General features: G+C 51.1%; 2 protein-coding genes across 6 annotated transcripts; one reads left to right on the forward strand and one right to left on the reverse strand.

The window, feature by feature from the left end:
• Nucleotides 1–3,150: 3,150 nt before the first annotated feature.
• On the forward strand, nucleotides 3,151–28,386 carry slc41a3 (solute carrier family 41 member 3). 5 transcript variants are annotated; one of them, XM_033036956.1, is made up of 11 exons: nucleotides 3,151–3,255; nucleotides 7,056–7,237; nucleotides 17,926–18,033; nucleotides 19,283–19,354; nucleotides 21,154–21,298; nucleotides 21,705–21,851; nucleotides 21,951–22,095; nucleotides 22,827–22,906; nucleotides 24,901–25,035; nucleotides 27,554–27,702; nucleotides 27,861–28,386. In XM_033036956.1, exons 1-11 carry the CDS (start codon nucleotides 3,234–3,236, stop codon nucleotides 28,023–28,025), a joined length of 1,350 nt encoding a protein of 449 aa, XP_032892847.1. In that variant the 5' UTR covers nucleotides 3,151–3,233; the 3' UTR covers nucleotides 28,026–28,386. The 5 variants fall into 5 exon arrangements, with proteins under 5 accessions (XP_032892847.1, XP_032892851.1, XP_032892850.1 ...); XM_033036959.1 differs by lacking the exon at nucleotides 3,151–3,255 and adding an exon at nucleotides 6,395–6,498; XM_033036957.1 differs by lacking the exon at nucleotides 3,151–3,255 and adding an exon at nucleotides 13,920–14,335 and having other exon boundaries at nucleotides 6,981–7,237.
• A 4,140-nt stretch (nucleotides 28,387–32,526) lies between these two features.
• chst13 (carbohydrate sulfotransferase 13) lies at nucleotides 32,527–39,120 on the reverse strand. The gene is made up of 2 exons (XM_033036961.1): nucleotides 38,994–39,120; nucleotides 32,527–33,811 (listed from the first exon to the last, which is right to left on the reverse strand). The coding sequence occupies exons 1-2, from the start codon at nucleotides 39,081–39,083 to the stop codon at nucleotides 32,963–32,965; spliced, it is 939 nt and encodes a 312-aa protein (XP_032892852.1). The 5' UTR covers nucleotides 39,084–39,120; the 3' UTR covers nucleotides 32,527–32,962.
• Between the last annotated feature and the right edge of the window lie 11,517 nt (nucleotides 39,121–50,637).

Below are 50,637 nucleotides of genomic sequence, written 5' to 3' on the forward strand. Positions count from 1 at the left end.
TTATCAGGCAACTTAACAATCCTATCAACAAGTAGAGAGCAGTCCTGACCTCCCATCTGCCTCATTGGAGACCGTCTTTAATCGGACTTCACTAGACTTGCACTAAACGTTATTCCCTTTATCATGTATCTGTACACTGTGGACAGCTTAATTGTAATCATGTATAGTCTTTCCACTGGCTGGATAACATGCATAAATACGTGACAATAACTAAACAAATCTAAAGAAGGGTCCCAATCCAAAACGTCACCTGTCCATTCACTCCACAGATGCTGCTGAACCCACTGAGTTCCTCCAGCACTTTGGGTGTTAGTCATGGTCATAGAGTGATAGTGTGGAAACAGGCCCTTATGCCCAACTTACCTCCACAGGATAACATGTCCCAGCTACACTAGTCCCACCTGCCCGCGTTCGCTCCATGTTCCGCTAAACCTGTTCTTCCATGTACCTATCTAACTGCTTCTTAAATGATGGGATAGTCCCTGCCTTAACTAGTTTTTCTATGGATGTACGGAAGCTTATTTATTTATTTATTTTTTCTATGTAAAGCACTTTGGTCTCAACGCGAGTTGATTTAAACGTGCTATATAAATAAAGTTTACTTACTTACTTACTTACTTACTTACTTACTTACTTACTTACTTACTTACTTACTTACTTACTTACTTACCTCCTCTGGCAGCTTGTTCCATACACCCACCATCCTTTGTGTGAAAAGGTTACCTCTCAGATTCATATTAAATATTTTCTCCTTCACCTTAAACCTATGTCCTCTGGTCCTCGATTCACCTACTCTGGGCAAGAGACTGTGTAACTACCCAATCTATTCCTCTCATGATCTTATACACCTCAATAAGATCATCCCGCATCCTCCTGCGCTCCAAGGAGGATGCGGGATGATTTTATGACCTCAACCTGCTCAACCTCTACCTATAGCTCCGACCCTCTTGCCCTGGCAACATCCTTGTAAATCTTCTCTGTACCCTTTCCAGCTTGACAACATCTTTCCTATAATATTGTGACCAAAACTGAACACAATACTCTAAATGTGGCCTCACCAACGTCTTATACAACTGCAACATGACTTCCCAACCTTTATACTCAGTACTCTGACTGATGAAGGCCAATGTGCCAAATGTCGTTTTGACCACCTTATCTACCTGCGACTCCACCTTCAAGGAACCATGCACCTGTACTCCTAGGTCCCTCTGCTCTACAACACACCCCAGAGCCCTGCCATTCACTGTGCAGGCCCTGCCCATGTTAGACTTCCCAAAGTGCAACACCTTACATTTCTCTGTATTAAATTCCATCAACCATTCCTCAGCATACCTGGCCAATCGATCAAGATCCTGCTGCAATCTTTCACAACCATCTTCACTATCTGCAAAACCGCCCACGTTTGTATCAACTGCAAACTTGCTACTCTTGTTGTGTATGTTCTCATCCAAATCATTGATATAGAGGACAAACAGTCATGGGCCCAGCACTGAACCCTGAGGCACACCACTAGTCACAGGCCTCCAGTCCGAGAAGCAACCTTCCACCATCATGAAGCCCATTTTATATCCATTCAACTATCTCTCCTTGGATCCCATGAGATCTACTACCATGCAGAACCTTGTCGAATGCTTTGCTAAAGTCCATTTTTACAACATCTACAGCTCTGTTTTACTCAAGATTCCAGCATCCAGTTTCTTGAATCTCCCAAATCTTCTCGACATAGAACAGTACAGTGAGGAACAGGCCCTTCGCCGCACAATGTCTCTGCTGAATATGATGTCAAGACCAACTCTTACCTGCCTGCACGTGATCCACATCCCTCCATCCCCTGCATATCCACGTGCTTATGTAAAAGTCTCTCAAACACCACTGTCGTATCTGCCTCCACCACCACCCCTGGCAGCACGTTCCAGGCACTAACCAACCTCAGTTAAAAAAACGCCCCTCTCACTTTGATATGCCCTCCAGTATTTGACGTTTCCACACTGGGAGAAAGTTTCTGATTGTCTATCCTATTAATGCCTCTCATGATTATATAAACATGATTATATAATCAGATCTTTCATCAACCTCAGATGCTCTAGAGAAAACAGCCCACCCTGTCACGGTGGGTATCGAGGAGAGGTGTGTGCGTGGAGTGATTCCGGCCGAGCTTACCCCACCCCGCTCCGTCGGAATTGCTCACAGGACCCACGGCCCGGGTCCCTTCCCGAGAGCCGGCCCCACACAACATGATCCTCCTTTCCGAGATGCCCAGCGTGCCGTTCCATGACGCTGAGAGGCGGGTACTGTACAGGCTGCTCCTGCACACTCTGCACTTCCTCGCCCTTGTCTTCCATCCGGACACGCCCTGGCGGTCCATGTTACCATCTGACGGCAGGAGTGGTCCCCAGTGGAGGTCTCTCTATAGGGGAGTCCTCCCCCTTTACATCGGGGACCTGGGGTGGGGAGTGTTGCACATGGCTGTGGCCTGTAACAGATACTTGAGCCGGTTCACGGACTCGCCAGCCGCCTGTCACTTCAGCGGCGAGGAAGAGACTGTGTTTGATGTGTACGTGCAGTGTGAGAGGTTGCAGCCCCAGTTCAACTATCTGAAGGGGCTGCTCCTCAAGTATTGGCTACATTTTAGCCCCACACTCCTGATATTTGGGGACCCGGTACAGAGGGGGGAAGGGTCGGGAGGGAGGAGGGGATCTCCCTGTCCGTCTGCTCCTGGGCCTGGCCACGATGGCCATTGGCGGGTCCAGGCAGTGGGCAGTTGACGGCAGCATCGGGGGCAGCTGCCTGCCCCTTTCCCGGGCCTAGGTTTGTGCCCGCATGTCCTTGGCGAGGGAACACGCGGTGTCCACGGGGACTTGAGGCCTTCCGTGAATGCTGGTCGCCACGGGAGGTCGAGTGTATTATTGAGAAAGTTGGCGACATATTAATTTGTTGACCGTTTGTTTGTAAACTGTCAACATAAGAGGCCTTTGATTGTGTTAATACTCTGTTTTTGTTTTCTGAATAAAAGTATTTGTAAAAAAAGTGTGGCACTCGCTCAGTACCGCCCCTCCCTCAAGTACTACCCCCCCCCTCAGTACACGGACCCACAATTTGCCAACGATGCTGAAACCCGATGCGAAACGCTCCCAAAATAGCTCGAGCGGTCAGAAGGAAACCATCAACAGGACAGCATTCACTGCGGGTCTGGCCACATTTTGACGACCTGTGGCCGTAGAACGCCCAGCAAAATGGCAAAGATCCCACCACAAGGTATGTCAACTCTATGTTTTGTTCTACGTCATTCATTTGTTTTGTCGTGCAGCATCTTGCAAACAGTCAGGATATGTGGGGTAAAACACAGTGCTGGAGGAACTCAGTGGGTCAGGCAAGGCTGGATATGTTTCACACACAACAGTCCCCTTGCATCCACACAGGGGCTGTCCCATTGATGGAAACATAGAACAGCACAGGAACCGGCCCTTCAGCCCATAATGTCCATGCCCAACATAATGTGTGCCATGACCTGAATCGTCACCCATACGTTTTCTCCAGTGATGCTGTCTGACCCGCTGAGATACTCCAGCACGTTGTGTCTTCGGTATATACCAGCATCTGCAGTTCCTTTCTACACATAATGTGGGAGATACAGACTTTTATAGAAAGGGGGAAGGTGGACTGATGGATTAAGACACAGAATAGGAACAGGCCCTTCAGCCACAATGTCCGTGCTGAACGTGACAGCAACTAATCTCTGCCTGCACGTGATCCATATTCCACCATTCCCTGCACTTCCATGTGCCTATCCAAAACTCTCTAAAAGCCACTATCATATCTGCCTCCACCACAACCCCTGGCAGCACGTTCCAGGCACCCACCTGTGTAATAAAACTTGCCACATACTTCTCCCTTAAACTTTGCCTCTAGTCATTGACATTTCCATCCTGGGGAAAGGGTTCTGACTCTCGCCGCTATTTATGCCTTCCTCGATTTTAAATTATTCTATCAGGTCTCCTCCCCCCCCCAACCTCCGATGTTCTAAGAAAATAAACAAATTCTGATACAATTACTTTGTGTCTTCCTTCATGCAAGATGACACAAAAACATCCAGAGGTTCAAATGAACAAATAGAGTCACAGAATCATACATTGCTGAAACAGGCCCTTCGGCCCAACTTCTCCATGCCGGCCAAGATGCCCCATCCAAGCTAGTTCCATTTGCTCGCATTTGGCCCAAATCCCTCGAAACCTTTCCTATCCACGTACCTGATAAATGCTTATTAAACCTACCTCAACTACCTCCTCCGGTGGCTCATTCCAAAAACTCACCACTCTCTGTAAAAAAAAAAGTTACCTCTCGGGTTCCATTTAAATCTTTCCCCTCACACCTTAAACCTCTGTCCCTTCGTGCTCGATTCCCCTACTCTGGGCAAAAGACTGTGCATTTACCAGATCTATTTCTCTCATGATTTTGTACACTATAAGATCACCCCTCATCCTCCTGCGCTCAATGGAATAATGCCCTAGCCTGCTCAACCTCTCCCTATAGATCAAGCCCTTGAGTCCTGGCAAAATCTTTGTAAATCTTCTCTGCACCCTTTCCATCTTGACATCTTTCCTATAGCATGGGGTCAAAAACTGAACACAATACTCTAAATGTGGCCTCACCAATGTCTTATACAACTGCAACATGACCTCCCGACGCTCAGTCCGCAATAACCTACCTGAACTCCCGGTGGCTCAGCACTTCAACTCCCCCTCCCATTCCCAATCCGACCTTTCTGTCCTGGGTCTCCTCCATTGCCAGAGTGAGCAACAGCGGAAATTGGAGGAACAGCACCTCATATTCCGTCTGGGGACCTTGCGTCCGTATGGCATTAACATTGAATTCTCCCAATTTTGCTAGCCCTTGCTGTCTCCTCCCCTTCCTTAACCCTCTAGCTGTCTCCTCCCACCCTCCCATCCGCCCGCCCTCGGGCTCCTCCCCCTCCTCCCCTTTTCCTTCTCCCCCCCCCACCCCCCATCAGTCTGAAGAAGGGTTTCGGCCCGAAACGTCGCCTATTTCCTTCGCTCCATAGATGCTGCTGCACCCGCTGAGTTTCCCCAGCAATTTTGTGTACCCGCCTATACTCAATACCCTGACTGATGATTGCTAATGTGCCAAAGGCCTTTTTGACCACCCATCTACTATTAAATTCCATCCACCGTTACTTAGCCCACCTGCCCAACCGATCAAGATCCTGCTGCAATTTTTTTACAACCGTCTTCATCGATCTGTAATACAATATTTGTATCATGTTTATACTCAGGGCAAAAACAGAGCAGGCTTAGGCGGGGCACCTTGGTGGGCATGGGTGAGTTGGGCAGGAGGGCCTGTTCCCGTGCTGTGTGACTCTGACTGACACACTGGGTAAGGTTTGCCCCATTCCTTTCCACTCATGGTGGCCCCAGCTCCACTGATTGGGATCCCATGCTCCCAGTGAACTGGGGAAGGATCCCAACCCGAAAGTCATCTATCCATTCCCTCCACAGATGCTGCTTGACCCACTGAGTTCTTCCAGCACTTTTGTGTTTTGCTCCCTCTGAACTTACTGGGTTCACTAAGTTAATTGTCACAACACTAGGAAAGAACAATACAGATAAATTAAAATATGTAGAATGAATATTGACAATTACAATAATACTTTATTAGCCAAGTATGTTTTGCAACATAGGAGGAATTTAATTTGCCAAGTCAGACAAACAAATAAAAATCAACAGAACACACAAAACACATTTTAACATTAACATCCACCACAGTGACTCCTCCACATTCCTCACTGTGATGGAAGGCGTAAAAAAGTGGTCTCATCAATGTCCTCTCTTTGCTCTATATATTGAAAGATATTTGGACAGGTCTATGGATAGGAAGCATTTAGAGGATGTGGGCCAAATGCAGGCAAATGGGACAAGCCCAGTAAGTCAACTTGCTTGGCGTGGACAACGTGGACCGAATGGCCTGTGACCCGTGCTGTACGGATCCGTTATTACGCATCCATCAGTCCTGGAAATTGGTTCATCCAAGCCCACCCTGCGCGCCGATTACCGAGGGAGTTGAGGGATAGAACAGGGCAATGGGATTGATGAACGGCGGTGGGGTAGAGGGGCCAAAGGGCCTGTTCTTGCTGCTGTTACTGTGGGACGGCCCCAGAGGGAGTGGATTTTGGCGAGGCAAGGTACTGGGAGTTTCAAAAGCCTCAAATGAGGAGGGACCTGCGGAGATCCGGCGGCGTGCAGCGACAGGGGCGGGGAGGGGAGGGGGGGGGGGGGTTAGGATATGAGGGGGGGTTAGGATAGGGGAGCGGTGGTTCAGGAGTGGGACGTGGGAGCTGGAAGCGGAAGGGGTGGACCATGTCCCAGAGTCGGAGGTTACAAATAAGTTTTCCCGAACTTTTCAAAACTTTTGCCAAACTTTCTGTGAAAGTTTTTTTTGGGGATTTTTCAGTGCGGAGCCGCGCAGCCCTGTCCCCGCCGGCCGGTGCACCCCTCCCGACCCCACAACCCCGCCTACAACCCCTTCCCCCGGGTTCCCATACCCATTGCCTTCCACGCCCCCTTCCTAAAAACAAAACCGCATTCTGACAAGCCCACCCACTCGTTCTACCCCCTTTCACCCCTCTCCGCCTCTCCCTTCAACCAACCTCGCCTCCACCCCTTTCTTCCCCCTCCCCCCTTCATTTATCTCCAAACCTGCAACCAGTCCTCGCCCCCAACTCTTCTGCCATTCCCCTTCCTGCCTTCCCCCTTCCTCAACCATTCCTCCCCCTTACCCCCGCCTTCCGCCACCTCTTCATATCCTTTGCCCCATCCTCCCCTACCATCTCTCCTTCTCTCCCATTCTCTTCCACCCCTGCCCAACCCTCCCCCCCCCCCCACACCTCCCCATCGCCCCTGCCCCCCACCCTCTCCTTGCCCCTTCTCCCTTGCTCATCTCCCCCCCCCCCCCCCCCCCCACTGTCCTGTTGCCCCCACCAGACCCAGGAACAGCCTCCACCCGGTGCCTAACTCTGCCCATTCCCCTCCCTGGTGTTACAGAGTCGCCCATGGAAAGCATGAAGATTCGGAGGAGGAGGGAGATTGAGGACAGGGATCAGCCCGAGCGGGGGCGAGAGGAGGCTGGAGAAACGTCCTGGACGGTGGGTTCACAGGTCACGCTGCCCTATCTGTTGTCCGGAATAGGCATGGTTCTGGCCGGGTTTGAGTTGGACATTATTCAGGTCAGTCCCTTATTTTCTTTTGAGTTTATTGTCATGTGTACCGTGGTATTGCACTGATCCCCATCAAGAGAACCAGTATTGAACCGTGACTTGTTTGACTTTATTTATTGTCATGTGTACCAAGGTACAGTGAAAAACTTTTGTTGCATGCTAACCAGTCACAGAAAAGATAATAGATGATTATAATCCAGCAGTCCAGAATGTACATGATAAAGGGATTAACATTCAGTGCAAGATAAATTCAGTAAAGTCCAATCAAAGATAGCCCAAGGGTCTCCAATGAGGTAGATAGTAGGTCAGGACTGTTCTCTAGTTGGTGGTAGGATGCTTCAGTTGCCTGATAACAGCAACTGTCCCTGAATCTTGAGATGTGTGCGTTTTCAGACGTCAATAACTTATGTCTGATGGGAGAGGGGGGAAGAGGGAGTGGCCAGGGTGAGACTTGCCTCTGGCCTCTGGAACTGATGCGCTGCAATACTTATTGGTAGTTTAGTTTATTGCCACATGTACCGAGGTACAGCAAAAAACTTTTTGTTGCGTGCTATCCAGTCAGCGGATAGAGTTCCACTGTTTCCATCCTTGTATCCTGTCGTTAGCACAACTTCCCTAGCCAACAATAGACCCTTATGGACTCCACATCTCCATCTATCAATCTCCAGTGATGCTGCCTGACCCGCTAAGTTACTCCAGCATTTTGTGTCTATCTTCACCTGAAAGACAATACATGATTACATTCGAGCTGTACTGTACACTGACAATGACAATTAAAATTGAATCTGAATCTGAATCTGAATCTGAGCTGTTAGCAGTGTACAGATGGAGGATAAAAGGAGTAACATTTAGTGCAAGATAAAGTCTAGTAAATTATGAATAAAGACAGTCCGTGGGTCTCCAGTGAGGTAGATGGTAGCTCAGGACAGCTTGCTAGTTATTGATAGGACGGTTCAGTTGCCTGATCACATCTGGGAAGAAGCTGTCCCTGAATCTGGAGGTGTGCGTTTTCACACTTCTGTACCTCTTGCCTGAAGAGGGAGCGACTTCAAACCTCCCCATCCCCACCCAGTTATCGCAGAGTGTGCTATTGTGAAGAGAGTCTGGAGAAGGATGCAAGGGGCCCTTGTCACAGTTTATCCCTTTAGACTGCAGAGATACAGAGTGGAAACGGGTCCTTCGGCCCACCAAGTGTACGCTAACCAGTGATCAACCCCATACGCTAGCACTATCCTACACACTCGGCCCAATTTAACAATTTTTACCAAAACCAATCAACCTACAAAACTCTATGTTTTTGGAGAGTGGGAGAAAACCAGAGCACCCGGAGAAAATGCACACGGTCACAGGGAGAACGCACGAACTACGTACAGACAGGATCGAAGATAGCCAGGATCGAACCCGGGTCTCTGGCGCTGTAAGGCAGCAACTCTAATGTTGCACCACTGTTCTGCCATATACATCCCAAACAGCTCCCTAACAGGGGACTCTCTGATTTACGGGCTGTTCCCAGGGCAAGTTTGGAGCCAAACATCAAGTGCTGCTGGAAGACCATCAACTCGGTGAAAGATGCTCTATGCCCAAAACCTGTTGACCTTCCAGCAGAGCGAGATGTCCTTCAGGGAATGTTGCCGACTGGCCCTCTCCAGACTGCAGGAGTTCGTGTTGAGGGACGCACTGAAGCTCGGTGCAGACAACACCAGGGCTCCGTGGGGGAGGACCACAGTCTAGGGTCCTTCCGTAGCTGGACATTGGGGGGGCCAGTGGGTCACCCCTCAAACAGGGGAAGGGATAGCACCCTAGGGGGCCATATGAATGGCAAGGGTGTTTTGTTTAAAGATAGGTGTGAACACTACTGAGTACGACACTGTTGAATGTGTGGACACCGAGAATGTATGAAGTATCAGCAGTTTTCCTTTTGTAAATTCTGAATACAGTTTATTTTTTAGGGAAGAAAATTGACCCCCAAGTATGGCACGAAAATCGGCCTTCAGCCTAACTCATCCATGCCGACCAACATACTCCATCTAACAGTCCCATTCGCCTGTTTGCCTGAGATAGAAACATAAAAAATAGGTGCAGGAGGAGGCCATTCAGCCCTTTGAACCAGCACCGCCATTCACTGGGATCATAGCTGAGCAGCCAAAATCAGTACCCCCCCCCACGTTCCTGCTTTCTCCCCATATCCCCCTAAACCTGTCCGATCCATGTACCTGTCTGAACAAGGGTGCTGACCAGAATCGTCACCTATCCATGTTCTCCAGAGATGCTGCCTGACCCGCTGAGTCACCCCAGCACTTTGTGTCTTTCCCTGACTAAATGTCTCTTAAATGTTGTTGTTCTACCTGCTTCAGCTATATCCTCTGCGAGCTCGTTCCATACACCCCCCACCTTCTGTGTGAAAAATATCGCGATTAAATCTTTCCCCTCTAACCTTTAACCTATGTCTATTGATTCCCCTGTAAAACAGTGTGCGTTCATCCTAGCTATTCCCCTCATGATGTTGTACACCTCTATAAGACCACCTCTCATCCTTCTGCGCTCCAAGGAATAAAGTCCTAGCCTGCCCAGCCCCGCCCTGTAGCCCAGGCCCCTGAGTCCAAGTACCATCCTCGTAAATCTTCTCTGCACTCTTTCCAGTTTAACAGCATTAATTAAATTGTTTTTTTTATAGTCTGGCAGCACCTGATGCGCTACAATGCTGAAAACCATATTCTGCACTCTGTATCTTCCCCTTTGCTCCATCTGTTATACTTGAGTTTGACCTGATTATACACTGTATTATCTGTTTTGTTTGGATAGCATGCAAAACAAAGCTTTTCACTGTACCTCGGTACACGTGACAATAATAAGTCTGAACATAAGTTGTAGTTCAACAAACAGCACTAAACTATTAAAAAAAAGTCACCTTCCCATGTTCTCCAGAGATGCTACCTGACTCGCTGAGTTACTCCAGTACTCTGTCTTTCCCTATCCAAATGTCTCGTAAGGATTGTTATTCTACCTGCCTCAACCAATTCCTCTGGCAGCTCAGTGTAGGTCAGGCAGCATGTCTGGAGAACATGGAGAGAATGGGTTGACTGGGGTTATATACACTGGAATTTAGCAGGATGAGAGGGCATCTTATAGAAACATATAAAATTCTTAAGGGATTGGACAGGCTAGATGCAGGAAAAATGTTCCCAATGTTGGGGGAGTCCAGAACCAGGGGTCACGGTTTAAGAATACGGGGTAGGTCATTTAGGGCTGAGATGATGAAAAACCTTTTCACCCAGAGTTGTGAATCTGTGGAATTCTCTGCCACAGAAGGCAGTGCAGGCCAATTTACTGGATGTTTTCAAAGAGAATTAGATATAACTCGTAGGGTTAACGGAATCAAGGGATATGGGAAGAAAGCAGGAATGGGGTATTGATTTTGGATGATCAGCCTTGATCATATTGAATGGCGGTGCTGGCTCGAAGGGCTGAATGGCCTACTCCAGCGCCGATTTTCTATGTTTCTATGATAGGTGAGTAATCTGAACAAGGATCCCGACCTGAAATGTTCTCCAGAGATGCTGCGTGACACGCTGGATTACTCCAGCAAATTGTGTTTTAAACCAGCATCCACAGTAGCTTGTATTTCATTTTTCATTTTACACTGCCAGCTCCTCCTTTGTCCCCCCCACCCCACGGCAGCCCCCCCCCCACACTGGGTGCTCCATTGTTCTCCCCCCCCCCCACCACCACCACTTTGTGACAAGATTAGCGTGTAGCCAAATGGTGGACAGGCATCCCTGTCCATTGTTCCATTGAAGAAGGGTCCCGACCTGATACGTCACCTAACCATGTTCCCCAGAGACTCTGCCTGACCTGGTGAGTTACTCCATAACTTTGTGTTTATCTTCGGTATAATCCAGCATCTGCTGTTCCTTCCCACACATGACTAGTCTGAGGAAGGGTCCTCCTGACCTGAAATGTCCACCACAGATGCTGCCTGATCTGCTGAGTTACTCCAGCACTTTGTGTCTTTTTTTGTAAAGCAGCATCTGCAGTTTGCTGTGTCACCAGAGGCCCAGGCATTAGTTGTGTCCATCCAATCAGCAAGCTGCCGGTGTGATGTCATAGATTGTTTAGATTTGTGTCGCGGGTCGCTGGGGATCCCCCCCCCCCCGCCCCCCCCCCCACCAACAGGTCCACACGGCCACACGGGATGTTGTGCAACCCCTTGCCTGTGCTCAGGGCCGCCCACCACACCCCTCACTGGAGCAGGCACTCTCGGTCAGATTCGTTTGACAACAGTTGATTCCTTGTACTACCCGCTGCTGCCAAGTCTGCCCATTATGTCCGTCAGGACTCAGCCGCCTTGGTCAGTGTGGGCTCCTTCAGATAATGCAGGAGCATTCATCAAGGGGGGGTTAGCTTGGGGTGGCATGGTGGCACGGCGATAGAGTTGCTGCCTACAGTGCCAGAGACCCGGGTTCAATCCTGACTACGGGTGCTGGCAGACGGAGTTTGCACCTTCTCCTTGTGACCGCGGGGGTTTTCTCCAGGTGCTCCGGTTTCCTCCCACACTCCAAGGACGTTCAGGTTTGCAGGTTAATTGGCTTTGGTACAATTGTAAAATTGGCCCTAGTGTGTGTAGGATGATATTAGTGTACAGTTCTCCCTGTGACTGTGTGGGTTTCCTCCGGGTGCTCCAGTATCCTCCCACATCCCAAAAATGTGTGTGTGCGGGTTTGCAGATTGACCAGCCCTCTATAAATTGCCCCCCCAGCCTGTAGGGAGTTGGTGAGAAAGTGGGATAACATAGAACTAGTGATTGATGGTTAGCATGGACTCGGTGGGCCGAAGGGCCTGTTTTCCTGCTCTAGCTCTAAACAGCTGCCTGACCCGCTGAGTTTCTCCAGAACTGTGTAATTCGCACCAGAGAATGATAGCTGGAACCTGGAGCAAGAGGCAGGATGCTGGAGGGACTCGGCAGATCGGGCAGTGTCCGTGGAGGCAGAGGGGTGGTCGACATTTTGGGTTGGGACCTGCTGAGGGGAGGGGTCAGAGGCTGGAGGTGGCGAAGCAGGTGTGGGGGGTGGTGGGGGGGGGGGGGGATGGAGCCATGGTTAGGGAGCGAAGGGAGGCAGGCTAGAAAGTGGCAATGTAACCTACCTCCCCTCCCCCCTTGCCCCCTTCCTCCACTCTAGTCATTTAACCAGTTCCACAGTTCACCACATTGTATCTCTCTTAAGATCATACCTTCCCTGACCAACAATGGGCCCGCCAGGCCACCTCCCTGCCTGAAGTCATCTGTTGGTGATGCTGCTTTCACAGTAGGGGAATGAGTGGAGTGGAGGGGGGGGGGGGGGGGGGTGAATCCTTCTCCACCTTTGCCCTCTGATTCCATGAGATCTTCCTGTGGTTCTGAGCCCTCCTCCCCCCCCCCCCCTCTCCCAAACTGCCAGAATAGGGCACGGAACAGTACAGCACAAGAACAGGCCCTTCGGCCCATGATGTCCGTGCCGAACATGATGCCAACACCATCTGTTGGACATAATCCATATCCCTCTTATCCCTGCATGTTCATGTGCCTATCCAAACGTCTCTGAAACACCACTGTTGTAACTGTCTCCTCCACCCCTGCCTCCCATGGTGTAAAAATGCTTGCCCCACGCATCTACATTTGCCCCTCTCACCTTCATCCTATGACCGCTAGTCTTTGACATTTCCACCTTGGGGAAAAGGTTCTGACTGTCTCCCCTATCTATTCCTTTCAATTTTATATACAGCTATTCAGTCTCTCTGTATAATTTTATAATTTATTTACTGTTCATAATTTATCCATTTACCTGTCTATTTATATTTATCTATTTATTTATTTGTCAATCTGTCAATGCATTTATTCATCTATTATATGCATTTTTATTTATTTATTATTTATTTTTGTTGAATACTTCTAACTGGTCTCACCACATAATCTTATATACTTATTTGAGGTCTCCCCTCAACCTCTGAAGCCCATGACAGAACAATCCGTCTGTCCAACCTCTCCCCGTAGCTTTAATGCTCTAATCCAGGCAGCATTCCGGTAAACACCTTCCCCCTCTCCAATGCCTCCAGTACATCCAGACCAGCCTCGACGCTGTGCCCTGCTGCTGAGACAGCAGAATTGGCCAGAGCCGCCTGTTCCTGCTCTCCGCATGCCAACGGCAAACCAAACAGCTTCTCTGTATGTAGCACAGGTCTGACTCACTGCAAGGCTGCAACACAGAAATAAGAACTGTTCATCTGCCTAGCCTGTGCCATTGTAGAGAGAGGGACAGAGACAGAGAGAGAGAGGGAGAGAGAGAGAGGGACAGAGAGAGAGAGACAGAGAGGGACAGAGACAGAGAGAGAGAGGGACAGAGAGAGAGGGACAGAGAGAGAGGGACAGAGAGAGAGAGAGAGGGACAGAGAGAGAGAGGGACAGAGAGAGAGAGTGACAGAGACAGAGAGTGACAGAGAGAGAGAAGGACAGAGAGAGAGGGACAGAGAGAGAGAGGGACAGAGAGAGAGAGGGACAGAGAGAGAGAGTGACACGGAGAGAGAGTGACAGGGAGAGGGGGGGTCAGTGAGAGTGGGACGGACAGAGAGAGAGAGAGAGGGAGAGATGAGGTGACAGACAGAGTGAGAGGGAGGGACAGAGGGCGAATTCTAGTTTAATCTCTGTGTAACTCGTCAGATCCTCTGATCTCCCAGCGAAGGGCAGAGTCACCCTGGAGTGGGTTGCTGGGGACGTTTTCCCAGAGGCAGCGCCCGTGCAGACCCGTGCTGCAGCTGGTCAAGCCATCACCGGGGGTCAGGAGGTCCAATCCTGGCCGGGTCACCCCCTGGTCGAGCAGCGTCTGAGGGGGAAGGAGCTGGTGGCCATGGGCTAGTTCGCCACCCGGTGGCGGGAGAACCATGTATGTGAAGCAGCTCAGACTCCAGCTGTGGTTCAACGAAGGGCGTCTACGCGAGTTCACCTGCCGCCTCGCCAAATACCCACCGGGCTTCCAGCCGGAGACCGGCTTCTCCTTGATCTCCCAGATCCTCCTGCCCTTCCTGCTGGCCGGAGTCGGGATGGTGGCGGCCGGAATCGTCATGGACATTGTGCAAGTGGGTATTCCTGCAGACCGCGCTCCACCCGAGGCCGACACCGAGACCGTGTGGGTGGGGGGGGCTAATGTGGTAGCACCAGGGAGGGTGGGAAGTCCTGGGGTGGTGGCACACAGGGATCCGGAACATTCTATCTGTAATCTGCCACGGACTGAGCTTGAACATTTAAAATCAGGGATTGTGTGCAGCAGGTAACAAGGTATTGAAGATGGGATAGCACAGGCTAAAGGGGTTGGTGGCCTCACAACCAGTATTAACTGGGCACCGAGGTGCTTGTTCAGTACTGCCCCTCCCACAGTACTGCACTCCCCAACACTATGATGCTGTTTGGATCCTGAGATTCTGGTGAAAACCAAACTATTTCTGGTTTAACGGCAGTGATTATGTTTTGGGGGGGGGGGGGGGGGGTTTAAGCCTGGACTAACTTGACCAATTGCCTGTTAATGTCCAAAGTGGCGACTCTCTCCCGCCCACCTTGCCACCACACCCCCCCCCCCCCCCCCAACAAACGTCACGTTGCCTCTTTCTCTGGAAGTTGAATTCTATTTACAGCATAGGAATGGTGTGTCTGAGGTGTGACTGCGTCTGCATTTAGGTTGCTGACATTTGCTGATGAAATGTTTTGGTTTAGTTCAGAGATGCAGCGTGGAATCAGGCAGTTTGGCCCACTGAGTCCACGCCGACCACCCCTTCACACTAGTTCTATGTTGTCCCACTTTCTCATCCGCTCCCTACACACTAGGGGAAAGTTACAAAGGGGCAATTAACCTACAGACCTGCACGTTTTTGGGGGGATGTGGGCGGATACCCATGTGGTCACAGGGATAACGTGCAAACTCCACACACTGACAGCACCCAAAGTCAGGAACGAACCCCGGGTCACTGGTGCAGGAAGGCAGCGGCTCCACCCGCTGCACACTGTGCCGCCATATTCTCACAACTTGACTCGTATTCTATTGACCCTTACAGTGTTTCAAACACTCTCCCTCGTTATCTCTCCCCTTTGCCTTCTCATTCTCCTTTTCATGACCACCCTCTTCATGTCTCTCTCTCCCTGTCTCTCTCTTACAGAGGGTGGTGGGCATATGAAATGAGCTGCCAGAGGAGATAGTTGAGGCATGTACAATAACAACATGTAAAAGGCATTTGGAGAGGTACATGGATAGGAAAGGTTTCAAGGGAGACGGGTCAAACACTAAGAGTCACAATTGTCATATGTGAATCAGTGAAATTCTTACTTGCAGCAGCTTAACAGGATTGTAAACACAATAACATGCAGATAAATGAAGAATTCTCAACAATGCAATAAATTGATAATCGTAATATTAGGTAACCAGAATAGTGCAAAACCAAAGACAGTAATGCACTCTTTAATGTTAACACCACAGACATGTTTTACTTCTTGTGGTTTAACAGACACATAAACACAATAACATGCAAGTAAATATATAATAATCAATAATACAATAAATTAATAACTGACACTGGGAAACTATAATAGTGCAAAAACTGAAGTCCGCATACCCACCCAAGACACAGTCCATAGAAGATCACAGTTGCTGCGGTTAGTGTTGTGCAGTGTTCAAGAGCTGATGGTTGCTGGGATGAAGGTGTTCTTGAACCTGGAGGTCACGGTTCTCAGGCTCCCGACGGTAGCAGCGAGATGAGAGCGTGGCCAGGATGGTGTGGGTCTGTGATGATGCCGGCTGCCTTTTTGAGGCAGAGCCTCCTGTAGATGCCTTGGATGGTGGTGAGGTTGTGGGCCGGGAAGTGTCCATCACTCTCTGTAGTCTCCTTCGCTCCTGGCGTTCGTGTTGCTGACCCAGGCCGTGATGCAACCAGTCAGTGTGCTCTCTACCGTACACCTGTAGACAGTGGATAGTGTTCTGTTCCATTGTCTTGCTGCATTCTGGGAGACTTGCTGTGTGCAGTAGTCTGTCTATGTTGGGTGCATTTACTGTCCTGTGAAGCACTTTGGGATGCCCAGGGGTTGTGATAAAATAGTAGCCAGTATTCCTCTGATTTAGGTTTATTATTGTCACTTGTACTGAGATACAGGGAAAAGCTTTGTTTTGCGTACGATCCAATGACATCAGATAATACTATCAGTTCATACTCAAGAACAATGAGCAAAGGGGGAGATACAGAGTGGAGATGATAGTTCTCAGCATTGTGGCGCATCAGTTCCATAGACAAAGTCCAATGTCCGCAATGGATAGAGGTGAATGCAAGTTTATGAAAAGACTGTTCAGGAGTCTGATATCAGAGGGGGAGCAGCTATTTCTGAGCCTGGTGATGTGCGCTTTCAAGCTTCTATACCTACTGCCCAACGGGGGCAGGTAGAAGAACAAATGACTTTGAAAGTCTTTGATGATGTTGGCTGCTTTCCCGAGGCAGCGTGCAGTGTAGATGGAGTCGATGGTGGGGAGTCTGGTCTGTGTGATGGACTGGGCTACATCCACAACTCTGTGATTTGTTGCAGTCTTGGGCAGAGCAGTTCCCAAACCAAGTTGTGATGCATCCCGATAGGATTCTTCCTCTGGTGCATCTGTAGATGTTGGTGAGAGTAGTTGGAGATGTACTGAACTTTCCCTTAAGGGCCAGTCCCACGAGCATGCGACCTGCATGCGGCAAGCGCGACCAAACCGGAAGCGGGGGCCGCGCGGAGTTCGAGTGAGTGATGTGAAGTTCGAGCGAAGTCCGCGGGAAGTTCGCGCATGCCGTACAGCGTCGAGGCGGTGCGTATGGCGTCGAGGCGGCTGCGGGCCGGCAGGCCATTGCCGCGCAGAATTTTTGAACACGGTCAGTTTTTCGGAACCCCGCGCAATGTCGGGACCAGCTCCGCACAACTCCATACGGCTCCGGCAATCAAAGTGGGACCGGCCCCGCGAGGCCGTACGGCTCAAGCAACCATGTTAGGTTGCGCTTGCCGCATGGAGTCGCATGCTCGTGGGACAGGCCCTTAAGGTTTCTTGGATGCTTTCATGTTGTCAATGATGTGGATAGTTGGGATTGGGCCTACCTCGCGAGTGGACTTGTTGTGGGTGGGGGACGGGAAGGGAGATGGAAGCATTGACTCAAACCCCCCCCCCTCCCCCCACAAATGATCTCTGTCTGTTGGCAGGGTGGATGCCCTTGCCTGCAGTGAGGAGACCCCAGGTGTTGGAGAGGGAGATGAGGAAGGGTTTCTGTAGTCAGAGGGTGGTGAATCTGTGGGATTCATTGCCACAGAAGGCTGTGGAGACTAAGTCAATGGGTATTTTTAAGGTGGAGATAGATAGATTCCTCATTAGTATGGGTGTCGGGGGTTACAGGGAGAAGGCAGGAGAATGGGGTTGTGAGGGAAAGGTAGATCAGCCATGGTTGAATGGTGGAGTAGACTTGATCAGCCGAATGGTGTAATTCTGCTCCGTCTTTATGAACCTCAGGAGACCCATCCACGCCTGGTCTACATGGAACGGCAGCAGCCAGGCTGGAGGTTTCTGGGGCCGGGCGGAGGGTCCTGATGATTGCGGGCGGAGGGTTGCCGTGGGGACGGGTGGACGGCCAGTCACTAACCTCTCACCTCTCTCCTCCCCCACTCTCCCTAGCACTGGCCGGTGTTCAAGGCAATGTCCGAAATCTTCATCCTAGCCCCTGCCCTGGTGGGGCTGAAGGGCAACCTGGAGATGACCCTGGCGTCCCGGCTGTCCACAGCGGTGAGTGACCCCTCCGACCTCTGACCTCTCCCCAGGGCAGTCGCTTGTCCATCAGCCGTCATCCGGACCCCGAGCCCAATGTCACCCTTGGGTGCCAGCCATCATTTGGATAAGATGTTGATGGGACATCCCTTTTGGAAATATATTGGGCATGTGTCACAGTACAGCACAGGAACAGGCCCTTCAGCCCACAACATCCATGCTGTTAAACTAATCTCCACTGCCTGCACGTAATCCATATCCCTCTATTCCCTGCGTATCCTATGTACCTATCTAGAAGCCTTTCAAACGCTACTGTCGTATCTGCCTCCACCACCACCCCTTAGCCTCCTACACTCCAGTGAGGATAATCTCAGCCTTCAACCATAGCCCTTCATTCCAGACCACATTCTGGTGAATCTCACCTGCACCCTGAGGTTGGGATCTTACTCCTTGGAGCGTAGGAGGCTGAGGGGTGATCTTATAGCGGTGTATAAAATCATGAAGCAAATAGATGGGGTAAACACACAGTATTTTACACAGAGTAGGAGAATCAAAAACCAGAGGTCATAGGTTTAAGGTGAGAGGGGAAAGATTTACATAGAACAGTACAGCACAAAGATCCTCCGCTATAAGATCTTTGGTCCAGCACAGGAACAGGCCCTTCGAGGTGTGGCGCAAGCCTGGATCGCCGCTGCGAGCACGAGATAAAACTGTCTGATTAACTGTTCATAAGTTATAGGAGCTGAATTAGGCCATCATGTCTACTCCGCCATTTAATCATGACTGATCTACCTTTCCCTCTCAACTCTATTCTCCTGCCTTCTCCCCATAACCCCTGACACCCACACTAATCAACAATTTGTTAATATCCACTTTTAAAATACCCAATGACAGCCTCCACAGCATCTGTGGCAATTAATTCCACAGATTCACCGCCCACTGACTAAAGAAATTCCTCCGCATCTTTCTAAAGTACGTCTTTTTTGTAACTATTTGTAGGTTTATCACTGATCTTTGTTTACCTTGCCTTACTTGAGGTCTGCTGTATGGTCTTACTGGGTTGTATGCAAGACAAAGCCATTCACTGTACCTAGGTACATGTGACAGCAAAGTATAATTGAAACATTGATAGGGAAGGTTTAGAGAGAACTGCCTGCTGAGTTACATTTTGTGTCGGTGAGGTTTCGAGGGTCGTGGGGCAAGTGCGGGGGGGTGGGAGGTGTTGAGCCCCGGTGCTGACTGACACTGTGCGCTGTTACTGTCACAGGCAAACACTGGGAAACTGGACTCTGCTGCTGACTGCTGGCTGCTGGTGACGAGCAACTTGGCCGTCATACAGGTAGGGCACGGAACCCCCTCGCCCCCGGCCCCCTGCCCACGGCCCCCAGTCTCCCGTCCCCTGCCCACGGCCCCCGGTCTCCCGTCCCCTGCCCCATCCCCATCCCCGGTGCGTGTCTTCAGCCACAATGTGGACACGTAAACCCTCGGAGGGAGGGTGGGACCAGTGTTTGCTATTGCCGATTGTCCGAGTATAACCGAGTAAGCGATTCACTGCAACCATCTTGCAGACACTCCGTGAAACGAGTTATTTTCATATACAAAGTTGTTTTTTTGTTACTGCAAGCTAAAAATACCACAGGATGTGTGTTACATTGTTTGATAGAGTTATGTGTGGAAGGAAATGTCAATCTCAATGGCCTCCACAGTGTAACCAGCAGCCTGTGTTCTTAAAGAGACAGTCCGTTATAACCAAAATACATTGTAAAGAGGTCTGGAGTAACGAGAGTTTATTGTGCTAGAGTAACTCAGCAGGTCAGGCAGCTTTTCTGAAGAACATGGATAAGTGACGTTTCGGGACGGGACACTTCAGACTCATGAAGGGTCCCAACCTGAAACATCACCATTCCGTGCTCTCCAGAAATGCTGCCTGACTCACTGGGTTACTCCAGCACTTTGTGCCCTTTTGTGTATTAACTAGCATCTGCAGTTCTTTGTCTCTACAAGTACATGGCCACATGGGCATTCTGCGTGTTTTACTTGCATGTGTATATACAGGTATTTTATGTCTGCCAGTGTGTGTATATGTGTGCTGTCTGTGTACATCTGCATGTTTCGGGTGTGTACATGCTCATGTGCTGTGTGTGAACACATATGTGCTGTGAGTGTACACATCTACGCTTGCTGTTTGTATATTTGTGTACATTTATATGCACCGATGTACAGTGAGAAGCTTTGTTTTGCATGCTATCCAATCAGATCAGATATACCATGCATAAATACAACAGTTCAAACTTAAGTGCAATAGGTAGAGCAAAGGGGAAGATACAGAGTGCAGAATATAGTTCTCAGCATTGTAGCTCATCAGTTCCAGTGACAAAGTCCAATGTCCACAATGGGGTAGCGGTGAATTGAACATTACCCTAGATTATGGAGGCCTGGTAACAGAGGGGAAGAAGCTGTTCCTGAGTCTGGTGGTGCAGGCTTTCAAGTTTCTGTACCTTCAGCCGGACGGGAGCGAGAAGAAGAAGCAATGACCGGGATATGAGTGGATCTTGATGATGTCGGCTGCTTTCCCGGGGCAGCGTGAAGTGTAGATGGAGTTGATGGTGGGGATGTCTGGTCTGTGTGACGGACTGGGCTACATCCACAACTCTCTGCGACTTCCTGCGGTGTTGGGCAGAGCTGTTCCCAAACCGAGCTGTGACGCATCCCGATACAATGCTTTCTACGATGCACCTGTAGACGTTGGGAAGAGTCGTTGGAGTTTGTGCGTACGTGTGGGCGTGTACACGTGCTGTGTGTACATATGTGTGTGTGTGTACATGCGCAATGTGTATCTGAAGGAGTATATGTGCCAAATGTGTGCTGTATACATGTGTCCATGTACACATAACATGTGTATGTACGCATGCCATGTATATCTGTGTAATGGTATATGGGCCATGCTTGTGCATGTTCACGTGTAGTATGTATGCGTATGAGCCATGTGTGTGCATGCACATGTGCCGTGCGTATGTTAATGTTCTATGTGTATGTACTTATGGGCTTGTACGAGTACAGTATGTACATGTGCCATGTGTATGTTCACATGCTGTGTGCATGTATGTGCAGCGTGTGCTGACCTGCGTGTCTCCACAGCTCCAGTCCACGGTGGTGGGGTTAATTTCGGCAGTGGTGGCCATCACCCTGGGCTCGATCTCTGGGGGCAACATCGAGCTCAACCGCGCCATCCTGCTCTGTGCCAGCAGCGCCAGTACCGCCTTCATCGCCTCGCTGATCCTAAGTACGTGACCCCAGCCCCACAAACCTCACCCCATGCCCCCTTACGCACACACTCCTCCCCTCTCCCCCCCCCCCTCCCCCCCAGTGCTAGCAGCGCCAACACCACGCTGATCCTAGGTACGTGACCCCTGACCCCATCCCCCTGAACTTCACCCGCCCCCGCGCCCACTCCCCTCACTCCACCCCCCTCCCCCCCCGCCCGGATATAGAGGGGGGGAGGAGAGGGAAGACATTTCTCCCGCTGAATTTCCACCCACTGCAGTTCCACCGGTGACCACATGATGGGAGCATTGGGCCAGTGACAGGTCTCCTTGAATTACCCCCCCCACTTTGCCCACCCCTCCTACCTACTCTTCCCCCCCCCCTTCTCAACCTCTCTCCCCCATTCCCTCTCCCCCTGCCCCCAGGTCTGGTGATGGTCGCGGTGATCCTGGGCTCACGGAAGGTGGGGGTGAACCCAGACAACGTTGCCACGCCGATCGCCGCCAGCCTCGGCGACCTGGTCACCCTCTCCCTGCTGGCAGCGATCAGCAGCACCCTGTACCAGTACGCCGGTAGGTGGGGGAGGGGTAGGTGGGGGGGGGGGGCCCGGGGGCGGTGTGGGAGGGGCCATACTGAGTGAGGGAGGGTCTGACTGCCGCCCCTGTCTCCAGACATAACCTACCTGGCTCCCGCGGTGTGCGGGCTCCTGATCACGGTGACGCCAGTGTGGCTGCTGATCGCCCGGCGGAACAGCTCGAGCCGAGAGGTGCTGCAGACTGGCTGGCAACCCGTCCTGGTGGCCATGTTGATCAGCAGGTGGGTCCCACATATATACACACACACACACACACACACACACACACACACACACACACACACACACACACACACACACACACACACACACACACACACACACACACACACACACACACACACACACACACACACACACACACACGCCCCCTGCATCACGCACACACACCCTACATCACACACACACACACACGCCCCCTGCATCACACACACACACCCTACATCACACACACACACACACACACACACACACACACACACACACACACACACACACACACACACTCCCCCACCACACACACACACACTCCCCCCATCACACACACACTCCCCCCATCACACACACACACCCATCATCACACACACACACACACCCCCCATCTCACACACACACACACACACCCCCATCATCTCACACACACACACACTCCCCCCATCACACACACACACACACTCCCCCCATCACACACACACACCCATCATCACACACACACACACTCCCCCCATCACACACACACACACACACACACACACACACACACACACACACACACACACACACACACACACACACACCCCCCCATCACACACACACACCCATACACTCACACCCCCATCACACCCACACTCACCCCTATCACACACTCTCCCGGCCGGGGAGGGTTAGTTGGAGTGTTTTTCGAGGCAATCCTTTCACTGATCAAACGTCTCCACTGGTGAATGTTTTGCAGTTGCGGGGGTCTGATCCTGGACAAGATGATCACAGACCCGCGGTTTCAGGGAATGGCCGTGTTCACACCTGTCATCAACGGTGAGTTCACCCATCAGGTTAGCAGAACACGTGACAATCAGCTCAGTTAAAACTAAGCTAAACTAAACTAAAACTAAGGGGAGGAGAATCAGGAGACATTGGTTTATGGTGAGAGGGGAAAGATGTACAGACTTTTTTCACAAAGAGAGTGGTGGGAGTATGGAACGAGCTGCCACAGGAGATAGATAGATACATAGAAACATTCCTATTTTCCTGTTATGAAACATAAAACATGACAGCCCACTCTCAGCACTGATACGGTGGGCCAAAGAGCCTGTTTCTGCACTGCTCTATTTTGTGTAGTTATTGCAGCTGGAATCTGTAGCTGGCACAACTGCAGTGGGTAGAACCGCTGCCTCGCATCGCCAGAGACCCTGGTTCAACCGTGACCTCAGGTGCTGTCTGTGTATGCAATTTGCACCTTCAATTAGAAGATTGAGGGGGGATCTTATAGAAAATTACAGAATTCTTAAGTGGTTGGACAGGCTAGATGCAGGAAGATTGTTCCCGATGTTGGGGAAGTCCAGGACAAGGGGTCACAGTTTAAGGATAAGGGGAAATCCTTTAGGACCGAGATGAGAAAATCATTTTTTACACAGAGAGTGGTGAATCTCTGGAACTCTCTGCCACAGAAGGTAGTTGAGGCCAGTTCATTGGCTATATTTAAGAGGGAGTTAGATGTGGCCCTTGGGGCTAAAGGGATCAGGGGGTATGGAGAGAAGGCAGGTACAGGATACTGAGTTGGATGATCAGCCATGATCATATTGAATGGCAGTGCAGGCTCGAAGGGCCGAATGGCCTACTGCTGCACCTATTTTCTATGTTTCTCTCTGTGAAGCGTGCGTTTCCTCCGGGTGCTCTGGTTTCCTTCCACATTCCAAAGATGTGTGGGTTTGTAGGTTAATTAGTCTTCTGTAAATTGCCCCTAGTGTTTAGTGAGTGGATGAGAAAGTGGAATAACATCAAACTAATGTGAACGGGAGATCAACGGTGAGGCAGTGGGCCGATCCCAGTTTACAAAAAAAAACACAAGGTGCTGGAATAACTCTGCAGGTCAGGCAGCATCTGTGCAGAACATGGATAGGTGACGTTTCGGGTCAGTCTTCTGACTGATGATGGTGTATTTTTGTAGTGTATTGAGTATAGATGTTGGGAGGTCATGTTGCAGTTATACAGAGTATTGTGTTCAGTTTTGGGCACCATGTTATAGTAAAGATATTGTCAAGCAGAAACATAGAAAATAGGTGGAGTAGGCCATTCGGCCCTTCCAGCCAGCACCGCCATTCAATGTGACCATGGCTGATCATCCAAATTCAGTATCCCGTTCCTGCTTTCTCCCCATATCCCTTGATTCCATTAACCCTAAAAGCTAAGGTACACAAAAATGCTGGAGAAACTCAGCGGGTGCAGCAGCATCTATGGAGCGAAGGAAATAGGCAACATTTCGGGCCGAAACCCTTCTTCAGACCCCAAGAGCTAAATCTATCTCTCTTGAAAACATCTAGTGAATTGGCCTCCTCTGCCTTCTGTGGCAGAGAATTCCACAGATTCACAACTCTCTGGGTGAAAACATTTTTCCTCATCTCAGTTCTAAATGGCCTACCCCTTATCCTTAAATTGTGACTCCTGGTTCTGGACTCTCCCAACATCGGGAACATTTTTCCTGCATCTACCCTGTCCAATCCCTTAGGAATTTTATAATTTTATAAGAAACCCTCTCATCCTTCTAAATTCCAGTGAATGGCGGTGCTGGCTCGAAGGGCCGAATGGCCTTCTCCTGCACCTATTTTCAATGTTTTTACTATTCTGTGTTCAAGTTGAATGTTGTACTTCAAGGAGAGGTGGGAGCTGGGGATGGTTGGGGTTGTACCGAGGGCTAGAATGGGCTCGATGAGCTGAATGTCCTGCTGCTTCACGCTCCGACGGTCTGATGCACGCGTTGGCCGGGGCTGACACTCCACCCCTGACCTTCTACCTTTGCCCCTCCCCCTCAGGAGTCGGCGGGAACCTGGTGGCGATCCAGGCTAGTCGCATCTCCACCTACCTGCACCAGAGCAGCATTCCGGGAGAACTGCCGCAAGGCATGCAGGAGCTGTGTCCCAACGTCTGCCAAATCTTCCTGCGCTCAGGTAGGTCTCACCAGGGTGGGGAGTGCCCTCATCCTGCCACGCGGCTCCCCTTGCCCTCTCCACCGCATTTCGCCCTCCCCTTATGTCCTCTGATTCTCACATCTCTCCCGCCCCTCCTGTCTGTTTTCCATAACCCCTCCATTTTTCCCCCCCTCATCCTCCTTCCCCTGCGTTTCTCACACTCCTCCTCCCCTCCCCCCCCCCCACTACCCCCCCATTCAACTGCAGTTAATCCGATCCCCAAATCCTCCCCCTACAACTCCTTGTCCACACCCAGCAACTGTGTTCAGTGCGGCCATTCTCAAAAGTATTGGTCTATTACTGTTGTGTGTACGGAGATTCAGTGAAAAACTGCGTGCTCTCCAGTTAAATCAGTCAGTTCATGAGTACAACCAAACCGAACGCAAGTACAAACAGGTAGAGCAAAGAGAAAACAGGAAAGACAGTTACAGGCAAAGTGCAGATTAAAAAAAGCTCAAAGTCCATGCTGAGGTAGGTTGGAAGATCGGGTCTAGACCCTAGTTTATGGTTGGACCGATCAGTAGTCTGATAACAGCGGGGAAAAAGATAGTCCTGAGTCTGGTGGAGCGCACTTTCAAGCTTTTGTATCTTCTGGCCAATAGGAGAGGGAATGACCGGGGCGTGAGTGGTCCTTGATGATGTCGGCTGCTTTCCCGAGGCAGCGTGAAGTGTAGATGGAGTCGATGGTGGGGAGTCTGGTCTGTGTGACGGACTGTGCTACATCCACAACTCTCTGTGATTTGTTGCAGTCTTGGGCAGAGCAGTTCCCAAACCAAGCTATGATGCATCCCGATAGGATGCTTTCCACGATGCACCTGTAGACATGCCGAACTTTCTTATGTAGTAAAAAGGAACTGCAGATGCTGGTTTACACAAAAAGACAAAGTGCTGGAGTAACTCAGAGAGCCAGGCAGCATCTTTGGAGAGAACATGGGCCAAGTGACGTTTTGGGTCAAGACCCTTCTTCAGACAGATTGGGGGTGGTGGGGGAGGGGGGGAAGAAAGCTGAGAGAGGGGAGGGGCAGGTAATATGTGGACACGTGCGAGCGGGGTGTTTGAGAGGCAGATGGTTGAAATGAAGGCCAGACATTAAGGTGTGTGAGTAAAGAAACTACAACAGTTGTGAGACAGAGTGGCAAATTGTGAAGCCAGAGGAAGGAATGTGGGAGGAGGGGGGGAATGGGTGGGAGTCCAGATGGGACATTGCGGGGGGGGGGGGGGGGGGGGAGGGGAGTTGCTAGTGGTGGACTCCCCTGCACTGGTGAGACTCGCTGACCATTTCAGATTCAGATTCAGATTCAATTTTAATTGTCATTGTCAGTGTACAGTACAGAGACAACGAAATGCATTTAGCATCTCCCTGGAAGAGCAACATAGCAAATGATTTGAATAAATAATAATAAGTGTCCGGGGGGGGGGGGGGGGGGTGATTGGCAGTCACCGAGGTACGTTGTTGAGTAGAGTGACAGCCGCCGGGAAGAAGCTGTTCCTGGACCTGCTGGTCTGGCAACGGAGAGACCTGTAGCGCCTCCTGGATGGTAGGAGGGTAAACAGTCCATGGTTGGGGTGAGAGCAGTCCTTGGCGATGCTGAGCTCCCTTCGCAGACAACGCTTGCTTTGAACAGACTCAATGGAGGGGAGTGAGGAACCGGTGATGCGTTGGGCAATTTTCACCACCCTCTGCAATGCCTTCCGGTCGGAGACAAAGCAGTTGCCATACCATACTGTGATGCAGTTGGTAAGGATGCTCTCGATGGTGCAGCGGTAGAAGTTCACCAGGATCTGAGGAGACAGATGGACCTTCTTCAGTCTCCTCAGGAAGAAGAGACGCTGGTGAGCCTTCTTGATCAGAGTTGAGGTATTGTGGGTCCAAGAGAGGTCATCGGAGATGTTGACTCCCAGGAACCTGAAGCTAGAAACACGTTCCACCTCCGTCCCGTTAATGTGGATGGGGGTGTGCGTGCCGCCCCTGGACTTCCTGAAGTCTACAATGAGCTCCTTGGTCTTCTTGGAGTTAAGGGCCAGGTTGTTGTCAGCGCACCATGCTGCTAAGTGCTGGACCTCCTCCCTGTAGGCCGACTCATCGTTGATGCTGATGAGGCCAATCACCGTTGTAACATCTGCATACTTGATGATGGTGTTAGTACCATGTACAGGTGTGCAGTCATAGGTGAAGAGGGAGTAGAGGAGGGGGCTCAGCACACAGCCCTGTGGAACGCCGGTGTTCAGGGTGAGGGTTGAAGAGGTGTGCTTGTCTAACCTAACAGACTGGGGCCTGTTGGTTAGAAAGTCCAGTATCCAGTTGAAGAGGGAGGGGTCGATGCCCAGGTTACCGAGTTTGGTGATCAGTTTTGATGGTATAATGGTGTTGAATGCTGAGCTATAATCGATGAACAGCATTCTCATTTGCCCCACAGTTGCTAGCTGGTGGGTTTGAGACAGTCAGCAGGATTGGGTGGTGCTGTCGAGTATTAACCACACCCTCTACCCCCCACAGGTCCAAACTCAAACTCTGCCCGTGTGCTGTTGTTTCTGGTGGTGCCAGGGCACCTGCTCTTCCTCTTCACCATCCACGTGGCGCGTGGTGGCCACGCCTCCATCACCCGCATCTTCACCGTCTTCTACCTCATCGCCTCCCTGCTCCAGGTACCCGGGGGGGGGGAAGGGGCACCACGCTGTGAGCGGGGCGTGGGGGGGGGAGGGAGGGGGGTTACTGAGGGAGTGGGGACACTGAGGGACGGGCAGTACTGTGTGTGGGACGTTACTGAAGGAGGGGCCACTGACTACTCTCTCCCTGGGGACAGGTGTTCCTGTTGCTATGCGGCGCGGAGCTGCTGGTGAGACTAGCGTGGAAACTGAGACTGGATCCCGACAACTTTTCCATCCCGTACCTGACCGCCTTTGGGGACCTGCTGGGAATCAGCTTCCTCGCAATCTGCTTCTACGCCAAGCTGGTGACAGAAGGTTGAGGTCGGGGGAGAGAGAGAGAGAGAGAGATGGAGCGGCCATTCCCCGCGCCCGCACATTGGGGACGCATCTCGCCACGATCACCGCGCCGCACTGACCCCAGGGGCCCGTGCACAACCGCCCTGTGCTGGGGGAGGGGGTGGAGAGGCCCCTACCCAGAACCAACCCCTCAGCTACAGAAACAGGCCATTCAACCTCTCCCCTGCACGCCCGTGCCTAGTGAAAGCAGCCTCGGTGTTTGCCAGTGGCCATGAGGGGTCATCGAACCGTTTCCCTTGCCACCAGGTGTACAGCCCATACTCCCGGCCGGCATGTCGCTCACTCCCAGCTCCGCCGCAGAGTAAATATTTATTTTGCACCATCTCGTGTGGTCTTTGCACATTTATTCTCAAGCTGACTCAAACTGTTTGTGTTAAATAACCAAAGTCAAACCAAACTTTTCAGATCTCTCAAAGGTACAGCAATCAACATATAAGCATTAGTGTGTGTGTGTGTGTGTGTGTGTGACCTGTGTGTGTGTGTGTGTGTGTGTGTGACCTATGAGGACTGACCCTCACCCCAATCCCTTTGTTTAGCCTGCCTGCTCCTCCAATTAACCCTCAATAGAATCTGGTCTGGGGGAGTTTCCTGTCCTTTCCCTCCCCCACCCCAGATTCACCCGGTGAAACCACATCGCACCCCTTGCCTTCTGGACCAGAGTTGTAGCACCTTCCTCCCCCTGCTTGGATGTCCACTCGATCTCCCAGCACAGAGGCGACTCGACCACCCCCCCCCCCCCCCCCGCGGAATGGAAGGGGACAGACCACCGGAAAAGCAGAAATGTACAAAATCACTTTTATTTTTACAAAAACATTTCACCAGTTGTAATCGTGGCTCAGATTATTTTTTAGCCACCAACTTTGCATTCATATTTTTCGAGTTCACATTTTCAGTCATCAGTAAAAAAAAAGAATCATCCATGTACCCAACCATTACAGAGAATTTACCAGTTATAGGGTCACACAGCACGGAAACAGGCCAACTCGACCAAGATGCCCCATCTAAGCTAGTCCCATTTGGCCCGCATCCCTCCAGATCTTTCCTGTTTGTGTACCTGTTCAAATGTCTTTGAGGTTCTGAAGAACCCTTCAAAGCATCTGAAGAAAGGTCCCAACCCGAAACATCACCTATCTATGTTCTCCATAGATGCTGCCTGTTCTGCTGAATTACTCTAGCACTTTGTGTCCTTGTTTCTAATGCTTTAAATATTATTGTAGTACCTGCCTCCACTACCTCCTCTGGCAGCTCGCTCCATACACCCGCCACCCTCTGTAGAAAAGCTGCCCACAGGTTCCTATTAAATCTTTCCATTCTCATCGTAAATATGCTCTCTGGTTCTTGATTCCCCTGAAAAACTGTGCATTCACACGATCTCACTCACAATTTTACACACCAATATAAGATCACCCTCGCATGCTCCAAGGAATAAAGTCCTAGCCTGCCCAACCCCTCCCTGTATCTCAGGCCCTCGTTTCCTAACAACATTCCTGGCATTCCCAGAATCAGTGCAGCAAACGTTAAACAATGACCTGTCCAATAGCAGGAATTAAGAACTGATACCAAGGATTAATCATTCAAAGCGGGGTATTAACCAATTAAAACATGCATAACAAGCAGTGACCAAGGATTTCAACCTGTCCTTAAACAAAAGAACAATGTAATGCCCCTGTCCCACTTAGGAAACCTGAACGGAAACCTCTGCAGACTTTGCGCCCCACCCAAGGTTTCCGTGCGGTTCCCGGAGGTTGCAGGTAGTGGAAGCAGGTAGGGAGACTGACAAAAACCTCCGGGAACCGCACGGAAACCTTGGGTGGGGCCCAAAGTCTCCAGAGGTTTCCGTTCAGGTTTCCTAAGTGGGACAGGGGCATGAGCTCCTCTCCAGTCCTCTAGGACTCTGCCTGTGGCTAAAGAAGTTGTACTAATCTTCATCAAGTCTCCTGCAATCTCCTCTCTTGCCTTTCTCAATAATCTGAGATAGATCCCATCAGGTTCTGGGGAATTATCCACCACAGTGCTCTCCAAGAGCCGCAATACCTCCTCATCCTTGATCAAACTGCCCTTGTCCATTAGTATTCTTCACTGTCCTCCATGTCCTTCTCCTCGGTGAATACAGATGCAAAGTTCTTGTTTTGGACCTCGTCTACATTCCCAGACTCCAAGCACAAACTCTCTCCTTTAATCCCTGAGCGGTCCTATCCTCTTTTTAATGCACTGCAAAAATGCACTGGGGGTTTCTTTAATCCAACTTGACAAAGACATTTCATGGCCCCTTTTGGCCCTTCCAATTGCCGGCTTGCTTCCCATCTTTTTGGACCAAATTTGCAATCTCCACGGTCATCCACAGTTCCCTTCCCTTGTCCCTCCTCCTAACTGGAACGTGCTGAACCTGAACTCAGATCAGCTGGCCTTTCATCGACTACCACGTGTTGGATCTAGACTTACCCAGTGACAGCTGCTCCCAATAATGTTGTCATCTACCTTCCCCCAATTTGTTGCCTTGACCCAAGGTCCAGACTTATCCTGTGTGGAAACAGCCCTTTGGCCCTTCTACACTAGTCCCATATCCCTCTAAACCCGTCCTATATGGAGTGGGCTGCCAGAGGAGGTGGTAGAGGTGACCACAGTTGCAACCTTAGAAGAGGTTTGGACAGGTGCATGGATAGGAAAGGTTTAGAGGGATTAAGAAGGAACTGCAGATGCTGGAAAATCGAAGGTACACAAAAATGCTGGAGAAACTCAGAGGGTGCAGCAGCATCTATGGAGCGAAGGAAATAGGAAACGTTGCCTATTTCCTTCGCTCCATAGATGCTGCTGCACCCGCTGAGTTTCTCCAGCATTTTTGTGTACCTAAGGTTTAGAGGGACACTGACCAAATGTAGTTAAAGGGGCCGAGTTGGGGAAGGCATGGACAAGATGGGCTGAAGGGCCTGTGTCCGTGCTGTATAACTCTATGTACTGTGTACCCTGGATCCAAACAGCCAAGAGATTAAGTTGCTCGAGCACAGCATCTCCCGGCCCTGGTGCAGTGAAAGTTCAAAGTAAGCCTTTTCTCACAGGCCCATATGCATCAATAAATCACAAGACCAGAAGACATAGGAGCAGAATTAGGCCATTCAGCCCATCCAGTCTGCTCCACCACTCGATCATGGCTGATCTATCTTTCCCTTGCAACCCCATTCCCCTGCCTTCTGCCCGTAACCTTTGACGCCCTTACTAATCAAGAATTGTCAATCTCTGCTTTAAAAGCTTTCCACTGTACCTCAGTTACCACGACAATAAGTCAAACTAAAAATACCTAATGATGGCCTCCACAGATGACTCCCACAGATTCACCACCTTCTGGCCAAATAAATTCCTCCTCATCTCCTTTCTGAATGTATGTTTATTCTGAAGCTGTGCCCTCTGGTCCTAGACTCTCGCATTAGTGGATACATCCACTCTGTCACGGCCTTTCATAAACAGATCCCCGACAACCTTTCTTCCCCTCATTCCATGCTGTGACCCTATAACTCCATCATGCTCCATGTGGCCAGCCCCAGACCAGTTTTTTGATGAACAAAACATTGACAATGCTGAGATACCAATACTCCATACCCAGATACAAAAGACATCGCCGGTACAGGAGAGGCGTAACACTTAGCACGTGGCTAAGAGCTGGAGAGAGAATGCAGATGAAAAAGGGTCCCGACCTGATGCGTCATCTGTCCATTCCCTCCACAGAAGCTGCCTGACCCGCCGAGTTCCTCCGGCACTTTGTGTTTTGTTCAAGATTCCAACATCTGCAGATCCTTTTGTTCTCCAGTCGACGGTGTGGCGACTAGTTTAGTTTAGAGATACAGCATGGAAACAGGCCCTTCGGCCCACCGAGTCCATGCCAACCATCGATCGCCCATTCACACCAGTTCTATGCTATCCCACTTTCTCATCCACTCCCTACACACCAGGGGCAATTTACAGAAGCCAATTAACGTACAAATCTGCACGTCTTTGGAATGTGGGGGGGAAACCAGAGCACCTGGAGGTAAACCACACGGTCACAGGGAGAACGAGCAAACTCCACACAGGCAGCAGCCGAGGTGAGGATCGGACCCGGGTCTATGGCAGCGGCTCTACCCGCTGCTCTGCTGTGCCACGTGGTTCCACCACGGTGTTAATAACCAGGGCTGCGGGAAAGCAGCAGGGAACAGAGGTGACACCAGGCTTGGTTGCCTTACCTCAGCTAGTACCATCCAACTATGTTTGGGCTTCATCCTTCTAAACCTTTCCTATCCACAATCCCAGCCCAATGTCTTATAAAGTTGTAACTGTAACCCTCTCTACCACCTCCCCTGGCAGCTCGATCCATGTACCCCCCACCCCACCCTCTTGACCCTGCCCATTAATTCTCTCCTCTTTCACCTTAAACCTATGCCCTCTTGTTTTATACTCCTCTACCATCTACCTTCTTCTCCCCATAACCTGGAGTAACCCTGTCAATCACCGCTTTAAAAATACCCAATAACGGCCTCCACAGCCGCCTGTGGCAATGAATTCCACAGATTCACCACCCTCTGGCTAAAGAAATTCCTCCTCATCTCCTTTCCAAAGGTACATCCTTTTATGATAGTTACAACTAGAGGTGAGTCTGGGCCTGGGGGAAGGGAAGGCACTAAATCAGGGGAGAGGCAGATGACGAGATTGTAGGGCAGGGGTGGAGAGAGGGGATTGGGAACAGTTGCCATGGGGCAAGTCCACATCAGACACGTGGGAGACCTTTGAAAACCAGATCATCGGCTGAAACATTATGACCGCAGAGATGGCAGTGGAGGCAAGTTGACAGGAAGATAGGGGCTGGCTGTTCGGCCCATTGAGCCCGTCCTGACCCATTGCACGCGGCCCCAACTAGGCTGGCAGGGGGAGGTCAACCCATGTTGAGGTAGGCGGGTACAGAGTAGTTGAAGAGGGCAAAGTCCAGCCGGTAGAGTTGGAAGAGTTTCCTCTGGTAGAAGGGCGAGACGTTGCGGAAGTATGCAGCCGCCACGCCGGTGGTGGTGACGGAACGGGAGGAGCGGGGGAAGGTGACGGGGTGCTGGGGCGAGGCGAGGCTCAGCAGGTAGTGAGCGTCTCTCTCCAGGGTCTCGTAGCGGCCCAGCACGTCGTACCGGATGAGGCAGGGGTGGCAGAGCGAGTGGATGGTGTCCCAGTGCTCGTTGAAGGGCCCGTCCCGGCGTGTCCTTGGGTCGGTCAGGTACCACACGAATTCGGCAAAGGTGACATCGGCCCCGTGGCGCAGTGCCCGGGCGCTGGGGCGGCGCCGGTGCCGGCGGATGATGCGGGTGCCGTAGCGTCGGTGGAAGGCGGTGTTGTAGGCGCGGGTGAATTTGTTACGGTAGGCGGACACCAGGCGCTCGAAGGGCTCCCGCACGAACAGGAACTTGAGGTAGGTCCGCAGCCGCCGGTTGATCTCGGCCGGGGCGAAGGAGTCGAGCGTGCGGAAGGCTCCGACCGCGTGTGCCCGTCCCGCAGGGATGTCCAGCGGTTGTGCCGCCTGCCCGGCCAACACCAGCAGCACCCGCTTCCAGTTGGTGCACGCCACCTTGGGCACGTAGCAGTACAGCAGGCCGTGCCGGTCATCCACAACCAGGTGCCGCAGGTCGCTGGCGGTCAGCAGCCGGCGCGGACCCTCACCCTGCTGCCGGTGAGAGGCGCACGCCTCGTCCAGCAGCACCCGCCGTGCCCACTGCTCACGACGCACATCCGAGAACGCCGGCTGTAGGGAGGGCACAGGGGTTAGTGGGCAGCAATGGTCAATGGTGGTCAACCATGGTCAAAGGCAGTTATTAATTATAGTCACTAGTCAATGATAGTCAATACTGGCCAACAACAAGCAACGGTGGTCAATACTAGTCAGTGGTGGTCAATGTTGGTCAACCATGGTCAACTGGTCAATAGGGGTCACTAGTCAGCGGGGGGGGGGGTAGTGGGCAATGATGGTTCCTGTTGGACTGTATTGTCAGTGTTGGTCAATGTCTAGCTGTGTTCACTGGCCAGTGATGGTCAGTGGGTCAGTGTCTGGTTACTGGCCAAAGGTGGGCAGTGATGGTCAGTGTCTGGTCATGTTCACTGCTCACTGGTCAGCATCCATCACTGGCCCCCCGGCTCAGGGATGTGGAAGTGGCAGCACTGTTGGCCCCGTGGTCTCTCCATGTACCTCCAACCCCCCCCCCCCCCCCCCCAGTCACCCCCCCGTCCATCACTCTGGCCGGCCAACCTCCCGGGCAGCTCAGCATTTCACACAGCAGAGCAGAGACCGCCCTCACTGCCCCGAAGCCCCAAACAAATAATCGTTTTCTTTCCCATTTAAAATCAAGAGCAATGGGAGAAGTTTACCCGTTGAACACCAGGTGGTGGGGTGGCACAGTGTAGAGTTGCTGCCTCACAGCGTCAGAGACCCACATTGCATCCTGACTATGGGTGCTGTCTGTAGGGTATTTGTACATTACCTCCGTGACCGCGTGGGTTTTCACCAGGTGCTCACGTTTACTCCCACGTCCCAAAGACGTACGGGTTTGTAGGCTAATTAATTATGGTAGAATTGTAAATTGTCCCTAGTATGTCTGCAGGATAGTGCTAGTATAGGAGGATCGCTGGTTGGCATGGACACAGTGGGCCGAAGGGCCTGTTTCCATGCTGTATCTCTAAACTAAACTAGCAGGTTCATTGAACCACACCGAGTGTGACGTCAGGAGGCAACAATGCAGCGTGCAGATCTGGTCGCCCCATTACAGGGAGCATGTGGAGGCTTTGGAGAGGGTGCAGAGGCGGTTTACCAGAAAGACGCCTGGATTAGAGTGTATTAGTTACAGGAAGAGGTTGGACAGACTTGGATTGTTTTCTCTGGAACTTCGGAGGTTGCAAGGAGACCTGATAGAAGTGTATATACTTATGAGAGGTATAGAAACATAGAAATTAGGTGCAGGAGTAGGCCATTTGGCCCTTCGAGACTGCACCGCCATTCAATATGATCATGGCTGATCATCCAACTCAGTATCCTGTACCTGCCTTCTCTCCATACCCCCGATCCCTTTATCCACAAGGGCCACATCTAACTCCCTCTTAAATATAGCCAATGAACTAGCCTCAACTACCTTCTGTGGCAGAGAATTCCAGAGATTCACCACTCTCTGTGTAAAAAATGATTTTCTCATCTCGGTCCTAAAAGACTTCCCCCTTATCCTTAAACTGTGACCCCTTGTTCTGGACTTCCCCAACATCGGGAACAATCTTCCTGCATCTAGCCGGTCCAACCCCTTAAGAATTTTGTAAGTTTTGTAGATAGGGTAGACAGTCATTTATCCCAGGCTGGGAATGTCAAAGACTAGAGGGCACGGCTTTAAGGTGCGAGGGACAAAATTTACACAGAGGGTGGTGGGGGCCTGGAACACACTGCCGGTGGTGGTGGTGGTGGTGGTGGCAGATACGATAGTGGTGTTTAAGAGGCTTTTGGATAAGAGCATGGATATGGAGGGATGTGGATCACATGCAGGCAGAGGAGATTCGTTTAACCTGGCATCATGAATGGCATGGGCATTGTGGGCCGAAGGGCCTGTTCCGTAAAACATCTCGATTTGGGACCCTTCTTCGGTTTGAAGGAGGGCCTTGACAGGAACGTCACCGCTCAATGCCCTCTACAGATCTCCACGACCTGCACTTTCTAGCATCTGCAGTTCCTTGTGTGTCCCTATCAACCTTTCCAACCCCTGTTCCTGTGCAGCACTGGGGAAGTTCCAAAAGAGCGGGCCGCTTCTGTGGAGGGGGGGGTTGGGCAGACTAGGTTTCGTGTCCGAGACCCTTCTTCAGAGATCTGGGCATCTGCAGTCTCTCGTTTCTCCACAACTTTACTCTTGACGTTAAAAACCCCTTTGTTAAATGGAACGCAGAACACATCCAACAACGCGTTCCTGCTCCGCGCGATAGTTCCCAAGCCAGCAACTATTCCTCATTTCTGGCAAACGTTAAGGAGAACTCTCCAGAGAAATGCAGCAAATAATGGAAACCAGAGTGAGGCAGGCAGTAAGCATTATGTTTCCTCAGCACTCCAGCCACACCGACAGACTGACTTGGCCTACCCTGAAACATCTGTAACTTTATATTGAATCTGAAGTACAGCCAAACGTCTTTACATCGTGGCTGCTCCACAAGAACTTGGAACTGTTTCACTGAAATTAACTTTTCCAGAACGCTGCCTGGATCAGCGGGTCTTGGTTAAGTAGAGATCGTACAAACAGACTGTTCTCTCAGGAGCACCAGGGGCTAAGGGGGAGACTTGATAGAAGTATATAAAACTGTGAGAGGCATAGATAGGGTAGACATCTTGTGCTCAGAATGGAAATATCAACGACTAGAGGGCTTTAAGGTGAGAGGAGCAAAGTCTAAAGGAGATGTGCTGCACAAGTTTATTTTTACACAGAGGGTGGTGGGCGCCTGGAACGCACTGCCTGGGGTGGGGGTGGAGGCAGATGTGATGGTGGTGTTTAGGAGGGTTTTAGGTAGACACATGGATATTCAGGGAATGGAGGGGGTATAAACCACGTGCATGCAGTGGAGGTACACAAAATTGCTGGGGAAACTCAGCGGGTGCAGCAGCATCTATGGAGCGAAGGAAATAGGCGACGTTTCGGGCCGAAACCTTTCTTCAGCATCTGCAGTTCCCTTTTGAACACTGCATGCAGTGGAGATTAGTTTGAAGAAGGCTCCTGACATCCAGAGATGCTGCTTGACCTGCTGAGTAACTCCAGCACTGTGTGTGCTTTTGGAGATGAGTTTAACTAGGCAACGCATTCGGCTGTGGGCCTAAGGGCCTGTACTGTTCTCCGTTTTATGCTCCAAGTCATCAGCCCAGCTGTGGAAGTCTATGAGTCTCACATCACAACCTCCCCCCCCCCCCCTCCTCCCACCAGCCAGCAGGGAGGGGAGTGGGGGGTAGGCGTGGACGGGGTAGCTGGGAATGCCTCCCACCAGCCAGCAGAGAGGGGAGTGGGGGGTAGACAGGGTAGCTGGGATTCATGGCAATGCTGCAGGAGAAGTGCGCTCCACATGTGACCAGCCTGCTGCCAATGTGCCCACCCCAGGCCACAACTGGGGGTCTGGATTGGGGGGGGGGGGGGGAGAGAGGAGGGGAGGACTGTACCATGGTGTTGGAACCAGGTCTGTTGACACAGCAGTGGGTAAGCAAACACGAGACCACCCCCCCCCCAAAGCCCCCTGCAGTGCAAACATTGACTGCTTTAAAGGTATACATTACGTCAGATGGACATGCAGGGAATGGAGGGATATGGATCACGTGGAGGCAGAGATCAGATCAAGTTGGAATCATGTTTGGCGCGGACATTGTGGGCCGAAGGGCCTGTTCCTGAGCTATACTGTTCTATGTTCTACAAACGATGCCACATTACGAGTATTGTGCGCAGTTCTGGCCATCCTGTTACAGGCAGGATGTGGAGGTTTTGGAGAGGGTGCAGAGGAGATTTGTCAGAATGATGCCTGGACCAGAGGGTGTTAGTTACAGGGAGAGGTTGCAGACTTGGATTGTTTTTTTCTGGAATGCTGGAGGATGCGGGGAGACCCGATAGAAATATATAAAAATAGGGGAGACAATCAGACCCTTTTTCTCAGGGCGTAAAATCAAATACTAATCGGACTTCCCTGGACTTTATCTTGCACTAAACGTTATTCCCTTCATCCTGCACCTCTACACTGTGGACCGCTCGATTGTAATCATGTACAGTCTTTCCGCTGACTGGGTAGCACGCAACAAAAAAGCTTTACATGTGACAATAAAGTAAACTAAACTTAAATTAAAACTAGAGGGCATAACTTTAAAGGTGAGAGGGACAAAGCTTAAATGCGATGTGTGGAGCAGGTTATTGACATAGAGAGCCTGCATAAGAACTAGAGGGTGTAGGTTTAACTAGAGGGGAAAGATTTAATATGAGTTTAAGGGGCACATTTTTCACACAGAGAGAGATGGGTTTATGGAACAAGCTGACAGAGGAGTTAGTTTGGAGGGATATGGGCTAAATGTAGGCAAACAGGACTAGCGTAGATGGGCTGTTGGTTAGCATGGCCAAGTTGGGCTGAAGGGCCTGTTTCTATGCAGTGTGACTGTGACTCTAATCCCTCCCTCACTGCTCAATCCACTGGGTCCCTCCAGCTGGTATGATTCCATGTCATCGCTAAGGGAGCCTTTGGACATCCCAGCTAAGTGACCCCGAGCCCAATGTCACCCTTGGGTGCCACCATTTGGACATGATGTTGATGGGATGTCCCTTTTGGAAAGATATTGGGCACGTGTCACAGTACAGCACAGGAACAGGCCCTTCGGCCCACAACGTACATGCCCAACATGATGCCACGTTTAGACTAATTTCCCCTGCCTGCATGCGATCCATCTCCATTCATGTGCCTGAAATCCTCAAACACCACTATTGTATGTGCCTCCCCCACCACCACCACCACTGCAGCAAACAGTTTAGGGATACAGCATGGAAACAGGCCCTTCGGCCCACCGAGTCCACGCTGACTATCGATCACCCGTTCACACTGGTTCTATGTTATACCACTTTCTCATCCACTCCCTACACACTAGGGGCGATTTACAGAGGGTTGATTAACCTACAGACCTGCACGTAGTGTGGGAGGAAACTGGAGAAAACCAATGCGGTCACAGGGAGAACGTACAAACTCCGCACACAGACAGCGTCCAAAGTCAGAATGGAATCCAGGTGTCTGGCACTGCGAGACAGCAGCTCTACCCGCTGCACCATTGGGAACGGAGGAATCTAATTGTTGCGTTCACGGTGAAGGTGACATTTAAACAGTAGCGATGGGTGGGTGGTGAACAGGATGACCCCCCCTTCCCCTTCCTCCACCCCCACCCTGGGGTCACTTACCATGCTGAGGAGGGGTGGCTGGGAGGCCAGGCCAGTGTTGTCCTTTCCCATCTCCGTCCCATTCAGCTGGTCAGAGGCTGTAACGGGCATGAGAGCAAGTGTTCATCACCTCTGTGGTCTGGTGAAGGCAAATCCCCCCCCCATCTCCCTCTACCTCCACCTCCCACCCTCACCCCTCCCCTGCTTCACGACACATGCGTAAACTCCACCGCAAACACACCTTGGGAGGAAGACACCACACACTGCATTTACGTAGCACCCTGCAGCTCCAGGCATCCCTTGGGTTCACACTCAAAGGCAGAGACATATATTCTCAATGCCCCGACCAACGAACACAAGCGTACCGTACCATCTACTTGTGTTGCCGCTCTCATGGAGTTATGAACTTAGACCCCAAGATCAATGTTGCCATCAGTTGTCCCCCTTCCTCTTACATTGGACATTGTCTCTGGAGCTGGTGCGCTACAATGCTGAGAACTATATTCTACACTCTGTATCTTCCCCTTTGCTCTACCTATTGTACTTGAGTTTGACAATTGTTTTTATGCACAGTATTACCAGGTCTGATTGGATAGCAGGCAAAGCTAAGCTTTTCACTGTACCTGGGTACAGGTGACAATAATAAACCTCAACCTAAATCTCCCATCTCAGTGTGTGTAGATCCTTTATTGTTTAACCTTTGTTTTATACGTAGGACAGCACAGTGGCGCAGTGGTAGAGTTGCTGCCTCACAGCGCCAGTGACCCAGGTTCCATCCTGACCTCAGCTGTGTGTGTGTGCGTGTGTGTGCGCACATTAGTAATAATCTTTCAAAACTCTTTAGATTCTGGAGTAGTTCCTGAGGATTGGCGGGTAGCAAACGTAACCCCACTTTTTAAGAAGGGAGGGAGAGAGAAAACGGGGAATTACAGACCAGTTAGTCTAACATCGGTAGTGGGGAAACTGCTAGAGTCAGTTATTAAAGATGGGATAGCAGCACATTTGGAAAGTGGTGAAATCATTGGACAAAGTCAGCATGGATTTACAAAAGGTAAATCATGTCTGACGAATCTTATAGAATTTTTCGAGGATGTAACTAGTAGCGTGGATAGGGGAGAACCGGTGGATGTGGTGTATCTGGACTTCCAGAAGGCTTTCGACAAGGTCCCACATAAGAGATTAGTTTACAAACTTAAAGCACACGGCATTGGGGGTTCAGTATTGATGTGGATAGAGAACTGGCTGGCAAACAGGAAGCAAAGAGTAGGAGTAAACGGGTCCTTTTCACAATGGCAGGCAGTGACTAGTGGGGTACCGCAAGGCTCAGTGCTGGGACCCCAGCTATTTACAATATATATTAATGATCTGGATGAGGGAATTGAAGGCAATATCTCCAAGTTTGCGGATGACACTAAGCTGGGGGGCAGTGTTAGCTGCGAGGAGGATGCTAGGAGACTGCAAGGTGACTTGGATAGGCTGGGTGAGTGGGCAAATGTTTGGCAGATGCAGTATAATGTGGATAAATGTGAGGTTATCCATTTTGGTGGCAAAAACAGGAAAGCAGACTATTATCTAAATGGTGGCCGACTAGGAAAAGGGGAGATGCAGCGAGACCTGGGTGTCATGGTACACCAGTCATTGAAAGTGGGCATGCAGGTGCAGCAGGCAGTGAAGAAAGCGAATGGTATGTTAGCTTTCATAGCAAAAGGATTTGAGTATAGGAGCAGGGAGGTTCTACTGCAGTTGTACAGGGTCTTGGTGAAACCACACCTGGAGTATTGCGTACAGTTTTGGTCTCCAAATCTGAGGAAGGACATTATTGCCATAGAGGGAGTGCAGAGAAGGTTCACCAGACTGATTCCTGGGATGTCAGGACTGTCTTATGAAGAAAGACTGGATAGACTTGGTTTATACTCTCTAGAATTTAGGAGATTGAGAGGGGATCTTATAGAAACTTACAAAATTCTTAAGGGGTTGGACAGGCTAGATGCAGGAAGATTGCTCCCGATGTTGGGGAAGTCCAGGACAAGGGGTCACAGCTTAAGGATAAGGGGGAAATCCTTTAAAACCGAGTTGAGAAGAACTTTTTTCACACAGAGAGTGGTGAATCTCTGGAACTCCCTGCTACAGAGGGTAGTCGAGGCCAGTTCATTGGCTATATTTAAGAGGGAGTTAGATGTGGCCCTGGTGGCTAAGGGGATCAGAGGGTATGGAGAGAAGGCAGGTACGGGATACTGAGTTGGATGATCAGCCATGATCATATTGAATGGCGGTGCAGGCTCGAAGGGCCGAATGGCCTACTCCTGCACCTAATTTCTATGTTTCTATGTTTCTATGTTCCTCCGGGTGCTCTGGTTACCTCCCACATCCCAAATACGTGTGGGTTTGTAGGTCAATCGGCCCTCTAAATTGCCCCTAGTGTGTAGGGAGTGGAGGCAAAAGTGAGATTAAGAGAACTGGTGTGAATGGCTGATGTATGGTTGGCGTGGGCTCGGTGGGCTGAAGGGCCTGCTTCCATGCTGCATCTCTAAACCTATCTTTAGAAACTCTTAAAACCACTTTCCTTTGCGCTGTACGCTCATTCCGTCCACCCCATCCTTATCAATGCCTGCACTCCTCAGGTAGATAGTCACCGAGGCATCCAGCACGGAAACAGGCCCTTCAGTCCATCTCGTCCATGCCAACCAAGATGCCCCATCACACTAGTCCCACCTGCCCACATCCCTCTAAACCTTTGCTATCCATGTACGTCCAAATGTCTTTTTAAATGTTGTGATAGTACCTGCCTCAACTACCTCCTCCGGCAACTCGTTCCATACATCTACCACCCCCTGACATTGACATCTTTCCAACCTTCAGGCTTTCAGCTTTCTTGACAATACTACGACCCTGGGGGAGAGAAGGGGGTGGGGAGAGGGGGGGGGGGAGAGGGGAGGGGGAGAGAGAGGGAGGGGGAGAGAGAGGGAGGGGGAGAGAGAGGGAGGGGGAGAGAGAGGGAGGGGGAGAGAGAGAGAGGGGGAGAGAGGGGGGGGAGAGGAGGGGGGGGGGCGGGGGGGGGGGGGGGGGAGAGAGAGGGGGGGAGAGAGAGAAAGGGGGAGAGAGAGAAAGGGAGAGAGATTGTGTGCGCTCTCCCTGTGACGTGTGGGTTTTCTGGTGCTCCAGTTTCCTCCCACATTCCAAAGGAGTTCGGGTTTGTAGGTTAATTGTCTTCAGTAAATTGTTCACAGTTTGCAGGATAGTACAGAGAACGGGGTGATTGCTGGTCAGCGTGGAGTTGGTGGGCCGAAGGGCCTGAGCCCGTGGTATCTCCAAAGTCAAGGAACTGCAGAGGCTAGTTTATAATAAAAGTGACAAAGTGCTGAAGTCAGGCCACATCTCTGGAGAACATTTTCCTCCCAATGTTGACACTTAGTTTAGTGTTTAGAGACACAGCACGGCCCACCGGGTCCGCGCCGACCAGCGATCAACCCCGTACACTAACACTGCCCTACACACTCGGGACAATTTACAGAAGCCAATTACCCCTCACAAACCCACACGTCTTTGGGACGTGGCAGGAAACCAGTGCACCAGGTCACAGGAAGATCGTTCAAACTCCACACAGACCCGCTGAGTTATTCCAGCTCTGTGGGCTTCATGTACAACTGGCGACGGCCCACAGAGCCAGCGCGTGAAACTCAACCTTGTGGGGGGGCCATCGGTCGACAGCAGAATGCTGATGAAGGCACTAGCCTTCCACACCCACAACCCCTTCCAACTGGGCCTGAGGCTACTACATGAAAGGGCTGGCACATGGACAGGGAGAGAGTGTGGCCTGCAACTGGAATAAAGGGGTCGGCCATTTAAAACCGAGATGAGAAAAAATAATTTCACCCAGAAAGTTGTGAATTTGTGGAATTCTCTGACACAGAAGGCAGTGGAGGCCAATTCATTGGATGAATTTAAAAGAGAGTTTGATAGAGCTCTTGGAATCAAGGGATATGAGGAGAAGGCAGGCACGGGTTACTGATTGTGGATGATCAGCCATCATCACATTGAATGGTGGTGCTGGCTCGAAAGGCCGAATGGCCTCCGCCTGCATCTATTGTCTCTGTTTCTCCACACCCAGCCCTGCCGACACATCCAGGATCCAAACATTCCAACACTGTTTGTTCAAAACAGCATGCAAACAGGCCCTTCGTCCCACCTGGTCCATACTGGCCAAGTTGCAATACTGGTCTAGTTCCATTTTTCTGTTGTCCAGCACGGAAACAGGCCCTTCGGCCCAACTTGCCCGTGCCGACCAAGATGCCCCATCTAAACTAGTCCCATCTGCCTGCATTTGCCCCATATCCCCCTAAACCCATCCTATCCACATATCTGTCAAATATCCTTTAAAAAGCCAAAACTGTCTCCACTTCCATAGCTTCCTCTGGCAGCTCGTTCCAGATACAGATTACCCTCTGAGTGAAAAAGTTGCCCCCGAGATCCCACTTAAATCTCTCCCCTCTAATCTTAATCCTGTGCCCTCTAGTTTAAGAATCCTCTGCCCTGGTGGCGAAGACTGTGAGTGTTCACTTTATCCGTGCACCTCATGATCTTGTACACCTCAATAAGGTCACTCCTCAGCCTCCAACGCTCCAGAGAACAAAGTCCCAGCCTATGCAACCTCTCCCTGTGCAAGTCCAGCATGTGTGGGACCCGTCCCACAGTGAGGGGTGTGTATGTGCGTGTGCGTACGTCTGTGTGGGTGTGTGCGCATGCTCGTCTGTGTAGTCTATGTGTCTGTGTGCGTGTGTGTGTGCGTGCATCTGTATGTGTGTGTGCGCGTGTATCTGTATGTGTGTGTGCATGCATCTGTGTGTGTGTGCGTGCGTGCATCTGTGTGTGTGCGTGTGCGTGCATCTGTGTGTGTGTGTGTGTGCATCTGTGTGTGTGTGTGTGCGTGCATCTGTGTGTGTGCGTGTGCGTGCATCTGTGTGTGTGTGTGTGTGCATCTGTGTGTGTGCATCTGTGTGTGTGTGTGTGCGTGCATCTGTGTGTGTGTGTGTGCGTGCATTTGTCTGTGTGTGTGTACATGCATCTGTGTGTGTGTACATGCATCTGTGTGTGTGTGTGTACATGCATCTGTGTGTGTGTGTGTGTGTGTGTGCACATCTGTGTGTGTGTGTGCGTGCATCTGTGTGCGTGTGCGTGCATCTGTGTGTGTGTGTGTGTGCGTGCATCTGTGTGTGTGTGTGTGTGTGTGCAACTGTGTGTGTGTGTGCGTGCATCTGTGTGTGCGTGTGCGTGCATCTGTGTGTGCGTGCATCTGTGTGTGCGTGTGCGTGCATCTGTGTGTGTGTGTGCGTGCATCTGTGTGTGTGTGTGCGTGCGTGCATCTGTGTGTGTGCGTGTGCGTGCATCTGTGTGTGTGTGTGTGCATCTGTGTGTGTGTGTGCGTGCATCTGTGTGTGCGTGTGCGTGCATCTGTGTGTGTGTGTGCGTGCATCTGTGTGTGTGTGTGCGTGCATCTGTGTGTGTGTGCGTGCGTGCATCTGTGTGTGTGCGTGTGCGTGCATCTGTGTGTGTGTGTGTGTGTGCATCTGTGTGTGTGTGTGTGCGTGCATCTGTGTGTGCGTGTATCTGTGTGTGCGTGTGCGTGCATCTGTGTGTGTGTGTGCATCTGTGTGTGTGTGTGTGTGCGTGCAACTGTGTGTGTGTGTGTGCGTGCATCTGTGTGTGCGTGTGCGTGCATCTGTGTGTGTGTGCGTGCATCTGTGTGTGTGTGTGTGTGTGCGTGCAACTGTGTGTGCGTGTGCGTGCATCTGTGTGTGTGTGTGCGTGCATCTGTATGTGTGTGTGTGCGTGCATCTGTGTGTGTGTGTGTGCGTGTATCTGTATGTGTGTGTGCATGCATCTGTGTGTGTGTGTGTGCGTGCGTGCGTGCGCGTGTGTGTGTGCGCGTGCATCTGTGTGTGTGTGTGCGTGTGCGCGCGTGTGTCTCTTGGTGTGAGAGGATGCCTTCAGGAACCGTGTGCAGCTCTTGGCCCTTCATCTTTTAGCTGGAAGGGTTTGGCATATCTGGCTGTTGAGACAGATCACCGCTGGGCTCTGTTGCGTGACGGCAACACACTGTGCTGGACAGGACATGGGCCTTGCCCCATGCTCGTATAGCAGCTCAGAACAACAAGCAACTTTCTCTCCGTTGGTCTAACAAAGAATGACCAGGAATCCCACACTGAGATTCCACTCGGGACCCAACCCAAACCTCCTCAACCCGACCAGACAAAGCCCAGGACGTCAACAGTCTAACGGGGGAACAGTCCCACACACTCAATGTATAACATTCCAGCAGCCCTGATCCCCATCCATCACACAGACCAGACTCCTTCCACACTTCACCCTGCCTTGGGAAAGCAGCCAACATAATCAAGGACTTGTTCCTGTCCCACCCCGGTCATTCCTTCTTCTCCCCGCTCCTGTCCGGCAGAAGGTACAGAAGCTTTAAAACGCGCACAACCAGACTCAGGAACAGCTTCTTCCCCTCTGTTATCAGGCTTCTGAATGGTCCTTCCATAAGCTAAGGCACTGTCTGATTCACCTCTACCCCATGTGGCCATTGGACTTTGTCTCTGGAGCTGGTGCGCTACAATGTTGAGAACTATATTCTACACTCTGTATCTTCCCCTTTGCTCTACCTGTTGTACTTGAGTGTAAACGGTTGTATTTATGGGATACACGGGGGGAGAAAGAAAGAAAGAAAGAAAGAAAGAAAGAAAGAAAGAAAGAAAGAAAGAAAGAAAGAAAGAAAGAAAGAGAGGGAGGGAGAGTACGCAAGTGGGGTGAGCGAGATCTGACAAGAGACCTCATCGACAGTTGATATTTGGGGAAGGAAACCTGAGCCACGTCATTTAATCAACCAAAACCTTCATCACCCTCCAAAAAACAGGAAGCGAGATCTTCATTTTCTGACATTTGGCCGTTGAACAATTGACAAATGATCAGCTGCCCAAAAGCATGACCTCCGCCCCACTTGTGTGTGGCTGGTGTGTGTGTGTGTGTGTGTGTGGCTTGTGTGTGTGTGTGTGTGTGTGTGTGGGGCTGGTGTGTGTGTGTGTGTGTGTGTGTGTGTGTGTGTGTGTGGCTGGTGTGCGTGTGTGTGTGTGTGTGTGTGGCTGGTGTGTGTGTGTGTGTGTGTTTGTGGTTTTGGTGTGTGTGTGTGTTGTGTTTGTGTTGTGGGGTCTTTTGTGTGTGTGTGTGTTTTGTTTGTGTTTGTGTTTTGGCTTGTGTGTGTTTGTGTGTTTGTTTGGCTTTTGTGTTTTGGTTGGTGGGCTTGCGTGTTTGTTTGTGTTTGTGTTGTGTTTTTTTTGGTTGCGTGCGCTCAGGTTCTTTTTTGTGTTTTGTGTTTTTTTGTGTTTTTGTTTTTGTTTGTTTGTTGGTTTGTTTGTTTGTTTTTTGTGTGTGTCTGTTGCGTGTGTGTGGGGCTGGTGCGTGTGTGTGGGGCTGGTGCGTGTGTGTGGGGCAGGAGCGTGTGTGTGTGGGGCTGGTGCGTGTGTGTGTGTGGGGCTGGTGCGTGTGTGGGGCAGGAGCGTGTGTGTGTGGGGCTGGTGCGTGTGTGTGTGTGGGGCTGGTGCGTGTGTGGGGCAGGAGCGTGTGTGTGTGGGGCTGGTGCGTGTGTGTGGGGCTGGTGCGTGTGTGGGGCTGGTGCGTGTGTGTGTGTGGGGCTGGTGCGTGTGTGTGGGGCTGGTGCGTGTGTGTGTGTGTGTGTGGGGCAGGAGCGTGTGTGTGTGGGGCTGGTGCGTGTGTGTGGGGCTGGTGCATGTGTGGGGCTGGTGCGTGTGTGTGTGTGGGGCTGGTGCGTGTGTGTGTGTGTGGGGCAGGAGCGTGTGTGTGTGGGGCTGGTGCGTGTGTGGGGCGTGTGCGTGTGTGTGGGGCTGGTGTGCAATTTATATTTTCTCCACATTGCTGTGTGTGACAGTATTCTCGAGTGGAGTCTTGGTGGTGTTTATCAGCTCAGAAAACCAGGTGATCCACAGCTGGTGGCCAGCATCATCTAGCTGTTTGTAGCGACTGAACTCTGCACATCTTGCTCCAAAACACCTCCCGAGTTACAAGATTATTAGACACAGGAGCTAATTTAGGCCATTTGGCCCTTCGAGTCTGCCCCACCATTCAATCCTAGTTGATCTATCTTTCCCTCTCAACCCCATTCTCCTGCCTTCCCCTATAACCCCTGCCACCCTGACGAGTCAAGAATCTGTCAATCTCTGCTTTAAAAGTGGCGCAGCATTAGAGTTGCTGTCTTACAGCGCCAGAGATCCGGGTTCAATCCTGACTATGGGTGCTGTCTGTATGGAGTTTGTATGTTTTCTGTGACCACGTGGGTTTTGTTCAGGTGCTCCAGTTTCCTCCCACACCAAAGACGTGCTGGTTTCTAGGTTAATTGGTTTCTGTATATTGTCCCTAGTGTGTAGGACAGCGGTAGTGTACGGGGCAATCACTGGTGGGTGCGGTCACAGTGGGCCGAAGCGCCTGTTTCCGCGTTGCATCTCTAAACTAAAAACTGAACATAGCCATCAGTGGCAATGAATTCCACAGATTCCTCACCCTCGGGCTAAAGAAATTCCTCCTCATCTCCATTCTAAAGGTACGTCCTTTTATTCTGTGGCTGCGCCCTCTGGTCCTAGACTTTTCCCACTAGAGGAAACATCCTCTCCACATCCACTCGATCCAAGCCTTTCATAAAGAGTGGGTAACGGGGACAGGACTCGCCAGGTTCTTCATGTTTCTGAATCACACACAGTACTTACAGAACATGCCGATCTCTCACCCCACCCACTGCCCCCCCACCCCCCCCACACTCCAACAGCTGGCTGCCTCAGCGACACATCTGCAAGCCAGCGGGCAGGTCAGAGCCTGACACATGGGAGCACAGAGAAATACACGCCTCGCACACGTGGCGAACTGGACATGTGCAGACTGCGCATTTTGCATGCTCACTTCTCTCTTGCACACATACACACACACACACAGCATGCATTTGTTTGATCTCTTCCCCCCCCTCTCACACACAGGCTGATCATTCCCCTCTCCCCCCCCCCCCCTCACAGACTGATCTCTCTCCCTTCCTCTTTCTCTGACACTTTAATCTCTCTACTTCCTCCGTACTCCCGGACACAGTTTGATCTCCCTCTCTGTTAGATCTCTCTTTTCCCCAGTTTGATCTCCCTCTCCCCCTTTCAGTTTGTTCTCTCCCCCCTCTTCCTCTCCTCCCCCCACTCTTCCTCTCCTCCCCCCCCTCTTCCTCTCCTCCCCCCCACTCTTCCTCTCCTCCCCCCACCTCCCTCTCTCTCTCGCACATGGATCCCTATCCCTCCCCCACACACACCCCTGTCCATTCCCCTCTCACTTACACGACGCCTCAGTGACTGCAACTTGTCCACTCGCGGGTGGGCGAGGATGTGGGTTCAATCCGTGCACTACAACCTGGCTCGTTAGGTGACCTGAACCTTGGCCGAGAGCCGTGGCCCTCTGCCGGTGTTAGACACCAACAACCACCGTGTCAGAGGAGGTGCACGAGTCTTCATTGGAGTCTTACAGCACGAACCCAGGCTCCAGACCAGAGAGTGTCAGCAAGCTCACACTCACTAACCCCACACGAATCCCATTTAATTTTCCCCAAATTCCTATCAACTACTCCAAATTACACAGAGCGGGCTCCCCACCATCGACTCCATCTACACCTGACAGGAGAGGGGAGAGGAGGGAATGACCAGGGTATGAGTGGTCCTTGATTTTCCGAGGCAGCGTGAAGTGTAGTTTAGTTTAGTTACAGCATGGAAACAGGCCCTTCGGCCCACCGAGTTCCTGCCGACCATCGATCACCTGTTCACAGTAGGGCTGCGATAGAGGTGCTGCCTCACAGGGGGGGGAGGTTTTCTCCGGGTGCTCCGGTTTCCTCCCACACTCCAACATTTATAGGTTAATTAGCTTTGGTTCGATTGCCCCGATAGTGTAGGATAGAACTACTGTGAACGGATTATCGTTGGTCGGCACAGACTGGGTGGGCCGAAGGGCCATTTTGATGGATCCTCAATGGCTAGTACGGAGACAGTGGGCTGAAGGTCTGCTTCTGTGCTGAATGTCACCGTCATACTCTCCCCCCCCCCCCCCCACCCCACCCCCCGACCCATCTCTCTTCATGCCTCACTGACCCTCCTGCCACAGACACGGTTCCTCCCTCTCCACACATCCCAGCCCCACTCTGACGCATGTTAGTTCCTGCACACCCTCTCTGTTGCGAGAAGAGGCCTCACAACAATGAACTGGGAGAATTAGCAATTGCCTTGCCACATCACACATTCCTTCAAGGAGTTCCACTCTCCCCTCCAGGGATCTGAAGATAAAGTTGATTGGGGGAGGACCCACACCTGGTGATGATAATCCCACTTGGCCTCACACCCCCACCCGCCCAGCGCACCCACCCCCACCTCAGCCGTTCAGCCTTGGGGGGAATCACACATGCTGATTACTTTAGACTTTAGAGATACAGCACAGAGACAGCCTTCAGCCCACCGAGTCCACGCCGACCAGCAGTCACCCCGTACACTAGCATTATCCTACACACTAGGGGCAATTTACAATTTTATCGAAGCCAATTCACCTACAAATCCACATGTCTTTGGAGTATGGGAGGAAACAGAGGCACCCGGAGAAAACCCACACAAACGTGCAAACTCTGTACAGACAGCACCCGAGGCCAGGATCGAACCCAAGTCTCTGGCGCTGAGGCAGTAACTCTGCTGTTGTGCCACTGTGCTGCCCCAAATCTCTGCTGTCACAGCCTGGGTTGGAAACAGCTTTGCCCAAGACCCTAGGAAATCAGAGAGTTGTGGATGTAGCCCAGTCCATCACACGGACCAGACTCCCCACCATCGACTCCATCTACACCACGCTGCCTCGGGAAAGAAGCCAACATAATCAAAGACTTGTCCTACCCCGATCATTCCTTCTTCTCCCCGCTCCCGTCCGGCAGAAGGTACAGAAGCGTGAAAGCGCGCACCACCAGACTCAGGAACAGCTTCTTCCCCACTGTTATCAGCCTTCTGAATGGTCCTTGCATAAGCTAGGGTGTAGTCCCGATCTTCCAACCCACCTCAATATGACCCTGAACTTTCTCTGTAACACATGTTGGGGACGCTGGTATGTTTCTCTTTGCACTACTTGTTGTAAGTGTGTACGGTTTGACTGTATTCATGCACAGTATAAAATGACTGACTGGATGGCACGCAAGCATTCTACACCTATAGGATCTTTGTTCTACACTGTATCTCCAGACGGCAACAATAATAAACCAACAGCAATACCCCCACCCAAAGAAAATGACCGCCTTTTAAAGATATAACTCTTCCTGAAAACGAGACAGTTGCTATATAAATGCAGGTCCGTTATTATGTTGAATGCTTATAATAAAAACTACCAACATGTTCATTGATCAAGCTGATGAGGGCATGTTGCGTGTCAGTCTGGGTGGGGGGGCAACTGCCTGTCAGTCTGGGAGGAGGGTAGTTGTCAGTCAGTTTGGTGGGGGGGGGGGGCTAGTACAGTCAATAGAGAGTGGGGGGGGGGAGGCAAGAGAGTGGGGGGGGTGTAGAGAGTGGGGGGGGTGTAGAGAGTGGGGGGGGGGATAGAGAGTGGGGGGGGG

This window comes from Amblyraja radiata, chromosome 18 (assembly GCF_010909765.2).
Source record: "Amblyraja radiata isolate CabotCenter1 chromosome 18, sAmbRad1.1.pri, whole genome shotgun sequence".
In the NCBI taxonomy this organism is placed as follows: Eukaryota; Metazoa; Chordata; class Chondrichthyes; order Rajiformes; family Rajidae; genus Amblyraja; species Amblyraja radiata.

Excerpts from the sequence above, each read along its gene's own strand:
- slc41a3 (XM_033036956.1), top strand. The coding sequence starts at position 3,234 with ATGGCAAAGATCCCACCACAAG. Across the intron at positions 18,034-19,282 it reads CGTCCCGGCTGTCCACAGCG|GCAAACACTGGGAAACTGGA; the intron begins GTGAGTGACCCC and ends TTACTGTCACAG. Across the intron at positions 25,036-27,553 it reads CCAAATCTTCCTGCGCTCAG|GTCCAAACTCAAACTCTGCC; the intron begins GTAGGTCTCACC and ends TACCCCCCACAG.
- chst13 (XM_033036961.1), bottom strand. The coding sequence starts at position 39,083 with ATGCCCGTTACAGCCTCTGACCAGCTGAATGGGACGGAGATGGGAAAG. Across the intron at positions 33,812-38,993 it reads AGCCACCCCTCCTCAGCATG|CCGGCGTTCTCGGATGTGCG; the intron begins GTAAGTGACCCC and ends CCCTCCCTACAG.